This window comes from Lolium rigidum, chromosome 4, assembly GCF_022539505.1.
Source record: "Lolium rigidum isolate FL_2022 chromosome 4, APGP_CSIRO_Lrig_0.1, whole genome shotgun sequence".
In the NCBI taxonomy this organism is placed as follows: domain Eukaryota; kingdom Viridiplantae; phylum Streptophyta; class Magnoliopsida; order Poales; family Poaceae; genus Lolium; species Lolium rigidum.
In genome coordinates this window covers 174,375,137-174,430,148 of record NC_061511.1, presented here as the reverse complement: position 1 = coordinate 174,430,148, position 55,012 = coordinate 174,375,137, and the positions used below count along the sequence as shown (strand labels likewise).

The following is a 55,012-nucleotide window of genomic DNA, read 5'->3' as shown; positions in this document are numbered from 1 at the left end:
TTTCCCTTTACTCCAAATCTCTGAAGACCTTTCATCGGGCTTACCTTAAGATATACCATAACTCCAACTTGTGGCTCCCATGTCCTTCGCTTCTGATCGGCATAACTCTTCTGTCGACTTTGGGCTATCTTGAGTCTATCTCTTATAAATATCTATGATTTGTTGCTTTTCCTTGACATAATCAGGATTGAACTCTTTGCTTGCTCCAGCTTCATACCAGCATATGGGTGATCTACACTTCCTTCCATACAGAGCTTCGAATGGTGCCATCTTGATCTTTGCTTTGATAGCTATTATTGTATGAAAACTCTGCTAGTGGCAAGTGCTCCTCCCATGATCCTCCGAAATCTAGGGCACAAGCCCTAAGCATATCCTCTAGGATCTGGTTAGTTCTCTCTGTTTGTCCACCTGTCTGAGGATGATAGGTGGTGCTATAATCTAGCTTGGATCCTAAAGCTTCATGTAGTTGCTTCCAAAATGCTGACGTGAACACGGATCCTCGATCCGACACGATCTTCTTGGGCACTCCATGTTTACTCACGATCTCTTTGATGTAAAGATCGATGAGTTTCTCTCCTTTGTCCTGCTGGTTTCTTGCTAAGAAGTGTGCACTTTTCGTCAGCCGGTCCACGATTACCCATATCATATCCTTCTTTTTATTGGTCATGGGTAGTCCGGTGATGAAATCCATTCCTATCTCCTCCCATTTCCATTCTGGGATTGGTAAAGGTTGTAACTTTCCTGCCGGACTTTGATGTTCAGCTTTCACTCTTTGGCAGGTATGGCATTCCGCCACATATTGTGCGATTTCTCTCTTCATATTATTCCACCAGAATAACTCCTTGAGATCCATGTACATCTTGGTACTTCCCGGATGTATGGAGTATGGTGTTTGATGGGCTTCCCGGAGTATTACTTCCTTGATCTCAGCAATATCCGGAACGCAGATCCTTTTCTGGAACCATAATGATCCCATCTCTCCTCGGTGAAATTCTGATGGTCTTCCCTCATCAATCCTTCTCATCTCCTCCACGATGAATGGATCGTCCAATTGACCCATGATTATCTCATTCCTTAAATTAACACTCAGCTCATCGGCTACTTGTAAAGCCGAAAGTCCTTCATGGGCTTCTTTCTCCCAAAGTTGTATCTGGGCTTGGCTTATTTCCTTCCTCAACTCTGGTGATAACTCTTGTTCCACTCCTCCAGTGCTCTTCCTACTCAAGGCATCTGCTACTACATTAGCCTTTCCTGGAGTATAATTGATGGTTAGATCATAATCCTTGATTAGTTCAAGCCATCTTTTCTGCCTCATATTGAGTTCCTTCTGAGTGAAGAAGTACTTGAGACTCTTATGATCAGTATAGAGCTCACACTTGGCTCCATAGAGAAAATGTCTCCAAGTTTTAAGTGCAAAAACAACTGCTGCTAACTCTAAATCATGAGTTGGATAATTTACTTCATGAGGTCTGAGTTGCCTCGATCCATAAGATATTACTTTCCGATCCTGCATGAGTACACATCCCAATCCATGTTTGGATGCGTCGCAGTACACGGTGTAATCCTTGCCAACTTCCGGAACTGCTAACACCGGTGCTTGTGGTGAGTTTCTCTTTCAGAGTCTGAAAACTCTTCTCACACTCATCAGACCACACAAATGGTGTGTTCTTCCTTAACAGCTTGGTCATTGGTCCTGCTATCTTGGAGAATCCTTCAATGAACCTCCGATAGTATCCTGCCATTCCGAGGAATCCTCGAATTTCTTTGACAGTCTTTGGTGCTTCCCAATCCAGAACTGATGCTACTTTGCTTGGGTTTACTGCTATCCCATCCTTGCTAATGACATGACCAAGAAATTCTACTTGATCTAGCCAAAATTCACACTTACTGAATTTGGCGTAAAGTTGATGTTCCCTTAGTGTTTGCAACACTATCCTTAGATGTTCAGCATGTTCAGCTTTATCCTTGGAATATATCAAGATATCATCGATGAATACGATGACAAACTTGTCCAGACATGGCATAAAGATCTTATTCATGAGATTCATGAATATTGCTGGGGCATTGGTTAGTCCAAAAGGTACTACGAGATATTCATGATGTCCGTACCTCGAGACAAAGGCTGTTTTCGGAACGTCTTCCTTCTTGATCTTTATCTGGTGATAACCGGATCTTAGATCAATCTTGGAAAAGACTCCCGCGCCTCTAACTTGATCAAAAAGATCTTGGATTCTAGGAAGTGGGTACTTGTTCTTGATAGTAACATTATTCAAATTCATGTAGTCTCCGCACATCCGTCGACCTCCATCTCTTTTATCCACAAAGATCACAGGTGATCCCCATGGTGAGATACTCTCCTAGATGAATCCTTTCTGTTCCAAGTCATCCAATTGTTCTTTGAGTTCCTTTAACTCCTTCGGCCCCATCTTGTATGGTGCTTTAGCAATGGGAGCTGTTCCCGGAATTAGGTCGATAGTAAATTCTATCTCCCTATCTGGTGGCATTCCAGGTAATTCCTTAGGAAAAACATCCTGAAATTCATTTACTACAGGTATATCCTCCAACTTTACTTCCTTCATACTATTCAACTTGTAGCTCTACTTCAATCTGTGTATGCTTGTCTCCTTGGTAGATCATTCTACTTCCATCGGGGCTTTTCGGAGACACTCGTCTTATGGGTACAATCTATCGGTGCTCCATTTTCCTCTAACCGAGTTCATACCAAGAATGACATCAATGTCCTTCATCGGTAAAATGAACAGTGTCTGCGTCAAACGCACACTTATTGATCATAATGACTTGTCCAGGTTTAGTGTGGGTTACTAATATCGTCCCCCCCGCAGAAAGTATGGTTATGGGTTTATCTAACTTAGTGCATCTAATCCCATGTTTGATGATGAATTGTTGGGAAATGAACGATGTAGTTGCACCAGTATCAAAAAGTACTTTGCCAGGATGAGTGAGTATCTGAAGCGTACCTATCACTGCTTGATCGGAGTTCACCACCTCCTCCAAGCTGGTGCAGTTAAGCTTGCCGAAGGGTTTCTTGTTCTTCCAATTCCCTCCGGTGTTTCCTCCTCGGCTTCCTCCTCCTCCTGACTGACCTCCTCCAGTATTTCTCTTGGGGCAGTCCTTCAGCATGTGCCCCTCCTGACGACACCCAAAGCATATTATTTTGGGCTTCTTGCAATCCTTTGAGAAATGCCCTGTGAACCCACAACTACGGCAAACAATCTGGCTTGTCGCCGGGAATCCTTGATTCCTCCTGCTGTTGTTGTTGTTGTTGTACCTTGGTTTGAAACTTAAGCCAGTGTTGGGCTTGTTGCTAACAAACCTCTTAGGCTCAAATTTAGCCTTCTTCCTCTTTTCATCTTGCAGTTGCTTGAAATCATCTTCCAGAGTGATGGCTGCATCCACCAACTCCTGGAACTCGGTTGCTCTTAGCATCCTAAGTTGTACCTTAAACTGAGGATTCAATCCTCGCATAAACCTCTTCTTTTTCTTGTCCTCGGTGTTTACCTCCTCCACGGCATACCGAGACAATCCCGAAAACTCCCTGACATAAGTCAGGATAGCCTTATCCTTCTGCTCGAGACTTTCAAATTCTCGACGCTTTAGCTCCACAATACTTTCAGGGACATTGGATTCCCTGAACTTCCTCTTGAACTCATCCCATGTGAATACCTTATCAGCCGGATAAACGGCTACTATATTATCCCACCATGATGCGGCGGGTCCACATAACAAGTGTGTTGCGTACCTGACCTTCTCCAGGTCGTTGCATCCCACAGTGTTGAGCTTACGCTCAGTGTCCATCAACCAATCCTTCGCGTCCATAGGTTCGGGCGCGTATGCAAAGGATATAGGCTTGGTGTTTTGGAAGTCTGACAGAGTGACTCCCTGATTCTCAGGTCTTTCCACCTTGTTCTGTTGCAGCAGATCGTGAAAGAACTTATTCTGCTGCTCCATAGTGATCCTCTGTCTTTCCTCCATCATCTGCATGTACTGGAGGAAATTCTGCTGCGTCATCGGTGGTGGTGGTGGTGGAAACTGGTTTCTGGCTGCTTCATCCGCCTCCTCTCTCTGTTTCGCCTCGCGCTCGAGGCGCTGTTCTTCGCTCTCCTCACCCGGCGCTCCCGACATATCCCCCTAGTTCTGCAACACAAAGTGGTACTCATAATTACTCCATGCGCAAGTTTTCTGAGCTCAACTTTGTGCACAGAACTAGTCACGCAATGGAAATCAAGAAGAAAATCCAAATCATACAAAACATATACCGTATATATACATACTTAAGTGGTCTTATTACAATACTCAGTGACGTTGTGAGTATGCAAACTCACTTATTGAAGTGTATGTACAAATTATACAAATATTACATACTACAATACATGTGGTACAACTGTATTGTAGTGTCGCCTCCCATGGTAGTCTCTAGTCGTGCTTCACTCCCGGTACATTCCAGGCTTCCATCCGGTCGAACGTGTAGTCCTCCTGACAAAACCTGGAACATAAGGTCTCCCCGTCGGCTGGTAGTCAGAATCAGAGGATGATCCCAGGGAGAAATCAGTGTTCATGAACTGATCATTCAGTGCATCATAATCCACCCATCGGGTGTACTCCCCTGTGACTCCGCCATAGGTATTCCCAACATTTGTATCCGAGTCGATCTGTATCGGATACTCTCCATCATCTTCGCCAGTATGAGGATAACTCTGGTTCTGGGTTGTGGCATCTTCATTCATCTCCGGATCATATCTAACTGATTCACTATGGGTTCCAGTATCTGATCCCCAACGCCAACCTGTGGAGTTTTCTATAGGAGTCTCAGAACGCTAATTGTTTCCGGATTCCTCTCCACCCTCATAACCTCCATGGGAACTACTATGAAAGTATCCGGGTGTAATGGGTGTGGTTTGTTGTTCGGGATGGTCAATACTAATGTAATCACCAGCTGAATAAACTGGTGTGTGAACCTCATTCCCCACTGGTTCCTTCCCCTTAGTCTCCTCCTTGGGCGCAGTGAACTCTTCAAGCATTGTATCAATCGCTCCCGACAGATGTCGGTTCAATTGAAAAAACAATGACAGTAAGTTGCGACTATTGTCCATATACTTAGCTGCTTCTGCTGGTTTGCGTTTTGCGTACTTGAAGTGGTTAAGCATAGGATCATCTTCCTCCTCCATATGAGGAATGTGAGTGAATTCGGAACCAATAAGCTCTTTCGTCTTATGTTCCCGAATGTCCGTGATTGCTCTCATGATAGCTATGTGGTAGGCTGTTTGGATAGTTCTTGCCTCACCTGCTGGCATCACTACACTCATTCCTAGGGATTCTGGAAGTCTTAGCGCTACCCTACACTTTGCCAATACTGGACCGTCATAGTACCAGTATTTCATCACTTGGATTTGGGGATCGCACCCAAATTCAAGTAACATGGCACGAAGAATGTTTGCAAGTCCTCCGTCGTATTCACTCAAGTTTGACGTCTTCACTTTCACATTACGTCCCTGGCGTGAACTTGCCATAGCTGGCTGTAGAAAAGAAAGAATATAAGATTAGTAATAATGCATCATAATAGAGATAATAAAGAATTATCGCACTAAAACATATGATTGTTTTATTCTCAAGTGAATATACACCATATTTTTAGAGAATTCCTTACTAATCCTATTTGACTCCTAACGTTTTCGTCCCATTTACTAGGTTCCAACTTAAGGTCAAAGCTTTTGCTCTGATACCAACTGTGGTGACCCTGCATACCACTGCATGTTGTAGTATGCCAGTCGTTGACATAACATTCACGAAGTACCAATCCGCAAATATTACATCCCTCGAGTAGTACAACGGAACATAGCAGGTCCATAACTCATTCACTTATTATTACAAGCAACATGTACATATCATCTCGGAGCTCCTCTTGGGTCCTAAGAGGGATACTCCGGGTTCGAGGCGAACCCAACTTAACTTACAACATAGAAGTCCGACTAGGTTATACATTTTATTCCCACGAGCGGTTAAGTACTAAGAGTTCGTACTGCTCGGATACTACTACTACTAAAAGGTCTAAGCTTGTCCTTCTCCGGAACCCTCCCCGGTTCCGTAGACTATGAGGTAGTCTACACCTTCGACACCTCCAGATAGATCTGGTTCTTCATAGCCGATGATGTCGGCTCCTTCAGGGTTGTCGTTGTCCTCCTCCAGATGGTTCAGACAATCTAAGAAGGGGATTTAAGAGTGGTATGAGTACGAGCGTACTCAACAAGTTCATTATAGGAAAGAGGTGTTTAATGCACTAGCTACGGTATTAGACCAGAAAGTCTACTACCAATGCAAGTTTTTATAAACATTTCTTCAAGAGGTTGCTTTTATTTCAAAGAACTATGTCCGTCAGCCTTCACCGGTTTACTAGAACTTCATGGAGTTCCTTTCCGGCCGCGTTCGCAGTTCCAAAACCCGGAACAAGGAGTGACTGGTCACGATTCGTTACACTCTGCAGAGGTGTGTTGCTTTACCCATAAGAGATCTTAACCTTGGTGCCAACCGGGCAGCTTTCCCGTCCACACTTCCAATGGTGTGAGGCCCGGTATAAGGTCCTAGTCAATCATGTTCCTCCGCTACCTCGAACACCCACCCTTTGTTGCAATTCCGACCTTGGGTCCTCGCCGGTCAGCGTATCCAAAGGATCCTTCCGACCTCGACTATTACCAGGTCGCAACCATGGTCCTTCGCCGGTCGTTGCAACCCCTCATAGACCGCATTACCGTGGGGAATTAGAATGGGATCCCCACCCTCCGGTTGTTCTCGCAAGATACAACTGCTACGGTAAGCGCATCCGTTGATGAACGAGAGGTGGAAACACTTTTGACTACTCCGTCCCACTGCAGATCTTATGGTTAACACGGGTATTACGGCACAAGAATCACTGGACGACATTTGTTGATTAATCCTAGATGGATATAAACCCATTGCAATGGAACCTCCACCATGTCAACACAATCCATGGTTCCATTGCCAACCACTTAGTCATATTCATAGTTATGAAAATAGTGGTTTTGTTTTTTATGCAATAGTGATAAACATAGTACTTTGCAAGTAATTTGGTAAAAATACTCAAATGACATGAGCAAGCGATGAACTTGCTCGAACACTGCAAAGTGTTGCAGTTGGATGGTGTGGACTGACCCTTGTCCTCTGTTGCTGAAAAATAGCATCATTGTCTGATAAGGGCAATGGTTAAAGAAGCAATTATGCATGATTCAGCTTTTAGGGTTGTTCCCCCCCCTTTCCGGTGTTTTATTATTTTATGTGGAAGGTTAATACTAAGAACAATTTAGGGATACTCTGTTTAGGGTAAAATACAACCTTGAAATGTTGTCAAGGTGTTTTTATAGTCCAAAGGCATTATTGAACTAATTTTCATTATTGAAAATAATATGAGTGATTTAAATGATTATTTAAATCATCAAATTAAGACTTATTCTTAGTTGTCTTCCAAAATTCCCTTTGATATTTTATTCAGGTAGATAATTTTATGCTGATCAATTTTCATATTTTTAATTATTTTTTAGAGTTATTTAAATATTTATTGTGCTTTTCCAAATTCATGTATTTTAATTGAATTGTGAAATGGCAAAAATGCCCCTGGGCCCACCTGTCGGTGCAACCCAGTGGGTTAGGTTGAACAGACCGGCCTGGTCCGGCTCGACCAACCCCACTTCTCTCTCTCCCTCTCCCGCGCGACCGAACCCTAACCCTAGCCCGCTCTGGCGACTCGCGTCGCCTCCGACGTCGCCGTTCGATTCCGGCGAGATTCGCCGGACCTGGCCCCCGCCATGGTGCGCAATCGACGCGCCCCACGACGGCGGTCAATCCTATCCGCGTCGATCTGACGCGGGCGACCTGCTGCTCTCGGCCTCGACCCCTTCTGGTGCTAGGGTTACGGGATCCGCTCGATCCCGCCGTTCTCGGCGCTCCCTGGTGCTTGGACTCCGCGCCGGCTTCGCCGCCGTGGTGCGGGTGGTGCCGTGGTGCTGCCATGGCCTGGCTTGGCTTGGCGCCGCCGCGCTGCGGCGTGTGCCGCCGTGGCCGCCATGGCCGTGCCTATCTGCTCGACCACGGTAAGTGCGCCACTCCTTCTTCTCCTTTGTGTTCTATTTCTTCTCCTCCTAGCTTGAGATGCGGCTACTCCCCTTCATGGAGAGACCATCTCGTGCTTGCTGCTATTGCTATACTAGGCTGCTGTTGCCGTGCTTGCTGTTGCGATGCTTGTCGTTGCTTGTGCGCATGCTTCGCTAGGCTTCTCGTCTGCTATCCCGGATGCTAGCTACTGTCGCTCTCTCGCTATGCATCTGCGCTGGCTCGTGCTATTACCATGGCCACTGCTACTGTATCCACACTTGTGCTTGTGCTTGTGCTTCTCTGTGCCTCTGTTCTTGATGCTATTCTTGCCAATTACTCAAGTGTATTCATATGTATTGCCCTGGCTTGATTGCAGTGTGCAATCCTTGCAAGTTTGCAAGAGCCGGTGCCTTTTGGTGCTATTCGATGTGCTACAATTCATAGACATGCTCCCTTGAGCATGCCTGTGGGCTAAACAACACCATCCCTTGATGGTGTGCTTCTGCATATAATTATATGTCATATTTATGATTATCTGCTTTGCCATTGTTCCTGTTCTGTGGCTAATTCACTTGTCTGACATGTGTTGGTGCTATAATTGATGTTTAGCATACTGTAGCATGCTCTTGCATGCTTATGGTGGTCATATGATCACCAGTTGCTTGTAGAAACTGCTCTATGTTGTCTGTGCCTCACTGTGGTTCACTCTGGTGCTCATCCAGTGCTGTTTGTGCTACATACAGGCTTAGCCTGTGTGTGTTGTTGCTGGCTCAAGCATCATCTGATGCTTGCAGTGAGCCATTGGTTCACTGACAAGATGTTGGTGCTTTTGTTACTGGACTGTTTCATTTATCTGTAATTCCTTGTTTTACTAGATAGATAAATGATGTGAACTGATTAACAGTAATGATCATATGGATGAATTGGATGTAGCTAGAGGGATGCCAACATCTGTTGGGTACCCTAGCTCTTACTGAACCCTCTTGGGTAAGGATGTGATGGCTGGAAATGTTGGCTGTGGGTTGAGGTGGCCTTGACAGCCACTTGGTGCTGTCATGGTAGCTCCCCCTTCTCTGTGGCTTGCTGTGGTGGATTGTTGCTTACTGGCCTTACCATATTTGGTTGCCAAATGCTTTTGATGTTGACAAACCTGGATAGACACATGATAGTCTATCATGTCTGATGGTGTAGTGGCCATAGGTGCTGAGTGAATCTGGCTAGCTAGATAGGATCATCCCTTGTTGGATGTCTTTGTTTATGCCACTGGTTTGGCATAGCCAATGTTCCCAGGGTGCCTCCTATTGGTTTTCCTCTTGTTTACTTGCACCAATTTGGCTAGTAGCCATATGATGACTCACATATAGGTTTTCTACCCACCTTGCTTCTGTGACTTGTGCATATGATGGATTTATATGAGCAAAACCTTGCTTGCTCATGATTTATGGGTATACCTCACTCCAGCTCCAAGAAATGGGTGTTAGTGTAGAGGTTCAGCTGCTGGTTGATTTCTTGGCTTGCCCTACTCCTCCTTGTAAGCTTGATGTATTGGTTTATTTTCTGGTGATTGGGGAATAGGTGAGACAGCTCTGGCTGTTCACCTGTTCTTGGTGTTCTTGCTATCTGGTGACTTACCCTGCTGCCTGTCGATGGATGGAGCTAATGGCTAGGGTTTTGGGCTGTGGAAAGCTTTTATATGATCCTTTGTTGGCTCCTCTGGTCGACAGCTTGGCCTGGCATGTGTTGGTGACTCACTAGCTGTGTGTGTGTGCTGTGCTCCATGCACAGTGCCTGGTGAGCAGGCAGTGTGTGTGTGTAAGCCTGATGCTGTGCACTTGGTCTTTGAGAGGATCAGCTCGGCAGAGTTGATCATATGTTTTCAATTCCCATTTCTTTGCTAACCTGCCAAGTGGCAATGCCACTTGGCATAATGCTATGTTTGATTGGTGTTTTATGCAGGGAACTAAATGATGATCCAGATGGACATGAAGATCATCAAGTCCAAGATCAAATGAAGATTAGCTTGTAGTATTTAGGATAGAATCTTTCCTTGTACTTTTCTTTTAATTTCTTTTTCTATTTTTTTCAATTTGTGTAATGTGTTGTAATATTTCATATTTCTATTCGAATATTGTAATTGACAATGTATCATGTGTGATTATCAATAAAGCTCCAATTTTCCTTAATGAGCTTTATCTAATTGTTGTACTATTTATATTCTTGATTACTTATAATTGTTTATTGAATTATCTCAAGTTTGAATTATGAGATATCAATCTGATGTTTGAATTTGAAATTCAAATTCAACTTTGGTTTGAATTCAATCATGCAACTTAAGATTGTGATGCAATCTCTCCCCTCTCTTCTCAAAACCCTAAACTAGCTGGGTGAGATGCAAGTTTATCGCACTCTCGCTACCCTAACCCTGTAAAGTGTCGAGAGAGAAACTTGTCCCCCTTCTATGCAGTTTTTATTTAAAAGCGCGAAATTTCCCCAGAATTTGCAATGCAATGCACATCCCTTTCTAAAATCTACCCCTCGATCGTCTCTAAACATGGGACATTACATAAGGTAACTTCATTCTCTTTCTAGGGAAGTGTTCCATACCTTTCTTGAGAGGAAATTGATATTTAATATTACCTTCCTTCATATCAATGGTGGCACCAACAGTTCGAAGAAAAGGTCTTCCCAATATAATGGGACAAGATGCATTGCATTCAATATCCAAGACAACAAAATCAACGGGGACAAGGTTATTGTTAACCATAATATGAACATTATCAATCGTCCCCAAAGGTTTCTTCATAGCATTATCAGCAAGATTAACATCCAAATAACAATTTTTCAATGGTGGCAAGTCAAGCATATCATAAATTTTCTTAGGCATAACGAAATACTTGCACCAAGATCACATAAAGCATTACAATCAAAATCATTGACCCTCATCTTAATGATGGGCTCCCAACCATCCTCTAGCTTTCTAGGAATAGAAGCTTCACGTTCTAGTTTCTCTTCTCTAGCTTTTATGAGAGCATTCGTAATATGTTTTGTAAAGGCTAAATTTATAGCACTAGCATTGGGACTTTTAGCAAGATTTTGTAAAAACTTTATGACTTCAGAGATGTGGAAATCATCAAAGTCTAAACCATTATGATCTACAGCAATGGGATCATCATCCCCAATGTTGGAAAAAATTTCAGCAGTTTTATCACAGGCGGTTTCGAGCAGCTTTAGCGGTTTCCGGCAGTTTTGCAGGCTTTGCATTAGAAGTGGAAACATTGCCAACACCAATCCTTTTACCATTATTAGTAGGAGGTGCAGCAACATGTGGAGCATTAGCATTGCTAGTGGTGGTAATAGTCCAAACTTTAGCTACATTATTCTCTTTAGCTAGTTTTTCATTTTCTTCTCTTTCCCACCTAGCATGCAATTCAGCCATCAATCTTATATTCTCATTAATTCTAACTTGGATGGCGAGTTGCTGTAGTAACAATTTTATTTTCAATATCCTTATTAGGCATAACTTTCGATTTTAAAAGATCAACATCAGAGGCAAGTCTATCAACCTTAGAAGCAAGAATATCAATTTTATCAAGCTTTTCCTCAACAGATTTGTTAAACGCAGTTTGTGTACTAATAAATTCTTTAAGCATGGCTTCAAGACCAGGGGGTACACTCTTATTATTGTTGTAAGAATTTCCATAAGAATTACCATAACTATTACCATTAACGACAGGATATGGCCTATAGTTGTTACCAGAATTATTCCTATAAGCATTGTTGTTGAAATTATTACTTTTAATGAAGTTCACATCAACATTTTCTTCTTGAGCAACCAATGAAGCTAAAGGAACATTATTTGGATCAACATTAGATCTACCATTCACAAGCATAGACATAATAGCATCAATCTTATCACTCAAGGAAGAGGTTTCTTCGACAGAATTTACCTTCTTACCTTTGTGGAGCTCTTTCCGTGTGCCATTCAGAGTAATTAATCATCATATTATCAAGAAACTTTGTTGCTTCACCAAGAGTGATGGACATAAAGGTACCTCCAGCAGCTGAATCCAATAGGTTCCGCGAAGAAAACTTCGACTCCGCATAAAAGGTTTGGATGATCATCCAAGTAGTCGATCCATGGGTTGGGCAATTCTTTACCAAAGATTTCATTCTCTCCCATGCTTGAGCAACATGTTCATTATCTAATTGCTTGAAATTCATTATGCTACTTCTCAAAGATATAATTTTAGCGGGAGGATAATATCTACCAATAAAAGCATCTTTACATTTAGTCCATGAATCAATACTATTCTTAGGCAAAGATAGTAACCAATCTTTAGCTCTTCCTCTTAATGAGAAAGGAAGAAATTTTAATTTTATAATGTCACCATCTACATCCTTATATTTTTGCATTTCACATAGTTCAACAAAATTATTGAGACGGGCAGCAGCATCATCAGAACTAACACCAGAAAATTGCTCTCGCATAACAAGATTCGAGTAAAGCGGGTTTAATTTCAAAGAATTCTGTCGTAGTAGCGGGTGGAGCAATAGGTGTGCATAAGAAATCATTATTATTTGTGCTAGTGAAGTCACACAACTTAGTGTTTTCAGGAGTATTCATTTTAACAGTAGTAAATAAAGCAAACTAGATAAAGTAAATGCAAGTAACTAATTTTTTTGTGTTTTAGATATGGAGAACAAGACAGTAAATAAAGTAAAGCTAGCAACTATTTTTTTTTGTGTTTTGTTTAAGTGCAGCAAACAAATTAATAAATAAAGTAAAGCAAGACAAAAACAAAGTAAAGAGATTGGAAGTGGAGACTCCCCTTGCAGCGTGTCTTGATCTCCCCTGCAACGGCGCCAGAAAAAGAGTTGTTGCCGTGGGAGTTTGGCAATTTCCGTGGTGTAGCTTTTCTTCAGCTCCCCGGCAACGGCGCCAGAAAAAGAGCTTGATGGCGTGTAATACACACGTTCGTTGGGAACCCCAAGAGGAAGGTATGATGCGCACAGCAGCAAGTTTTCCCTCGATAAGAAACCAAGGTTTATCGAACCGGTAGGGAGCCAAGAAGCACGTTGAAGGTTGTTGCTGGCGGGATGTAGTGCGGCGCAACACCAGGGACTTCGGCGCCAACGTGGAACCTGCACAACACAACCAAAGTACTTTGCACCAACAAATTGCGAAGAACAGTAAAACAAGTATTGCAGTAGATTGTATTCAATGTAAAATAATAGGACCGGGGTCCACAGTTCACTAGAGGTGTCTCTCCCATAAGATAAATAGCATGTTGGGTGAACAAATTACAGTCGGGCAATTGACAAATAGAGAGGGCATGACCATGCACATACATGATATGATGAGTAGAGTGAGATTTAATTGGGCATTACGACAAAGTACATAGACCGCTATCCAGCATGCACCTATGCCTAAAAAGTCCACCTTCAGGTTATCATCCGAACCCCTTCCAGTATTAAGTTGCAAATAACAGACAATTGCATTAAGTATGGTGCGTAATGTAATCAATAACTACATCCTCGAACATAGCATCAATGTTTTATCCCTAGTGGCAACAAGACATCCACAACCTTAGAACTTTCCGTCATTCGTCCCAGATTTAACGGAGGCATGAACCCACTATCGAGCATAAATACTCCCTCTTGGAGTTAAGAGCAAAAACTTGGCCAGAGCCTCTACTAATAACGGAGAGCATGCAAGATCATAAACAACACATAGGTAATAGATTGATAATCAACATAACATAGTATTCTCTATCTATCGGATCCCGACAAACACAACATATAACTTTACAGATAGATGATCTTGATCATGTTAGGCAGCTCACAAGATCCGACAATGAAGCACATAAGGAGAAGACGATCATCTAGCTACTGCTATGGACCCATAGTCCAGGGGTGAACTACTCACTCATCACTCCGGAGGCGATCATGGCGGTGAAGAGTCCTCCGGGAGATGATTCCCCTCTCCGGCGGGGTGCCGAAGGCGATCTCCCGAATCCCCGAGATGGGATTGGCGACGGCGGCGTCTCGGTAAGGTTTTCCGTATCGTGGCTCTCGGTATCGGGGGTTTCGCGACGAAGACTATATGTAGGCGGAAGGGTAGGTCGGGGGCCACACGAGGGCCCCACACACCGAGGCCGCGCGGCCAAGGCACGGGCCGCGCCGCCCTGTTGTGGCGGCGCCTCGTGGCCCCACTTCGTAAGTCCTCCGGTCTTCCGGAAGCTTCGTGGAAAAATAGGCCCCCGGGCGTTGATTTCGTCCAATTCGAGAATATTTCCTTACTAGGATTTACGAAACCAAAAACGGCGAAAACGACAAGCGGCTCTTCGGCATCTCGTAATAGGTTAGTGCCGGAAAATGCATAAATATGACATAAAGTATGCATAAAACATGTAGATATCATCAATAATGTGGCATGAAACATAAGAAATTATCGATACGTCGGAGACGTATCACACACCCAATAGCTGATTTGGAACCAGGCTTAGCAGAGAGATCCCCTAACCCCTTCGGCGTGGGAGTCACCGCCAGCTATGACGAGGGAGCAGGGGTGGAGGCGACAGTGCTAGGGTTCCCTAGTGTTCGCTTGGACGTATTGTTGCATCGCACTCGACTCAGGTTTTCCTACGTGGAAGATAGATCATGTTTGTGTAGTAATATGGAAAATGTTGAGTCAAATTTAGCGATTTTTTTTGGATTTTGTTTAGAACTCCGTAGAATCCAATACTAGAGGGTCGATGCCATATCAACCATCACAACAAGGCTTTTTTTTTGCCATATCCACATCCAAATCTGACGCTATATGCCGACCTGGTCGACCGGGGGAAGGTGTCGCGCTCCTCAGGCTGGGTGACGGGCCGGCCTAGTGTGTGTTGTTGTTGTTTGCCTTTTTTTGGGTTTTCTTTCCTTTTTCCCTTTTTGCGTTTTTATTAAATTTGAACATAAACAATTTTAAGCTAAAACTTCTTAAAAATCTAAATACTTCTAAAATTCATTTTTTTGTGCATATGCACATATTTATATTTTAACGCTTTATTTTTTTTAAAAAATTCATAATCTAACATATTTCAAAATATTTTTGTTTCAACATTTTTAAAGAATATTAACATTTTTCATAATGTAAACAATTTTTCAAATTTAAATATTTTCAAATCTTATTTTTTAAAAAAAGGAACAAAAAAGAAAAATAAAGAACAAAAGAAAATGAAACAGAAAAGACAAAAAAAACAGAAAAATGGTAGAAAAAAAACGTGAACTGGGCTAGGCTGATACCAACGTGGGGGTGTGGACGTGTGGTATGCTGGGTAAACACTTACCTAGTTCGCCAAACCTATTCGCCGCTCTATGCGACCCTTATCTAGAGCGCAGCACCAGCGGACTCATTTCGGGTCTGGCCCGTTAGCGTGCCACGTTGGTTCTTGTCTGATTTTTCTCTTTCTGGTTTTGATGTTTGTATATGGTTTTCTTTCAGTTTCTAGGTTTCTGCCATTTATTTTTATTTTTGAACTTTTAAAATCCAACATTTTTATTTTTATTGATTTTTTCCAATTTTGAACTTTTACAAATTTGAAAATTTAAATTTTAAATTCAAACATTTTTAAATTTAGACATTTTAAAATATGACCATTTTTTAGTTTGAACATTTTTCATGTTTTGAAGTTTTCAGATTTGAGTTTTTTTTTAATATTTCTAAATTTAGTACACATGCAGTTTTGAATGGTTATCAAATTTGAACTTTTTCCACGTTTGAACTTTTTGAAATTTAATCAATTTTTAAATTTGAATAGTTCTTAAATCTTACTAGAAAGAAAAAATGAACAGAAAAAACCTAAAAGATCGAAAATAGGAAATGATTTTGGCGTTGGAGTTCCATGTTCTAGGGGCTTTCCAGCGGTTTTGGCGTCGCTTGGGGGGGGGCGATGTCCTTGTTGGCTATCTAGGATGGGTCCCTCGGCCGCCGCATGCTTGTCAGGTTGGCAGCATGCCCAATACTGTAGTTTCCCCCGGCAGTTGTAGCCTGGTTTTTTCCCCTCCGACCAGTTTGGTCGTGCTTGTGCAGGTATTGACGCCCTCGGGATGGTGGGTCATCGGCTTGCCGCCGACCTAGCGTCCTTGATGTCTAGATCTGGGTCTGGTCGGGTATTGCCAGCCAGTTTGCGTTGACCTTGCCATTGAGTCTAATTAGGGCTAGTTCATTGTGCGGCTTTTGTTGGGGGCGCGACAGTGATTTCTGCTTTGTCTGCTCTACGTCCTCGCGATGGTGTCCAGAACTTTGATCGGGTTTTGGACCTCGGCGAAAGCTGCACATGGCTTTGGGCGGCTTTGCTAGGTCGGCGTCTGGTCGTGGCCCTTGCCGGTGTGCTTATCCCAACACCAGGGGAAGATGATGTGTTCTTGGTCTGGACCTAGCTCGTGCTCCAGGGTTGGTGGCTGATGTCTACGCACGCTTCTATTCCTGTAGACAGTGTTGGGCCTCCAAGAGCAGAGGTTTGTAGAACAGCAGCAAGTTTCCCTTAAGTGGATCACCCAAGGTTTATCGAACTCAGGGAGGTAGAGGTCAAAGATATTCCTCTCAAACAACCCTGCAATTAAGATACAAGAAGTCTCTTGTGTCCCCAACACACATAATACACTTGTCAGATGTATAGGTGCACTAGTTCGACGAAGAGATAGTAAAACACAGGTGGTATAGATGGTGGTAATATTGCAGGAAGTAAAGATGCGATAGAAACAATAAACAAGCGATGTTTGCAGTATTTGGAAACAAGGCCTAGGGATCATACTTTCACTAGTGGACACTCTCAACATTGATCACATAATAAATAAATAACTTCTCCTCACTTGTGCTACATTCACACTCTCTTGTTGAATAACAAACACCATTCATTGTGTAGGGCTACAAGAGCTCCCTCAAGCCGGAGTTAACAAGCTCCACAACATTCGGAATTCATATTTAAGTAACCTCTAGAGTGCATAATAGACCGTTGCAATTTAGACCGAGTACTAACATAGCATACACACCGTCACCAATTGCTATGAAAAGGGGAATAGATCACATCAATACTATCATAGTAATAGTTAACTCCATAATCTACAAGAGATCAAAATCATAACCTACGCCAAGTACTACATGATGCACACACTGTCAACATTACATCATGAAGGAGGAATAGACTACTTTAATAACATCACTAGAGTAGCACATAGATTAATAGTGATACAAAGCTCATGATCACATAAAGATCACATGGGAGAGAGAGATGAACCACATAGCTACCGGTACAACCCTTAGCCTCGGGGGAGAACTACTCCCTCCTCATCATGGGAGACAACAATGGCGATGAAGATGGCGGTGGTGTCGATGGAGATGCCTTCCGGGGGCAATTCCCCGTCCCGGCGGCGTGCCGGAACAGAGACTTCTGTCCCCCGAACTTGGCTTCGCGATGGCGGCGGCTGCGTAACTTTTCTCGTCCCGTGGCTTATCCCTTTAGGGTTTTCGAGGCGGAGAGAATATATAGGCGGAAGGGCAGCCTCGGAGGAGGCGCAGGGGCCCCACACCATAGGCCGGCGCGGGCCCCATGCTGGCCGCGCCGCCCTATGGTTACGGCCCCTCGTGGCCCCACTTCGTATGCTCTTCGGTCTTCTGGAAGCTCCGTGGAAAAATAAGACCCTGGGCGTTGATTTCGTCCAATTCCGACAATATTTCCTTTGTAGGATTTCTGAAACCAAAAACAGCAGAAAACAGGAATTGGCGCTTCGGCATCTTGTTAATAGGTTAGTTCCGGAAAATACATCAAAACGATATAAAGTATGAATAAAACATGTAGGTATTATCATAAAACTAGCATGGAACATAAGAAATTATAGATACGTTGGAGACGTATCAGTGGCTCTCGGGTCTAGGTGAAAACTTTGCAGGACCTTTGTCTCTGCCGGCGACGATGACGCATTCTTGCGCCATTCACCTTCTTGGAGATGGCGCCGCAAGATCCCTCCCATCTCCTTTGGTTCCTCAAGCTCTGCCAGGTGGTTGGCAAGTCATTGAGTTCCCCGTAGATTGCAATCTTGGTGCGGTGGAGGTTTGTTGGTATGGACATGGCCGTGATTGCTCCACACAAGACTCCCTCTTCTTGGATCAAGTTGGCGCTTCAACGGGCTTTTTTTTTGCGGGTAAAAGCGTGACTTTATTAATCAATATGGTTTACAAGGAGATCATGATCAATCACCTGAAATATGAAGCAATCAGGACCTGAAGCACGCCAAGTTACAGTTCTTCCTTCTGCACTCACGTAATTCACGAGGCAGTGACTAACCCTATTTTGAACGCGATCCACTTTTACAAAAGAAATGGTTCTACTTTTCTTGGACAAGTCCTTAATCTCTGAAATGAGATTAGTAAACGCTGAACGGTCCAGATACTTCTCCACAATTGTATCCACCAGACCAGGACAGTCCAGCTCTACCAGGATTGGTTTGTCGCTCCATTGCAAAGCCAGAATTAGGCCTTCATGACATGCCATAGTTTCTGCTTCTAAAGGATCTGAACAATCTATCAGATTTCGACATGCTGAGTAGACCACCTGTCCCACCTCATCTCTCAGTATCATACCTGTGTTGGTAGTATCATCTTCCAGTTTAACCGATCCATCACACTTCAGTTTTACCCATCCATGAGGAGGTCTCATCCAATTCTTGTCCGGCGCTTCAGCGGGCTTAACGGGCTTAACGTTATATGTGTTGTCTTTTGTTTGGGTTTCGGTTTGCGTTTGGCGCATGTGTGTTGTAACTCCAAGTGTAACTCATAGCCGGTTGATGGCTTCGTTAATTTCAAAGCCGGACTCATTTCGAGCCTTCAGTCTAAAACTAGGAAGAATGCCCGTGCGTTGCTACGGCAGAATAAATTTAGATTTTGACATGCAGATAAAAAAAATTATGTTTTATAGTTTCACAAACAAATTAAGAAGTGCATCATGAAAGACATTAGCCTTCGAATATTATTATTACCTCTACTTCCCAATATAAGATGTTTTGGTAAGCTATTTTAGCAAAATAAATTTTTTTATATTTAGTATCGGAGGTCTTAAAATGCCATGTCTCCTATAGACATTTTTCTTATTCTAACATTATAAAAGAAAATAATGTGAAGTGTGATATGTTTGTGTCTTTATTTTGGAGATAAAACTTTTAGCAACGTGCCATGTATTATTGTATATTGTATTAAATAAATATTTTTAGGAACTTGCCATGTAATATTGTATATTGTATCAAATAATTTTTTTAGGAACATACATGGATCAAACTACTGGATTCTTATTTCACATCTCGAACAAAACCAATAGTGAAGTAAGGATTTTTTTGTTCTTGTTGTTTGTACATTCCCGAGAAAAAAATCTTTTCAGAAATATTACATGCGCTTATTTACTTGCAACCTTCTATTTAATTAGCTTACACCATATATACTGTCTTTTTTTGCTTCCTGGCTCGGCTTGTCTCCAGCAACTTGCCACCGTACATGAATCGGTTAGTCTTGACGTAAGGCAAAGGTGGACTAAAATTTTCCCTCTATTAGGCAACTATTCATGTTAGTGATTGTCTATTCGGTAGTACCTGTATCAATATCGGCAGGGGTTCTAAAAAAACTGGAGAGACCAAAGTGAAAGCTTTTTATGCTTAATTGTACATGCTTCCACAGCTCTGTCTCACTTCGTCTGATGGTAGTAGTAAAATGGTAGATACATACACAATCGTAGGTATTCTAACTTCCAGTTCTTGCCTTTCTTTCCGCCCGGCAATAGAACCGCAGGTGAGCGGAGAACGCAACGCGCCGAGGCTTGCCCGCATCGAATCCGCGGAGCGGACCGTCCACGCAGAGAGGCTCGCAGCACCGGCGCACACCGGCGTCGGCGCCGGTCCGGAGCGGCGCAGCGCCATCTCGTCGCCCGCCCGGAGGGGCACATCTACCTCGTGGGCCGCCCGCCGGTCTCCCGACCACGATCTCGGAGCCGCCGGGCCGTCGCTGGTCTGAGACCATGGGTCGGGGCAGGAGGCTTCTGGGATTCTCCCGTGGCACGACGGCCGGAGGAACCGCTCGGCGCTGGCCTGACCGGAGGCGGCGGGCCCGGCGGCTGTGTGACCAGGGGAGGCGTCCCGATTTCGATTTCCTGACGAGTTCGACTGCTTAATTTCCACCATCAGAATGCTCTGATTCCTTTCGTTCTTTTCTTCCATTCCGATCCCGAGTCTTTCCGCTCATATAATTGTTGGATAATTAGGCATAATTTCCATGATTAATTCCAGAATATTAAGCATGACGACAGTAACTACTAACATGTGAAACTCGAACATACTAGATGTAGTGATCAACATGAACAGTAGCATAGCAAACAGTACAACATCCATCGCTAAACGGATCGAGATATGTCGCACGTACCGATCCGGTGGAGGTGGCGGTGGAGGTGTAGCGAGATGATGTCGCAGCGAGTAACGTTGTTGATGACAACGTTGTTGATGACGGGGACGACGGGTCGAAGTAGACGGCGTTGTAGACGACGGTAGGCAGCACCGCCCGACTTGGACGGAAGGCGACCCGTGATGAAGAGCTTGAGCGAGTCGCGCGGAGCGCTTCCCAAAACCTAGTCGCCCTCTCCCGTACAGGATCGCAAGGACGAGCGGTTCCGGAGACTCGCTCTCCCGTTCGCCGATGCACGTCGGCGCGCGGGATGGAGTAGGCTACGATGGCGGCGCAAGCGAGAGAGGTGGAAACCCTAACTCGTGTATTGGATGTGTTTCGCGGTAGCCGGGCGGGAGATTATATAGGCTCGGGAAACCCTAGGCAACGTGGGCCACGCCCACGTCGCACGAACGTTTTGAGTCGGTTACGGATAGCCCACGATCCGGGAGCGACCCGAACCGACTAAGCTGCGACGCGTCCGTCTAGGACTCCGTTCGTTTTCTCGAGCGCAAAAATAAGGAAAGTCTCGGCTCGAGGCTCAATCCACTCACCACGAGCGCGGCGCGGCGCGTGTCGAGTCGAGTCGAGTCGAGTCGAGTCGAGTCGAGTCGAGTCGAGACGAGCGAGCGAGGAGGAGGAGGAGCGCGCGTGTAGCACTCCTATTCTCACTCACTTACTAGTGGTGGAACAACCCACCTTATAAGGTGGTCTAACTTCCTCCCAACTTTCCATGTGGGACTAAACTTCCCACCTCTTGCCACTCCCTAGTGAGCTGCCACCAACTTGGGCTCAAACTCACAAGGCTGCCACTATGTGGGCTTTGAGATTTATAGGAAAAACTGAAATCTAATTTGGGCCACTAAAAGTGGGCCCAATATTTCAACAATCCCCCACCGGATCTCAAATCCCCATTTAGAGATTTACCAATACTCGCCGCTTGTTTATATACCGGTGTTTCAGTGTGAGACTGTTAAGTTGAACTTCCGCCTAGAACCTTAAGCTACATCCACTCACACTTGAACAATGGACTAAGCCTTGAATTGCAAGTTTTGCGTGAACGGGGTTTCACTCAAAGTCATGACCAGTACATGGCTGCCAGTAGCCTACCCCGCGGGTGAAGCATATGCGTCATACTTCATGGTCTCTTCATGAGTTTACTAGAGATCACCCAAATCTCATAGATTGCGACGTTTAACAATCGGACTCATATAGGTGTGTTATTTCAAGAATGCTCGTAGGACGAGCATCTTTGCTAAAATAGCCAACATAAACACATTAAGGCTTGTTGCCAACCTCGCCTTACAGAGAATCGAGAGTTGTGCATCACCGATAGAGAGGGTTACATAATACTCTCCTCAATTAAACCACTAGTTTGTTCTTCCCAGGTCCTAATTCACGGGATCTCCGATCACAAAGGTTGGGTTACCACTATGGTATAACATCAACGGGTCTCAAACCCATCTCCCTCGATGCACTTTCTATCACATTACGTGATAGTCCCTTTGTAAAGGGATCTGCCAGGTTTTTGTCTGTTTGAATATATGTAACAATTATTACTCCGGAGTTTCGCAATTTCTCGACAGACTTCAAACGTCTCTTGACGTGTCTTGATGACTTCGCGTTATCCTTAGAATTGTTCACTTTGACAATTACAGTTTGATTGTCACAATTCAAAATGATTGCCGGAACAGGTTTTTCAACCACAGGCAAGTCCATCAAGAGCTCACGCAACCATTCTGATTCAACAGTGGTTGTGTCTAAAGCAATAAGTTCTGCTTCCATAGTTGACCTCGTCAATATGGTTTGCTTACAAGATCTCCATGACACTGCGCCACCTCCAAAGGTAAATACATACCCACTTGTGGCGTACAGATCAGCTACATCTGAGATCCAATTCGAATCACTATATCCTTCAAGCACAGGCTGGGTGCCCCGAATAGTGAATCCCATAACTCATTGTACCACATAGGTAGCGCATGACCCTATCAAGTGCATGCCAATGATCAGTGCACCGGGTTTGACATGAACCTACTCAACTTGCTAACGAGCAAAAGAGATGTCGGGTCTAGTCGCGCTCGCTAAGTACATGAGTGAGCCAACGATCCGAGAATATCTCAATTGATCTATGGCAATCCTCCGGTTCTTGCGTAGTGTCACACTCGGGATCATAAGGTGTTGAAGAAGGCTTGCTATCAATATAGCCGAACCGGCTCAAGATCTTCTCAACATAATGGGATTGCGTTAGAGTAATCCCACTCTCGTTCTTAATCAGCTTGATGTTCGAATTACATCGGCTTCTCCCAGATCTTTCATATCAAAGCACTTTGACAAGAAAGACTTGACCTCGTGTATTATTTTCATGTTTGTACCAAAGATCAGAATATCATCCACATACAAACATAGTATAACACCTTCGCCCCCACCATGGCGATAGTAAACGCACTTGTCAGCCTCATTGACAACAAAGCCTACAGAAGTTAAAGTTCACGTCAAACTTCTCATGCCATTGCTTAGGTGCTCGTTTTAGGCCATATAAAGATTTCGAGCAACTTGCACACCTTTCTTTCTTCACCTTTTACTACAAACCCATCGAAGCTGATCCATATAGATTTCCTCTTCCAACTCTCCATTAAGGAAAGCTGTCTTTACGTCCATTTGATGAACGATAAGACCATAGGAGGCAGCCATGGATAGTAGTACTCGAATGGTGGTAAGTCTAGCGACAGGTGAATAGGTGTCGAAGTAATCTTCGCCTTCTCTCTCGTGTGTAGCCTTTCGCTACAAGCCGTGCCTTGTACTTTTCAATAGTACCATCAGGTCTTAGCTTCTTCTTGAACACCCATTTGCAGCCCACAGGCTTGCATCCATGGGGTCGTTCTGATAGCTCCCAAGTTCCATTAGAAAGAATCGAGTCCATCTCATTATGGACAGCTTCTTTCCAGATCATCTGCATCTGGAGATGCATATGCCTCTGCAATGGACGTGGGAGTATCATCCACAAGGTACACAATGAAATCATCACCAAAAGATTTTTCAATCCTTCGTCTCTTGCTCCGTTTAGGAGCTTCATTGTCATCCTTCTCAGTAACATTCTCATGTGATTGTTCAAAATACTCATTAGATGTACTAGACTCGGGAATTATCTCGGTAGAAATTCTAGCAATGCTATGCATATCTTTCATAGGAAACATATTCTCAAAAAATGTTGCATCACGAGATTCCATAATAGTATCAACATGCATATCAAGTACCTCGGATTGAACTACTAAAAATCTATATCCTACACTCCGAGGAGCATAACCTAGAAAGATACAATCCACTGTCTTTGGTCCAAGTTTGCGCTTCTTAGTAATTGGAATATTGACTTTCGCCAAACATCCCCATGTGCGCAAATACGAAAGTGATGGTTTTCTCCCAGTCCACTCCTCGTAAGGGGTTTTATCTTTATTCTTGTTAGGAACTCTATTCGGGACATGACATGTAGTCGGCAAAGCCTCCCCCACCATGCCTTTGATAAACCAATCTGTGGCTAACATGGAATTCACCAAGTCGGTCGGCGTGCGGTTTTCCTCTCGGCAACCCCGTTTGATTGGGGTGAATAGGGAGCGTCCTCTCATGAATAATGCCATGTTCCTCACAGAATTCATCAAAGATTTTAGGAAAATATTCGCCACCACGATCCGACCTAAGACGTTTGATCTTTCTCTCTAGTTGATTTTCAACTTCGGCTTTATAAGTTTTAAAGTAGTCTAAAGCTTCATCTTTAGTTCGCAACAAATAAACATAGCAAAATCTAGTCGCATCATCAATCAATGTCATGAAATATCTCTTTCCACCTTTTGTCAACACACCATTCATCTCGCATAGATCGGAATGTATGAGTTCTAGAGGTGCCAAGTTTCTCTCCTCGGCCGCCTTGTGAGGCTTCCGAGGTTGCTTTGATTGCACACAACTATGGCACTTAGAACCTTTGGCAATGGTAAAATTCGGAATTAAACTTAAAGCTTGGATAGCCGAGACATTAAACCAAAACTAATGTGACATAAACGAGAATGCCAAACACTCGGTATCATCACTAACATTGCCACAAATATGGTTCACAAACTTATTACCGAAATCGAAAGCGAAAAGCGGAACAAGCCTCCGCACTCATAGCCTTTACCAATAAATTGTCCAAACTTGGAAACAACTACTTTATTCGACTCTAAAACAACCTTAAACCCATCTCCGCATAGAAGGGAGCCGCTAACGAGATTCTTGTTCATAGTAGGGACATGTCGCACGTTCCTCGGTACGCACGATCTTCCCGAAGTGAACTTCGGATCTACCGTGCCAACACCACGAACAGAAGCATGTGACCCATTCCCCATCAAGACGGAAGAATCCCGGGCGACCTGGTAAGAAGTGAACATGGATATGTCGGCACACACATGAACATTAGCACCCGTATCAATCCACCAACATGGAGATTGAAATACCGAAAGAACAATAAAGAGATTACCGTACCCATCGAGCATTGCTAGCGGTCACCGTGTTGACTTGCCTCCCCTTTTTCTTGCGGTCGCCCTCTCCGGGCCAGTCCTTAGAAAAGTGGCCAGCCTCTCCACGGGTAAAGCGGCTCGGATCTGCTTTGTTTATCATCTTCTTCTTCTTGAAGGTTGTAGTCTTCATAGGCTTATTGAAGGAGGGCTTGTTATTCCCTTTGTTCTTCTTGTAGGGTTTCTTCGCACCATGTTGGCGCTAGGCCGACCCTCTCCTTTCTCGGTATTATCCTTAGCCCGAGCTTTCTCCTCAACATCAAGAGACGCTATCGGATTTTCAACTGATATCTCCTGTCTCTTGTGTTTGAGAAGTTGTGGCAAAGTTCCTTCATGAAGGGGGCAACTTAGCGATGATGCATCCAGCCACAAACTTGTCGAGTAAGGCACACTTAAGGAGTTCAAGCTCTTTCGCAATGCACTCGTATCTCATGAGCTTGTTCGACTACGAACGGTTGTCAACCATCCCGATGTCATGGAAGCTCTCCATGATGTACGAGTTCACTCGTACTGCATCGGTTGCACGAACTTAGCATTCGGTGCATCCCGCAGCTCTTTACCATGCGTTAAGTGCATGTACACATCACACGGACGATCGGCAAGAATACTCGAACGCATCCGACGAAGAGAGTATTGTTTTCCTTGAACTTGTTACGATCTTGGTCGGATATAGTTCCTTCGGGTAAACCATCGGTAACTCGAACACTTTCGGATGAGTAAGCCGGAGCATGGCCTTATACGCCACCTCTTAAAGTGCACACCGGTAAACTTATCCGGCCTCGGTGCATCGGCAAAACCAGCCATTGTTAACTCAGGAAATTGCCTACAATTAGGTTTTTGGATTGTTGGATAATTAGGCATAATTTCCATGATTAATTCCGAGAATATTAAGCATGACGACGGTAACTACTAACATGTGAAACTCGAACATACTAGATGTAGTGATCAACATGAACGGTAGCATAGCAAACAAGTACAACATCCATCGCTAAACAGATCGAGATATGTCGCACGTACCGATCCGGTGGAGGTGGCGGTGGAGGTGTAGCGGATGATGTCGCGACGGTAACGTTGTTGATGACAACGTTGTTGATGACGGGGACGACGGGTCGAAGTAGACGGCGTTGTAGACGACGGTAGGCAGCACCGCCCGACTTGGACGGAAGGCGACCCGTGATGAAGAGCTTGAGCAGTCGCGCAGAGCGCTTCCCAAAAACCTAATTCGCCCTCTCCCGTACGGGATCGCAAGGACGAGCGGTTCCGGAGACCTGCTCTCCCGTTCGCCGATGCACGTCGGCGCGCGGGATGGAGTAGGCTACGATGGCGGCGCAAGCGAGAGAGAGGTGGAAACCCTAACTCGTGTATTGGATGTGTTTCGCGGTAGCCGGGCGGGGAGATTATATAGGCTCGGGAAACCCTAGGCAACGTGGGCCACGCCCACGTCGCACGAACGTTTTGAGTCGGTTACGAGATAGCCCACGATCCGGGAGCGACCCGAACCGACTAGCTGCGACGCGTCCCGTCTAGGACTCTGTTCGTTTTCCTGAGCTGCAAAAAATAAGGAAAGTCTCGGCTCGAGGCTCAATCCACTCACCACGAGCGCGGCGCGCGTCGTGACGTGTCGTGTCGAGTCGAGTCGAGTCGAGTCGAGACGAGCGAGCGAGGAGGAGGAGGAGCGCGCGTGTAGCACTCCTATTCTCACTCACTTACTAGTGGTGGAACAACCCACCTTATAAGGTGGTCTAACTTCCTCCCAACTTTCCATGTGGGACTAAACTTCCCACCTCTTGCCACTCCCTAGTGAGCTGCCACCAACTTGGGCTCAAACTCACAAGGCTGCCACTATGTGGGCTTTGAGATTTATAGGAAAAACTGAAATCTAATTTGGGCCACTAAAAGTGGGCCCAATATTTCAACAATAATCACACCACTGCCGCCATCGATGGGGTGCGCTACCGCACCTCGACGAGCTTTTTCCTTTCTGTTCCTTGGATGCTTGTGGATATCCAGAAAACCTGCGTATATAAACTGGTAAAACTCTGTTTAATGAAGCGAGGTGGTACTAATTTAAGCTCTTTTTAGATCGTTAGGCTGTGATTAAGATGGGTTCGATGCGGAGCTGGCCCAGCAGCGGTCAGCGCATCTTGTGGCCCATGGTGGCGCGAGCGTGGAGGCAAGGTCAACCGGTAGATAGCAGGAAAACTAAACGAACGGGTACGGTGGCAATGTGAAGTATTAAGTGATTTGGTGAGAGGGTAAAGGTCCAAATAAAAGTTGGACGAAAATTTTGGCAGAAACCTTAGCTTCTTTATTATTAGGTATAGATAAAACATGAAACAATACTTACAGTTTCCTGAGCGAACGATGGAAAGTAGCGAGTAAATGGGCCGGCCCGGCTTTTTTTCCCCTTCAGGCGGCGTCATGCTTCTGGGGCCGCACAAAGCGGTATACAGGAGCCCCCCGAGGCCCCGACCTGGTTGGTGTACAGCCGCACGCGCGGGTCACGTGATGCTCCCTCGCATTTGCCCTAGCCGCTTCAACCCGCCGCCCCCAGACCCGAGCCTCCGCTTCCATTCTAATCCGCCCCTCTCGTCACCTCAAAGCCTCCAAACCCCTCCTCCTCCCAAACCCTAACCCTAAAACCTCCACCCTCCCGCCGCCGCCGCCGCCGGATTCCCCTCTCCAGCCTCCGCGCCCCCTGTTCGGATCGAAGCGGTGAGGAATTCCCCGAACTCTTCTCCCGTATCCGCCGCTCGATTCAGGCGGCCTCGCCCCCTTTCGCAGCAGTTTTCACCGCCGCTTTCTAATTACCCTCGGTGCTTGTCCAGATGTCGTCGGACGAGGAGGTCAGGGAGGAGAAGGAGCTCGACCTCTCCTCCAACGAGGTCGTCACCAAGTACAAGACCGCCGCCGAAATCATCAACAGTAACCTCTCGCCTCCCCGAACTATCCCGTTCCCTGTTCGTTGATGATGTCGCTTTCGATGCGGTTGCTGGTGTGCTAGGTCGCGAAAATGGCCCTGCCTTTGTTGTCGAGGAGGTTATGCTGTGTATTGGTAGCCGTAGCTGGATTTAGCTGCTCGCTCAGTAGGTCTGCAAGTGTTCGTGTTTTTAGGATATTGCGCATATACTCAGTTTAGAACATTAAGGTGTCAAGTAATCCGTACGGACCCTTTGCAGCAGAATTTGGGCATCAACATGGTTAGTGGACTGCTGGTCTTGGTGGCATGTTTTTATCCCAATCAGGACGACACTCTACTCTGTTATGTTTACCTTTGTGTAATTGTAGGGTCAAGGCTTACACGTACTATTGATTTCTGTGGGCTGAGCCATTTCATATGAATGTGCAGATACGTTTGCATTGATGTATGATGGCATCAGATATCTAACGCCCCGTTCATTTTTTTTTGTTGTGCAACAGAGGCTCTGAAGTTGGTCTTGGCCGAGTGCAAGCCGAAAGCCAAGATTGTTGATATCTGTGAGAAGGGTGACAATTTCATCACAGAGTAATGAATCCAGTTCCGTCCTTCACAATATCTTTCTTACAGTTTCCTTGCTGGCTTCCTGGTCACACTGGATTTTCTGTTGAGAGCAGGCAGACTGGGAATGTCTACAAGAACGTGAAGAGGAAGATTGAGAGGGGCATTGCTTTCCCAACATGCTTGTCTGTGAACAACACAGTCTGTCATTTCTCCCCACTTGCCACTGATGATACAGTGCTGCAAGAAAATGATATGGTCAAAATGTATTGTCTTGCTTCAACTTTTTCTGCCATGCATGTTTTTATTTTTATTTTTGCCACGATCATTGAGTATTCTGCTCTCCTTTGGCAGAGACATGGGCTGCCATATTGATGGTTTTATCGCTGTCGTGGCTCATACACATGTCATCAAGGATGGCCCAGTTGCCGGGAGAGCAGCTGATGTTCTTGCTGCTGCAAACACAGCTGCAGAAGTTGCTATGAGGCTTGTTAGGCCTGGAAAGAAGGTACTTTTTTCGACTAAGCACCACTGTTATTTCAGAGTATTTTCTCTTTACAATTTATCCTCCTTTTCTTAGTCATGGTTCTGCATAGCCCTCCCTAGATGTACTAGTTTTACCCTTTCTCATTGTCACGGTCTGCTGATATGCTAGTTTTGCCTACTTATAATTTCTGCAGAATAAAGATGTTACTGAAGCAATTCAGAAAGTTGCTGCTGCTTATGATTGCAAAATTGTGGAAGGAGTCCTTAGCCATCAGCTCAAACAGTTTGTCATTGATGGTAACAAAGTTGTACTCAGTGTTTCCAATGCTGATACGAAGGTTGATGATGCTGAATTTGAGGAGAATGAAGTCTATGCTATAGATATTGTCACCAGCACTGGGGAGGGGAAGGTGAGAATTGATTTTATTTGCACAATGTTATCTCTTTCCTTGAATATTTGCTTACATTTTTTTCTTGATCTGTACCCTGCAGCCGAAGTTGTTGGATGAGAAGCAGACCACCATCTATAAGAGAGCTGTGGACAAGAATTATCACTTGAAGATGAAAGCATCGAGGTTCATTTTCAGTGAGATCAGCCAGAAGTTCCCAATCATGCCGTTCACTGCTAGGTATGCTACTGGACATTGATTTTTCTGATGCACTTTCATTTTGTTTGCTTGCTGACATATGTAGTGAATTGTGGCAGGGCGTTGGAAGAGAAGCGTGCACGCTTAGGCTTAGTGGAATGCATGAATCATGAGCTGTTGCAGCCGTACCCTGTTCTCCACGAAAAGCAAGGTAGTCAAGATAACCCCCTGACTGAAATTGTTTATGCAACTCCTGTTCAAAGTCTCTTCGATTGTGTAGATCTTTTGAACTTCGTATGGGAATCCGATGAGTACTTCTGAACTCATCGGATGTTTATTAGTTCTTCTCTCTTAATTTGTCTCACTAGTTATTGCTCTTTGCAGGCGACCTTGTTGCACACATTAAATTCACAGTGTTGCTGATGCCCAATGGATCGGACAAGGTAACATCACATTCACTTCAGGAATTGAAGCCCACGATATCTATTGAAGACAATGCTGAGATCAAAGGGTGGCTTGCTCTGGGTACAAAGTCAAAGAAGAAAGGTGGTGGAAAGAAAAAGAAAGGTCTGTAAGGCTATCTTGGTTCTTCTGCGTTTTGTTACTCTTTGATACATTTTGTAGCTGATTCTTTTCTCTCGTGGTATGTAGACTGGTTTACATCTTTCTGGTAACTTGTATACTTACAGAACTTACTTTTCCCATCTAATAGGTAAGAAAGGAGACGCAGCAGAAGCAGAGCCTATGGATGTTTCAGAGCAGAGCCAAGAATAATTCAGTCTTTTTTCCTTTGCTTCCGCTGCTTCTGTACCTGCTCCTTCGCTGCATCTGATTGTGTTATATTACATTCAGCTGTGGGAATTTGAGTGTACTTTTTTTTGAAGAGTCTGAAGAAAATGATCGATCCTTCTGCACACCCGTTCACTTCAAAGCACGAATTGATCATTATCTATGGTGTGCTCAATGTGTACTTGTCAATTCTGCTTATAAGTCTGCTTAACTTGAGTTTAACTATGCTGTGATGTTTGTCTGTTTGCTAACATTCATAAGGTGTGAGTTGCTGAAGTTACGGTACTTTTATGTGTATGGCCTTCTAGAATAACATGCATCATTTCAGGCGTGAATGTCTGGGATTCTGTGTCTATTCCCGAATGTCTGTTGTATGTTCATATTCATTCTAGTCATAATAGAATGCAAGATGCCCGGTAACGTGCTACTACCTTCGTTTCAAGGAATAAGGCGCCCTCATTTTACGAGTTGTTTGACTAAGAATTACTTCAAATAGATAAAGATTGTTTGTATGAAAATAATACATTAAAAAGTGTTTTTCAATACGAATCCAACGATACTAAATACATATAATATAATCAAGATTTTGTTGCTCAATTTTTATGGTCAAAGTTCGTCTTGAAATACGGGTGCGCCTTATTTCTTGAAACGGAGGTAGTACTATTGTTTCAGTCTCCTTCATATTAGTTTTCTTTTGAAAGAGTGGCATTCCGTGTTCAATATCTTGACTGAGGCCATTATAAATAATAATAATAATAATAATAATAGTGAATGTATAAAAGAGAAATCCTATATGTGATAAGGGGGGATGTAGTGGATCATGAATACACCACGCTGGTTCAATTCTTGTGGATCTCCCATCGGATTATTGCAAATTTCAAGAATTTAAAATTTCATATTCAGCTATGTGTTTTTACCCGAGGTGACAAAGAATATCGTCATCTACCTAGCCAACATTTATGTCTGGTTTCATCATTTGGGCTTGCTAGTTTTGTCTTGCTTGCTAACAATGTCTTTGTTACCGTAAGGATAACTCGTGGAGCTTCGAGCGTGAAGCAAACAATATTGGAATGAAGATAAAATGCAGACGAACATGATTATTATGCCTTCCGCGAAATAACTGATTAAATGAAGATAAAAGGCAGACGGACATGATTGCTATGCCTTAGAGAAATAACTCAATTTTATACCGTTCATCGGTATTCCTCATCTTCAAGCTTTCATATTTTGGTGTAATTTCTATGTTCCATATTGTTGAAACTTTTTTCTCCCAAGTTATCTTTTGCAATACTCTGGATTATGTGGTAGTGTCTTTTGTTGTTGTTGTTAATTTAGTGTGTTTATAAGATATCAGAAAATTCGACTTGAATACCCTATCTTATCAGATGAGGCCCCAAATATTTCTAGAAACATTTTGATACGACTACCGTATCTATTCCGCCAGTCAAGGATGCCCCGTGAGCCCTTCAGGTGAAGGGCCATACTCCTCCGTCTGGAAATACTTGTCACAATTTTGTCTAAATTCGTATCTATCCACACAGTAAGATGCGTATAGAAAAACTCTATGACAAATATTTCTAGATAGAGAAAGTAGTTCAAGTAGTACTTCACAAATAAACAAGGTTGCAAAGTATCATTTGACAAAGAATGAGTAATAACTAATAAGTAGGAGTAAGCCACATTAGGGAGGGAATGATGAGTGCACGTAAACCTGATGTATCTGCCCGAATTAAAAGATTCCACAAACTTATAGTAGAAAAAAGGTAACAAAGTACGAGTAAACTAATACTCCCGTACATGAACTGTTGATTTCCGTGTAGTCCCATCAAGGATTTAATCTCTAGGTACATTTCAAATTCGCAAGTCCTTTTTGCCGCTTACCCATCATAAACTGTATGTTGTTACAATTGCATCTTTTTCTTTTATAACTTCAATCAATATTTCCGAGTGTGACATGAAAAATCAAATTTGCATTTTGTCGTAATTCGTTACATCAAGAAGCTAATCCATGTCATAAAAGCTGCATAACAACAATTTAATGACATGCAAGCAGTTGTATACAAAGAACTTATAAGTGCACAACATTAATTGATAATAGGTGACCGACTTATCGGTGTAGTTTAGAAGAAAAAAAACTAAGTCTTTTTTTGGAATCCTACGAGAAAAGTGTCTATAGACACAATGTTGTTTTTTCAAAAATAAATGTGCATGCCCTCCAAACTTCAAAGGCAGGTTTTAATGGTTATTTTACTGATATGCAAGCAAGTGAAGCAATCATATGCTAGAAACCTTTTTAACCATACATTCTCTACTTGTCGTCTTGTGTTTGAAAAACATCTTTGAACACCATAATAGTTTCTCATTACAAAGTGTTGAGATTTTTCTTACGGAATATAGGTCTTGGGGAATACATTTTGAACATCTTGTAAAGGGGAACATGCGTGATACCAATTGTTGATATGACTACGGTTTGAAATTAAATCATTTTAAATTCAAAAAGGAAGGTTTGAATGTCGTTGACGTCATCTACTTTGTTTGTGTATGTGATGCTTTTGTGGTGCCATTGAACGGGAGAAAATGAGGTGGACAAGAAGGTGAAAGTAGATGTTGTGCTACAGTCATGGAATACAAAAGTGTGTGCGACTTTTAGAAGTGTCCATCTTTTATATGCCCTGTTGTATTACGAGTGTAAGCAGGGTTATTTGGCTTTTTAAATGGAAAATATAGAGAAAAAGTTCATTTAAGTCCTTTTTGTTTGGGTTGTCTTTGGCTGTCTGTGCCGATGTGTAGGAAAAGTTGATACGAAGAAAAGTTATTGTTCAGAGATTTACTATTTGACAATTTAGCTGGCCATCTGGCTTTGAATTGGAAAATTGCCTCACACACTCTCAAAGTTATGAGAACATGTATTTTTCTGTTTATGTATAATGAAAAACACATGAATCACTAAAACTTACAAGAACTGAGCGACGTGGATGAGGGGAATTGGGTTGCGCGGGCGGTTTGTCGGCAACGGGGCAAGCGGTGGTCGAGGCTGAGGCGTGGCGGCACACAATGGTGTCGGGTCTACGGACCCTAACCCCTCTTGCTCGATGGACACAAGATGGTGAATACTCCGTTTCGGGCAAATAAATAGTTTTCGCTGGGCTAGGTGGCATTCTCTTGTTATTACTCGAAACAAAATGGGCAAAAGAGTATACCGATTTAAAAAGCCGCGGGAAGCACCTCAATTGGTGCTTTCTCTCACCTATGTTTCATGTTTAGAGGGTGGCTTCGGAAATAACCAAACCTTTTGTTTCGCTTCCTCTGCTTATTTTCGTGGAAAACCAAAAAACCTAAACAAAAGGACTCTTTAAAATACAGAAAACCATTGAAAAACTGAAATAAAATTATTACTTGTACTAGAATAGAATAAAATAAAAATCCATGGAGTAGTGGCGTAGTTAACACGCGGTACAGCCGATGACACTATGGCCAGGGTCCCACCTTTCACGTTTCCAGTGGGCCCAACGTCCGTAGGCGGCGGCTCTCCCTCCGTGGTACACAAAAACCCTAGCACCCTCCCCCTCTTTACGGCCCCTCCTCTCGATCGACCTCCCAAAACTCTTCTACACGCTCCCCCTCTCGCCGCCGCGTCCAATCGCAAGTAGCAGCCGCGCCGCCGACCAAGCCTTCCGATGGCGGACAAGGAGCCCGTCGTGGAGCGCCACGTCGCTGAGGAGGAGGGCGAGGACTCCTCCGCCGCGGCCGCCGCCGCCGGCGAGGAGGAGGACACCGGCGCCCAGGTCGCCCCCATCGTGCGGCTCGAGGAGGTCGCCGTCACCACCGGCGAGGAGGACGAGGAGTCTCTCGTCGACATGTAAGCTCACCCCCCGCCTTCTCTTCCCTTTGTTTCGGCTCGATCTGGTGCTGATTTTCGCGCGGCGATGTGTAGGAAGGCGAAGCTATACAGGTTCGACAAGGACGGGAACCAGTGGAAGGAGAGGGGCACGGGCACCGTCAAGCTGCTCAAGCACAAGGAGAACGGCAAGGTTCGCCTTGTCATGCGCCAGGCTAAGACTCTCAAGATCTGCGCCAACCACCTCGGTTTGTAGCTATTTCCTCCGATTTTCCTCCCACCGTAGTAGATTCCCCCCGATCGCTCTGTTGCTTCGAGTAGATTCAGGACAGGATCTGACGGTTGTGGCTTTGTTGCTGTGTGCAGTTATCTCGACCACCAAGATGCAGGAGCACGCAGGTAGCGACAAGTCCTGCGTCTGGCACGCGGCCGACTTTGCTGATGGAGAGCTCAAGGATGAGATGTTTGCCATCCGGTTCGGCTCCGTGGAAAGTGAGTTCTCAGCTCTATTTCCGCGACTCGCTCATGATGCAATTTTTGTCTTGTGGTTTGCTTGGTTGGATAACATGCTATGTAACGATGTTTGTTCCATGTCCTTGTTCCCAGTAGTAATAGTTGTTCCTTTGTATGCTTTTGTGAGATGCATGTGCTACACGTGTTCGACATGAAGTGGTCGCATTCTTACAGCAGAACGGCGTGTTACGTCATCAGGATGTGAGGTTCAGCAATCTAGGATTTATGGTGCTCAATGGATCGTCAACACTATCACTTCATTGTGATCTATAGCAATGTAGTCGTTTTGATGTTCGATGGATCAAACATCGTACTTACTTGAGGATTAGGAATGGGTGGATTTGCTATAGCAAGTGCCATGTTCCAAGATGCAAAACCATTCCTTATCATAGTGAAGGTGGCACAATCACAACCCATCATTTTTTGTTCTCTTATTATGGCCTTGTTTGAGTAATTCGAACCACAGAAACAGTTTATTAGTATTATTTGGGTTAGCCTCTTAATGTCCGTGAAGTTGGACTATTCAAGGTTTGCCTGAATTTACGTCGCAACATCATAGTTCTATCATGTCTCTCAAACCCTAAGCTTCTGCTGTAGATCCATAGTACTGAACACGGTCTGCACATCAGCATTGTTCTTTCTGCCACTTGCCTTGATTATGTCAGTGGTTACAAATTGACATCTTTTCCAGTTGTCAAGTATTTATAAATTAATTAGAGATCACCGAACCGCCCTGCTTTTCAAGTGGCAGAGTAGCCCTATGTATGTGGCTAACCATAAATGTCTGGTTCTAACTTGTTGCAACTTTTTTTGCAGCTAGAAGTTGCTTGTAATTCTATAGGTTCCTGTCATATTATATAAAACTTTAGGCTTGTCCCAGTTGTTTAGCCTGGTTTGTGGCAATAGCAGTAAGCACAAGGTTGCTTTCCACCAGTAGCCTTAGATTTGTGATGAATGGTGGGTTTGTCGTTCGTGTGATTAATGCTAGGCTGTCGCCCACATCAATGTTGGGCATTCTGATTAGGAAAATATTTGTCTCTTTTCGCCTATTGTCTTAATACTCTATTACAGTATGAGGAGTATTTATTCCGCAGTATATAGTATTTCTAGTTTGTCCAAGTCAGTGGTTGCTTCTTTGATATAAATATTGTGTTGCTACCTATAGCTGTTGCTTAATTTTTATCTATAGCTATAACTTCTCTCCTGCCAATCTCCCTGACTGCCTGTTCAAGTAAGTCATATTTACGCTATGTAGTGAGTGTTGGGTTCATTAGCTTACCATGCTTAAATAGACTACGGGTGTTGGGTTCATTAGCTTACCATGCTTAAATAGACTACGGTCCACTAGCCTGTTTGAGCTATAGCCTGCCCAATCATAGAATTTGCTTGGCTACATGGTTAGCTAGTCCAACCTGAGCAACGTAAGTGTTAGTTTTCATAGCAGGACAGCAGTTTGACTCTGCATTTTTCTAACTTCTCTCCATCGGAGGAGAGCTGAATATTGCCTGATTCTAGCCCATACAAGCTAATTTGCTTGCTAAGTTAGTTAATAATTACTATACCTCCATTCCAAAATATAAGCCTTTTTAGAAGGCTATAAACTAGCTTCCTAAAAAGGCTTATATTTCGGAATGGAGGTAATATCTATGAATCATCTATCTTTGCCTAGCAAGGCTGGTGTTAACTGCTCAAAAACCAAACATACCAGTAGATTTGCCATCTGTTGACAGGGGTTAATTGAAAATCATGCAATTTCTTATGCTCTTGGCCACTATAGTTATAGTGGCTGGTGCTCAATATTTTTGTTACACCAGGTGCAAAATTTGTTAGTCATTTGGATCTTCTTAAATACTTGATTGTCACTGCTAATGATGTCTTTTTCTTTATCATTTTATAGACTGCAAGAAGTTCAAGGATTTGGTTGATGAGATTGCGGAGTCGCTTGCAAAGACTGAAGGTGAAAGCGAAGAAGGTTCATCCGCTGCTGGGCTACTGGAGAAACTCAGTGTAAGCGAAAGCAAACCTGAGGAATGCGCAAAAAAGGAGGAATCAACTGATGCCGGCAAGGAGACCAAAACCGAGGCAACCCCTGCTGAGTAGTGGGCGGAGCAGAACCAAACACAACGGTACTGCTGAGCACTGCTTGGTGGAAAGAGTCAGTTTGTCGGTCCTTCCTGTCTATGGAAGTTGGTATCCAGTCAGAAGGTGTCTTGAGCAGAGTCCATTTTCACCCAGTTGGGGGGCCTTCATGGGTTTGAGTATCTACTGTTAATTAAGATATCTGCTCACAGTCTGGGGTTGGCATTTTGGATCTGGTGTTGTCTTGCATTTGTCAAGAACTCGAAATGTAGTCCATGAGTATTGAGTTTGGAACATTTTGGGTTTGATTTGTAGGTGTTTTTGCTGCATCGGTCGGTTATGGATTGCATACAGTTCATATAAGTTAAAATGTTACATTATCTTTTGCACATTTGGTATAACCGTTAATGGTTAATCTTAAAATTAGAACATTTTCGTGGGCCTTAATTCTTCCGAGGAACTATGATTGTGCCATTGTCCTGAAATCTCGATTCTCCTTGATGAGCACACAGATTGCGTCGTACTTGCGTCGCCTGTTGAGGGCCAGAATCATTTTCTTAATGATGAGGATGTCACCAACTCCTGAATCATCTAGCCCTTGAGCTTCATTTGCGATCTTCATGGGTCTGGAGTACATGCTGGCAGCTGATTCACCCTTGAATGACTGGAAGCATTGAAGTTGGGCCATCAGGGTGTCGATATGAGCGTCTTGACACACTCAATGCCACGAATTGACTGCTTCAAGAGTTCCAGATTTCATGTGATGAAGGTTGACGATGTTGGCGACCTTGTCTTCAATTCGTTGGACGTCGAAAACAAAGATGTCCCAATATTTTTCTTTCCTTCTGGCTTCAACAACACCATCAATTGGAACAATTTTGCTTCCTTGTCAACAATGGGAGACTCGTGCCTTCTCATCTTTACTATTATACTAGTACAAATGCCCGTGCGTTGCCACGGGGCAACAAAACATAAAATAAGTCAACATTTTATTGAAATGTTTGTTTATTTTCATGGCCCTTTCAATTCTTTTCTTGCCACCCATGTTTAAACATGATACACATGGATATTTACGTCCGTAGGAAAATATAAGCAAAAAATATTCAAAACAACATTATTTCACTAAAATATAGTTTAATAAGAATCTAAAATTTAATATCATATGCATCAAAGAAACAGCCCAACAATTATCTAATATATCCTTTTATGGATAACATAACACATGTGTTCTTCCAATTTTTCAAAATATATCCAGTAAAAGCAATATAGTTATTAGGCTGAGGGTAAACATTTATCTCCAAAAAATGAGGATATTAGAGATCTTAATGTCGAAAAAGAAGTCAAACCGATATCCTTTTCAGTCCATAGCCCATATGCAGATTAAAGCCCACCTCAACCAGCTGAAGAGAACCGTCTCAAAAAAAAAAAAATACTCTCACACTATTCCCCCATTCCCTCGCCGACCATCTCTTCTTCTCTTCACCGTCTAACCACCGCCGGTGTCCACTCCTCTCCCTCCCCGCGGCTAGCCTCGACGACCTGCTCTTCTCCGCCGGTCTCGTCAACCCCGCGACCCAGCGCAGGTCGTAGTCCGGTGGGAGATCGCGGCCGCTGGTGCTGGTCGCGCAGGTCACCGATTTGTGAGGTCTCGGCCACCGGCGCTGGTCGCTCACGCCACCAATCTGCTAGGTCGTGGCCGCCGGCGCTGGTTGCGGCCGCCTTCGATCTGCGAGGCCATGACCTCCGGTGCCCCGCTAGTGATTCGAGCACTCAATTGGCTGGTCACCCTTGTTGCGGGCGCTCCCGGTCTGCAAGGTCGCGACTGCTGACTCTCGTCGCTCCCGGTCTGCAAGGTACTACGCAAGCACATTTTTCATCTCATCAAGGATAGGATGTGGCTGCAGCAGCAAAGATCCAAAGTACACCCAGGCGCGCTTTTGCGCCATCCCACGTGCCAAACTTGACACGCCGATTACCGCGCGCGCACTCAACCGCCCGGAACATTCACCGCGTGTCGCTTCGCCGCCCTCCACCTCGCTGCACGTCACCCTCCGCGCACCACGTCGCTCGCGCCGCCACTCCGCATCCACGCCGACGAGATGCAGCCCCGCCGCCGCTTGAGCTCTGGCTACCGCGGCATCTGCGCGCGGCCGAGCGACACGTTCTACGTCGAGATCCGCAGCGGCGATGAGCGCATCGGGCTCGGGACCTTCGAGACGATGCACGAGGCGGCGCGCACGTACGACTCCGTCGCCTGGCATCTCGGCCGCTCCCGGCGGTCGATAAATTTCGATGACGTGTGGACGTGGCAACAAGCGGAAGCGCTTGCGCCGCCGCCACCGGCCGTCACGCGCGAGGCGAGGCAGGGCAGCCTGTTAGAGATGCTTTTAGGCATGTATGTGTTGTTGGCCTAGCGTTTTCTTGTTTCTAGACTCTTGTGTTGTTATAGTTGCTATATTAATATATATATTAATATAGCCGGGTCGAAGCATGTTTCCATATTAGTTACACACATTTTCTCGAGCTTTTAAAGCATGACACTACGGATAGAAAACCCAAAAAAAAAAGGCACAGGCAGAGATAGGGAGAAATGCGTTGACTTGCTTTGTTCCGCTCAGGCTTTCCCTTTCTTCTCCCTGGCTTCATCCGTCCCCAACCACTTCTCCGACGGGCCACGGCCGCGCTCGCCGTATTCTCTCCCCAGCCACCATGGACTTGCCCCGCCGCCTAATCTTCAGCGCTCCCGATCCCTCGCCGTCATGCTCTGCTCTTCTCCCGCGCTCGCTGATCCGGTGGAGGCAAGGTCCACCGCTCCGGCGCTCGATTGGTCGCGCCAGCCTCTTCTCCTCCACCCCCATAATCCTCGGCGCCGTCAAATACTCCGCCTTGATCTCCTCCATCATGCAAGATCTTCTACGCCGCCCACCATGCCGGCGTTGCGCGGGCCGGGCCTGTCTCCCACGGCCTCACTCCGTCGTATTTTCTCCCCGGCTGCAACTGCGTCGGAGCAAGATGAGCTCCATCGCCTCGGGCTCCATGTCCCGCCGCCGCCCACCTTCTCGTTTGTTTGACTCGCCGCTGAGGCCTCCTTCCGGCGAGAGGTCGATCTGCCGTTCCGAGGTGAGCAACTCGACTTTGTCGGAAACTAATGATGCTCGTGATTTTCTAACTAATTGGTGCTCTCTGCTTGCGACATCTCTGATGTGCCTGTAGATGCTATTTCTAAGTCTATTACTCTTGAGGTGATTGCCAAAATAATGCAAGACAGAGGTTCAAGATTACAGGTAGTAACGTTAGTAATCGCATGTTTTTTTCTGCTAGGGCCATCAGTTTAGATTGGATGTAATCTTGCATATCTGACCGATCATGGTTGTCTATATTACTAATAGGCAGTTCCTGCCAGGACCTACCGAAGGAAATGATGAGCAATCAAATAACTCCAGGTATTGTGAGTACTGTCATAAGCACTGGAAAAAATATTCTATTTTTTGTAATGATGAGAGCAATGGCGTTCCATTTTTCTGTCTTAATTCATCTGAAACTGACACAGAATTTTTTAAAGAAGGCTTAATTCTCTGTGAAAAAGAGAGGATGAAAGGACCTCAAGGAGTAGGCTTAGATGTACTGGTCGGCATATTACCCTGTCTTGAAAAAGAGATGGAGGAAATTGTCCTTCATAAAACATTCAAGTTGGCTGAGAAGGTTGCATCCATAATGGAAGAACCAGAACCTTTCCTTTCATGGGTATATTCTTCTGTCCAATTCTTTTGTAACATTTAGCATCTTTTGACAAACTTCTGAAATTTCTGTGAACCCAATGCATTTTACTCAATACTGCTAAAGTGCTAAATCGGATTTCATGGTTTCAAATTCAAATGGCTCCCATGTAATGAAGTTCTATGAAGCATGTTGGCACTCCGAAGTCTTTCAATACTGTTTCTCAATCTAGAGTAACTCAAGTGAGCAACAAAGCTGGCAGGTACACCCTTTGTCCCTCTCGGTGTAATTCAAGATGTGCATGCACACTTCTTTCTGTATTGTAAGAATGCATTGTTACTGATATCTGATAGTGGATATCAATAATATTTTTTTAACATGTGCAAAGGCAATAAATACTTGGTGCGCCATCAACTTATATAAAATCTGCTCATAGCATTATCCAGCATTCAAACGAAAACCGCTAAGGTCTTTTACAAGAGTAGACTATAAATCCACAAACTGGGAGTGTTCAAAATACCGAAACAACAACTTTTCAAAGAAAAAAATCTGACCCAAGCATTTTGACTAAATCTTTAACATGTTGTGGGATGTTGGCTTCACACTCGTTGTCCATGTAGGACAGCATGTGTATCACCGCTTTGTTCCGCAGAGTGTAACCAACCTACACATGAATTATATGTCAATACTGCCCAAGAGTTCAAATTTACAGTTCATAATATGTTAGCACCAAAATTTAGTACCCACCTTGACATTTGCTGGGACTTCTTGGCCATTCCACCACCGCATATATGATAGCACCAAAAATCCTGACATGAGGCTATAGAGAAAGCATACATTATTGTTAGCGAAATTGTAGACAAGATCTTGAAAATCAGTAATAACTACATGGATTCTAACCTGTCATTGTTGATTGGCAACCCACATGGTGTGATGCGACGCCAAAGAAAAACGTCATCTTTCCAGCCTTTGATTGCATCTCCAAGAGCAATGTTCAGGTAGAATGATATCTCTTTCAGCTTAAATATATATTTGTGATGAAGTCCTGGTTTATACATTTCCGGTTCAGGATTGGGATCAATTAGAGTAACCGTCCGTTTATCCAGGTTGAACACAAAAAGAATGTAGCATTGTGGAGATGGGCGATATGGTACCAAAATCTGCATAATTTTGAATTATGAAATATTAGGACGTAGGTAAATCAAGAGACCAATAAGTTTATCATCTTGGGACTCAGACTGCATGAAGAATTGACCAGTCTTACCGAGTTGCACTCTGACACATGAAACTCCATCCCTGGCCAGCGTTCACACATCATTGCCATGATCTCGCGCTTTTTGTCAAACGGTAAACGTTTCTTTGGGTCGATGGAGGAGTCGGTCACTAAGGTCCGAGATGAGAGAATTATTAGAGTTAGATGAAACATGACATGTGGTTACCATGTAAGATGAATTTAAACAGAACCACTCACGCAAAATCTGAGATCGACAATGTGATAATTAGTCTCCAAAAACAACCGCGCTACGTCGATAGCATTTTACCCGTACGGCCATGTTGAAAGAATCAGTGTCTATACCATTTTTATCGTTTAGCAAGTCTTTCAATTGTTTAAGACTGATGCTAATCGGATATGGCTGAGAGCTCTTCACCCATATTTGTCTACAAAACAAACCAGAAAGTTAACTACAGGATAAAACTCAAAATTGAAAATGGCGCAGTTTGGACTTACTTCATGGCATCGTTGTCGCTAACAGATAGAATATAATTTCGCAGTTCAGAAAGTGCTTCATTCTTGTTAAACGACTTCTTGATAATCTTCAAGGGAGGTGTGGGGGCATTGGCTACCTGAGGTAGTTGTGTAAATTCAGTGGGAGGAGGACCATTACTGTCCCACATGAGGATATCACTTGGGTCTCCCTTCGTATCAGGTTGTTCAAACTCCGGGGTTCCTTTTAACATATTCGAGGCAGTATTATGTAGGATAAATGGTAACTGTTTCCTGAAGAGTTTGAGTCCATTCTGCAAATTAGGGAGTATAATTAATTCATGGAAGAATTGATCTTCATACTTATCATACTTATATAATATAATATTTGAATCCTTGTGCAAATACCTGAGTTACAGGATGAGCTAGTTCTTGGCCTGTCCACTCTTCCATGAGTTTGAGGACAAACAAACCACATGATGAGCTGCAATAGTGTAAAAAACGTTGGTCTACATGGATCTACAAGTATAAGAAATTATCGAATAGTCCAAAAGGTAATACGGCTGTAACATACCTATCTGTCTGTAATGGTTGCTGAATACACTCCACCCACTTCCATGTAGTTACCTCCAGGTCTTGCCACTTTTGACCTAGATTAAAATCACTCATCTGAGCAGCAAGTTGAAGCTGATTTTGAAGACCTTGTAGCTGTTAAATAGAAAAGGAAATGACATGGTGATATAAAAGGTAGACGTTATTTCACAAACAATTATAATGATAAATATGAGAGTATAAAGTGATTACCGTCCGTTGTAAGTCGGGGCGGTCTTTTGCTGAACCAAAGGAGTCAAGAATTTGTATACGGCGGTTGCGCACATCGACGTTACAGAAAACCCAATGATTTGTATTTTCGTTAAACGGTATAAAAATCTGATCACAAAAAAAAAGTAAGTGGTAGCAATAGTATTTTTATAACTAAATTGAACTCGGTAAATTATGCTGAACTTACCATGTCATGTTCTAGGTAGATACGCACACGTTTTATAATACCATCACAATCTTTCTCGCTTATGTTATTGTTGGCGTCTCTTCGCATTAATTGAGAAATATGTGTGCTTTCGTACCAAACTTTTCCACCAGCCTTATTGGTTAGGTGTTCTTTCGCCCTCAAGCAGTAAGTGTAAGCATTAATGCACTGTAAGATCAAAGAAGAAATTGTCAAATTATAACATTGATATACAATAATTACATGATGTTCTGAGTAAATGTGGAAATAATGTGGACATAAGCACTCTTCAAATTATAACTTTACTCACGTCTCCATCCAACCATCCATTGTTTGGAAATAAGCACTCTTCAAAATCACTGCGCCTTAAGCATGAGTCATGTATCCGGACCAACTTGGTCGTTAGAGGGAAAGACATGATGTATTTTTTAATATCTTCAAGCCTCTTATCATCTCCTGTAATCTCTTCCATCTCTCCATCGGTTGAGCTCATCTATGAAAGGTAGTAGAGTTTAAAAAAAAACTTAGTCAGCAACATTCTATTCAATTCACTTACCTGAGCGCTGCCTACCATGTCAATTTGTTTATTATCATTTTCTTTAATCTCTCCCACCTCTCCGTCGGGTGAGCTCATCTATGAACAGTAGCCATAGAGTTAAAAAAAAGATAGTCAGCAAGATGATGGATTGTTTTTTTTTAAATGGGATGTGATAATGTGCAATAACATCATTTTCTATTCATTGCCTTACCTGAGCGATGGATGCCGTTTCACTCTTTTTCATATCAGTTACCTGAATCTCTCCCATCTCAACATCGGTTGAGCTCATCTATGCATGGTAGTCATAGAGTTAAAAATTAGAAAGTTAGTCAGCAATATGATGAATTTATATTTTTATATAGTGGCAGATGTAATGTTCGCATAAAAGTAAGGGACCGTATCAGAGGTCGGATTCCATACATGCATATAACAATAAACTGAACATGGAAGAGAGTAGAAACAGCATACGACCTACTGATTTATGCCTACGTATCAGAGTAGAAATAGTTGCAGTTGTATCCATAATTTTAATATATCATAATATTTTGTTGCCAAAGACATATTGTTCTACTGATGTATTTACCATTGCCTTCTAATATGCTACTTGTAGTAATGGTAAAGCAGCAGTAGCAAGCTCTCTCATCTCTCTCTCAAATAAGAGCAGCAACAAACAATAGTGCCTCATATTCTCTAATTCAGCAATTAAATTACGATAATTGCTGCATCTCAATTATAGCAAGCTCTAGTTTTTAAGTTTACCCTAGTCAAGATGCAGCAATATAGTCCAGTTTGGCTTTGAACCAAATGGCTGTTCTTGAAATTTCGAATCAAACAAGGGATAATACAGCTAATCAGGCATCTAAATTTCACCTAAGTTAAAGAACAGATTTAGACGATTTCTAATCCAGTAGATGGCTAATGAACAGATTTATACCATGAAAGACATTACATAGGGCTAGGATTAATTTTACTTGGTGTACATTTGGTTTACAACAGCACAAATGAATGGAGAGAGGGTGATGGTGCATGAGCTTGTATTATAGAGATTTGATTACATACCTTGAACGAGATGAACTTCTCTGCAGGTCCGACTTTTGATGTCCCTTGAAACTTGTTTGAAGAATGGGCAGGTTAAAATCTCTCCCCGGTGGTGCTTGAGGGTACCTTTTATATGTCTGCTTCCTTACCGCAATTTTGGTAAATGTTTTAATTACCATTACAATAGCGGGATGGTATCAAACCGGTAATTAGGGGAGATGATTTATTACCTACTGAAGCGTGATTTACGAAGATATTTTATTTATGGTAGGGAATATTTTGTGGGTCTGATGGAAATCAAATTAATTCAATTGCAGGCGTGTCTCCGGTTTCCTTATTTGCTTCTTTTACCTAAATGGATATGTGCTCGTTCCCTGATCCGTGCTTATTAATTTTTCGGGCCTTGTTTCTCCGGGTTTAAATGCGCTGGAAATTAGGGACTAATCCCGCCAGAAATATTTCACATGCCTTTTTTTCTGAATAGTGCGAGAGAAAAAGAAAAGACATGATGCTGCGGGATCTCCGGATACCATTTTTATGTGTGCACAATTATCTTAAATTAAGTAATTACATAATCACCATTACTATAGCGTGATTTATGGGCCGAGTTGATTTTAGCATCCGGAGATCTTATTTGGGTCGAGTTGACTTACTCATTGATTTGATCCACGTAACTTTTGTGTTTATTAAATGAGAGCATCTGGAGATACTATTTGGGTCGAGTTGAATTACTCAGTGATTTGATCCACGGAATTTTTGGGTTTATTAAATGACAGCATCGGGAGATACTATTTGGGTCGAGTTGACTTAGGCACTGATTTGAGCCACGTAAATTTTGGGTTTATTAAATGAGATGCTTTATTACAAATATTTTATTTTATTTAAATTTGTCTATTATTGTATGCAAGTTTTTGCTTAGTATAAAATGTTGTAGGTTTGCCTTGGAAGCTCTACCAGTTTTGCTCACATGTGTTTGCTAGAAGGTTCAAGTTTTATTGATGCATGTTTTCCTTTTATAATGTGTCGCAGGGATAAAAAAGATTATAAGCCAAATCCCCTATTTGACCGTGTTATAGATGTCCTTTTTTATTCTTCACGCTGAACACAAAATGAACTGCTCTACAGCTTCATGTCTTCAAGATAAATCATGTCTTCCATTATCCGCGCAAGTAGTAGGAGTAAATTGGTGCCTAATTAGAAATATTTATGTAGTGGTGTCGATGTGTTCACTGCTCTTTCTGGTGCTGTTGGAGCTCTATATGGTACACTGCATGGTGGCGCAAATAAGGTAAACTTTATTGAGCTTCCTCCTTGTTGATGCATTTAAGCGATACATTATTCAGGATCTATTAGTCTTTGTTGTTTAGGAGAATAGGAACCCATCTCATGTACTCACTGCCTTCCGAGACGTAGGGTTTTATAGAACCCCAAGTACCGGTTGCCGTACTTCCGCAACAAGGCCATAGCACCCATGTAGCGACGCATCTTGTCACGTGGACCACCGATAAATGTTCCCGGCAACATGGTACGCTTTCCAATAGCATCGGCACTACCCTGAACATCTGTTGAGCTCACCTATGAACATGTGGTAGTCATAGAGTTAAAAAAATACTAAAGATAGTCATCAAGATGATGATTGCCTTGACATGCATTAACATCATTTTTGAAAGGTATCATAGAGTTAAAAAATAAAAAAGAGCTTAAGCAAGGAGATGAATTGCCTTACCTGAGCGTTGTCTCCTGATTCACTCTCTTTCTTATCATTTTCCACAATCTCTCCCATCTGAATATCAATCGAACACATATGTGAAAGGTAGTCATGGAGTTAAAAAAATAAGATAGTTAGGAACGTGATGAATTAGTTTGTGAATAGTTTAATTTATACTGTTGAATTTCTTCTCTAATTCTTAATCACACATATATACCTTTATATCTGAAACAGTCACCTGATTTTGGGTGAAAATTAGCACACTTAATCTGTGTTTCACAAGTGATTTAAAACTTTTATATGTGATAAGATGTTGATGATAAGGTCAATTTTGAGCTATTGGGCTGCAGTCAGTAAGCTCCTTGATTAGTATGTTAAACACGCTAGAGTTTTCAGACATCTTATATACTATTATTACTGTATAAATTCAGAGATTCAATACAGTAGAGCATTGGACGCTTGGTAGCACCCCAGAGCAAGTGGTAAGGGTGAATACATGTACGAGTATAGAGTATGGACCTGGAATCATTTTGCTCGGACGGGTAGAAGCCTTATACATATGGTTAGTGAAGTTTGATGTTAAGTGCAGTTTAGCGACTTCATTGCTTTTTAGTATTTAGTACTACATGGTTACCGAATTTGACGATGGTTCATTCCAAAATTAGCTTAAGTTGCCTTTTGTGTGCAGGTTATAGCATGAAATTAGCTGAAGTCGACGACAACATCAACAGGTAGTTTTTCCAGTAGCACCATTTCTGTATTTTGTTCATATTTGTCTGGGCGGTTCAAAATTTCTGGGCAGCAACTTGATATGTCATTTTACCATTTCAGAAGTGCTCAGATTTGGATATAATTTGAACAGTAGGCTCATATTAGTATGTTTGTTTTTCTGTTATTTCCCGCATTTCTCTTCCCAGGATCTTCCCTTGAAGGCGATGCCGCCAAGAAAGCGGGGAAAAAGGGGGTGACCACCGCTACCAAGCAGCAGCAACCGCAACCGCCCGACCCGCCTGGACCTGACGCTCCCGTGCAGGAGAAGCTGCGGTGGCTTGCTGACCAAGAGAGTAAGTGCCTCAGAGCCCTAACTCCTTACCGATATGCTTTGCTTTTTATTCTTTTTTACTGATTTTGATTTAATGCTTGATTTATCAATTTTGTTTCCTTTGTATTTGCATAATTCGTAGTGGCATTATACTATTTATAGTTTTTGACCTGGTCCGTGATACGCTAAAGACAAGTTCTATCATCTGGTATCTTGGCACTTCAAACGGGTAGAAGCCGGGGTTGGGCAAGCTTGTGGCTAGTCCGACCTCGATCATATACTCTATCGGGCATTGGGCTGGGCCAAAAAAATCACAAGCTTGCCCCGAGTCCCGGCTCTAGTCCCGGGCCCCGGGTGAAAACCTAGTTGCCCCGAGTCTCGTTTCCACCCTCGAATTCAAACCCCTCAAATTATAATTAGGAGAGGCTAAATGGTATCACAACGAAATTCACTCGGGTTATAGATGGTCATGTACATGATCTTTTCTTGCTTTTTAGTTAAGCAAGAGATTCATCTCGAAATCATTACAGCTGATATTCACGCATTATGATTATAATGACCGTAATGGTGCTCGTACAACTCTACTTAATTCTACTCCTGGTGTTAAAAAATAAATTATTATTAATACATCGCTTGCTGCCTCGATGGAATGATGCTTTGCAACGTAAACGATTAAAAATACTTCAGTTCTTGCGTAGATTCGTAGGAACTGCTTGTGAAGCTGTGTCTTTTGGGGTTAAGTGGTGTGTATTTGGGCTTGGCGTGACGTGATTGCATGAATCCATGTGTCAACAATACATTGTGTTTCGTTGTTATGGTATGAAATCAGGAGGAGCAGGGAGCTCCTTAATCGAAAAGAGAAACTATCTGGGAGATTATCTAACTACCTATATTCACCAGCTGGATCGAGTCCCCAATCAGAAAAACTTCAGTACAAGTTTTTCTTTTTTTTGCATAAATCAGATATCAAGCTGTAGAAAGCAACTCGTTAAAATTATCTGCAGGAATCGCTTAAAAATTGTCTCGAGGAGGTAAGAAACATTCCTTAATGTTGACTTTAGTTTGAAGGATGCAGCATCCACAATTTTACAAAGATGTAACGGCACCATTATTGTTGTACTCGCAGTTCGTAGGCTACAGTCTGGAACCGATCTTGAACTCGAAATTTAATGTTAATGGCAAGGTTCTCTAATTCTTCAAAAGTATTCCAGAAAAAAGCATGCCTGATTCGAGACGGGGAGAGGATGTTACATACTTGAACTCCCAGCTCTGATGATCCGCCTTGTGACACACGATTGATCTACAGAAATGAAGCCATAGCTTTAGAATAGTTTTAGAATTCACATGTTTAAGAAGTTTTTTAAGCCTTTACGTACCTGAGAACGGGACAAACCGATGAAGATCTACAGGGAAATATCTTGATAATACTCCTGGTGGTTTGGGGAGGTGCTAAATGAGGACGTGTTGTTCTGGGCTGGCATTCAGATTTATAGGCAGCGTTCCATATATTGGGATCTGATTGGATCCAAATCTTTTTAAACGTGGAAGGGAGAGATATCATTCTGCAGTTACGTTCTAATCGTTCCTCTCAAATCTCTACGCAATTAATGCTTGATATTCTTTTAAGTTTTGTGAGAAGGATGTCCTTGATCCGTGGTTAACTGATTGGCCATTTAGTTTAGAGGCAATTTCAGCACCTCCCCAAATGTTCCGATTTTTTTAATCAGAGCTATGGCATGCAGTTTTTCTTTATATTAGTAATCCCTCGCTTACTTGGGCATCATAGTAAGTGTGGACACATTCTTGGCACGTCTTAAACTTTACCAATTAAAATTCACAACAAGTAGAAAATAAAAGAAATTGCGAGAGAAAAATGTGGATGGCCAACGAAGGCAGCATCCCCTTAACCCTTTAAGAACTTGTTCTCACGAAGCTGATCCACTCGCTAGCCATAGCCTGATTCCCACATTGGACTTCGGAGACTCAATATATAAACCGAAACGCATGGGTGATTTCAGAAGCTATCTTAAACAAAAGGTTAACAAAAATCCGATAATTTTTTTTAATATTTCATTCGTAGAGCCTGAATGCTTCCTCTACCATATTGTTATACCACAAGACCAACACATTATTTTTAAAGTGTAATGTTGCACAGTTGTGCGCCACCAATTAAGCCAACGAGCATACAATAGAAATAATCCTTTGAGATGGCGCCAACTCGTAGTTTCCTAATACCTTCCCTGTGAGCAGCATCTCCTCCAGATATATCTACCATCCGACCATGGTGCCCCTGCTGTTGGAGAACGGCCACCGCTGCAAGCCTGCAACGATGGTGGTGGTGATAGGTGATGGATGCAAATCTTCTAAGTGAATCAAAATTCAGTCCAATGACCTTTTCAAGCTAGCCACCTGTTTAATTAAACAGAAAAAAGATAGTGAGATAGCAGCACCCATGTTGAACAGTTCAAGCACACTTTATAAAACATTCCAGGAAGCCATATATAGATCAATAAATTTATAGATGAAATGATTACCATAATGGAACTGATCTGCACAAATTTTAAAAGATAGCATAGTGAAGTACAAGCGCAAAGTATCTCACCTAAGATGTAAGGATCTCCTTCCAGACTATGTTCTTCGTGTAGGTATTGACAGGACGCCTCTTCTTTTTGCTTTCATCAGAGTTTGTTTTCTTGTTATCAACATCTGTGATGACAAGAATCTTGACGTTCTTTCTAGCAGTAGATCTAGATAGCGCGACATATAACTGCCCATGAGAGAACACTGGCTCAGACAAGTAAATACCGGCATTAGGTATAGTCTGCCCCTGTGCCTTGTTAACAGTCATAGCGAAGCTGAGCCTAACAGGAAACTGCTTCCTCTTCAATTGAAAAGGGAACATCTCATCATCGGAGGGGCAAAGGGGGATCCTTGGCAAGAAGATTCTCTTTCCAGCATGTTGGCCTAGCACAATTTCTGCATCGATGATATTCCTTTGGAATCCTCGAACCACCAGCCTCGTGCCATTGCAAAGTCCGTTTGCGGGGTCAATGTTTCGGAGCAATATGACGAGGCGCTTAATCTTGAGCTTTAGCAAATGTGGAGGAAGACCAGTAGGGGTCAATGTGTTAAGAAAGTCGGTGGGTAGTAGTTATGAGGGTCGTCCACCGCACAATCAAAGCTACGGTACACCATCTCTTGTCCTTGGAATCGATTAATCATCTTCAAATTAACCCTATCAACGCAATCATTTCGTGTCGACAAGATTGCTCTGGAGGTGATGTAGTTTGGGTCTGACATGTTAGCACCAAGGCTGGGAAAAACGCAGTCTATTAGTTTATCAAGGTCGGAGCCCTTCTTCCCAGAACATGGCACACATATCTCGTCAGGAAGACGGATGTCACCATCACCATTGGCCTCCTCCTTACCATCACCGATGCGCAGTAGGTACTCCGCAAACCAAGGGTCACTATGTGCCCTCATATTGCGTTCAAGCTTTAGGTGAGTCATGCAATCCCAAAGGTAAGACCTACGTAGCGACGCATCAATTATCTGAGCCCTCGACCCCTTACGGACAACAGGGAGGACCTGCCTGAAATCTCCACCGAACACGACCGTCTTTCCACCAAATGGCAGGTCTGGACGGCTCATTATATCGCGCATACCGTTGTCCAAAGCCTCGACCGCTCGTCTCTTTGTCATGGAAGCCTCATCCCGAGATGATGAGAGAAGCCGATCGTAGGAGTTTGGCAGTACCGCTCTGTTTAGTGAAGGTGCAATACCCACCATCATCAATGCTCGGTGGTATCTTGAATCGGGAATGAGCCGTTCTCCCTCCGGGCATTATGGAAGCCGCAACACCGGATGTAGTCGTCGCTACGACAATCTTTTTCTGACTGCGAATCGTTGCGAGCAGTGCTCTATACAGAAAAGTCTTTCCGGTACCACCAGGTCCATCCACAAAGAACACACCACCCTCATCGCCATGAACAGCAGACATAATTTTTTCATATGCGGCCTTCTGATCCGTATTAAGTGAGTCTGATAGATTTATGTCCTCCTTGTTGGGCTCAATCACAGACTCCTCGAAGATCTCCCTTTCCACACCGGTGGCGTTGTCAAATTCCTCATCAATATCAGGAAGAGGAAATGACTTTATGTCCTTCCCCATTGACTGTAGCATATTTCTGATATCTATCAAAACCTTCTGCTCAGCTAAAATATTGGATGGATCGTTGCGGCGATAGTCTTCCGACATTGCGTCAAAGTGCTTATCCCAGAGCCCGCGCACATCGCTAGGCTCGCAGAATACCAATATTGTCGCAAAGAGCCTTCGTAGAGATGAAGGCATCTCGAAGAGTGTAGATTCGGTAAGGGAGTCATCCAATGTGTTGTCCCCTTCGATCAACCCCCTTCTCTCTGCAGCTTCACGAAAGGATCCCAGTAGAATGCCATTAACCGTCTTTAGGTCATCGTAGCGAGTGGCCCCGGTGACATGGTTTAGAAGGACACGCAGTAATAGCGATCCCCTTCCGCCGGGTGAGCCGACACAATCCTTCCAACCTCGTATCCTTTTCGTAGGTGTACCATCTTTTTACGGCCCTTCTCTCGCAGTGTTTATCCTCGCCCTTTCTTACCTTTCTGCCAAGTGTACCATTCGGGGAAATCCCTGTACAAGATACCACGGGCCTCCTCATGTAATTTGTTTGCCGCAAAGTACTCTGTAAGCATCGACTTCTCAACACCTTGACGGTTAACTACTTGTTGGATATCTTGGCCCTGTTTGAACGAAACCATGTGACGAGCTTTTCTAGATGGAGCTGCAGCTGCATCACGGTGGGTGATTTTTACTCAACTCAAAGCCGTATATCCTCCACAAGGCTTCGGGGGAGTCACCCACCTCGCATCTCTATATTGGTTGATCTCATCTATGTTCCCGTTGGTATCCGCCTTGTTAGCCTCGCTCACTGTGATAGACGCCCGATCATGCCCCTTGTATATATACTTGAATAGGTACTTAACTGCCTTTATGCTTGAGCATGCCTCGACATTGATGTGACAATTCAAGTGACGCAAAAGGTGAGGGTTGTATGGGACAACCCACCTATTATCTAGCAACACCTTTCGAACCATCACTTTACAACCATCGTTACGTCTTCTGTATAGAGGGTATGAATCCTTTCCCTGTAAGGTAGCCGCATTGAAAGGTCGAGGGTACTGATTCTTGCAAGCAGGACGGCCCTTCGTGCATGGACAATCAGGGTTCAAAACACCACATGGGCCATGCATCATATGTTTCACTACCATCTTGTACAGTTCTGGGTACTTTATTTTATTAGGCAACTCTGCTGAGATAAGCTTGTCATACTGTTCAGGGCATGTGAGCTTGAATCTCCCCTCCATGATGAGCAAGAAGTGTGCATGTGGAAGGCCCCTCTTTTGGAACTCCACCACATACACATATGCTTTCACCTTCCCGAGGATGTCCTTGTGAAGCAACTTATTTTTGAGTTCCTCCAGTTTTGCCCTGAAGACACGCACAACAAGGTCTGGGCGATCTTGAGGTGTTTGGCCAGGGTAGAGCTCACGCTTGATCTCATCCCAGTTAGGATTGCATGTCATCGTGAGAAAGATGTCCGGCTTGCCGTACTTGCACACCAAGGCCATAGCATCCATGTAGCGACGCCTCTTGTCACGTGGACCACCGATAAATGACGTAGACAACACTGTACGCTTTCCAATAGCATCGCACTACCCTCACCGGCATGCAAGCCGTCCATCGTGCCTTGGTACAGGTCCGCCCTTATCTTATCTTGATGATTCCAAATATAGTCCAACCGTGAGTTCTCGATCTTGATATACGTGTCGACCGCGAACCGCTGAAAAAGACGCTTTCCGTGGAGGATTGGGTTAAATATCCCGAGACGCATCTGGAATTTGTAGCAGTAGTAGTCCCGCACTGACACACATTTACTTCCTCCCGAAGCTGCATAGAGAATTTAGAATGAGTGGTGTTAGAAACGGAAGATCATATGTCTTAGCATGGACTGCGCATGTAAGAAATAATCAAAACACATACCTGGATCATTATCTTCGTCGCCATCATCATTGTTGTCGCCGGGGGATTCGTGAGGACTCGTCTTTATTACGACGAGCTAGACGAGCCGCACGAGCTGCCATCACAAGCATCATAGGACACATTTTCCTTCGGGATATCGGTATGCCACCCAAGCTCGCTCTAGGGAAGAATAGTGGGTACGACAAAGGCGTCATAGCATCCATGATATGACTTGATGCCAAAAATATCTCTGTTTTTCCCTTGCAAGATCACGCCGTGGTCGAACCGTCTTCTTCGTTCGCTTCCTTCCACCCACACCGCGGCTACTTCGTAAGTGGTAGGTGCATTGTATCTCCTCCGATCCATCCTTTGGTCGAGGTTTAGTGTGATACGATAATCATCAACATCCTCAACCTGTCCCATACTCCGTAGGTGTTCGTAGTATGGGTTTTCACGAAGTATGTTCACCATCCGTGTGATTACTTCTTTGTCTTTTGCGCATTGCTCTTTGCGGCAGCTTCTTCGATACTCGTGTTCTAAATTGGGGTCGTCATCAAAGAAGTAAAGCTCCGGTGACCGCCTTGCGCGACCATCTATTTTGCCAAATGACCTTATGTTGTGGTACATTTGGCCATGAGCACGAAAAGTGTAGATAGGATGCTTTGATGTGTTAGTGGTATCACCATCAAGGTTGCGATATAGTGAGGTGAACGAGAAATGTCCATTGAAAAACCTTATGTTATCACGGAAATGCCTAGCATCGTGGTCTTCACTCGTCCAAAGCCTCTCGAGCTCGGGTGGTGTAGCCGTGTTGGCTAGCTTGATCTCGCCCATTACGACAAGAAACCCCGGTGGCTCATGCTCGAACCTCTTTGCACCATAATGTTTATGTATGCGATTGTCAACCGTACTCTGAGCATGTGTGTTTCAGCTTGGTATTTTGTTGTACACCATGTCATATGGATCCGAGACGTTTGGAACCGAAGCAGCAGCCATCATTGACCTCATCTCCGTTTCCACATCCTCATCGGTATCATCTTCTCGAAATGGTGGATAACAACATTAGCCATAATATTATGTGCAATATGTGCATGATATGGCCTCGGAACATGATCAAATTACCTTGTCCAGCAAACATGTATCCTTCCTCATCTTCGGAGTCTTCCTCCAATATGACACCCTCGTCCTCACCTGAAGTATAATTATCTATTTATGAGAACATGTTTCAAATAGGCATTAATGAATAGTGGAAAAACAATTACCATTAGCTGGTGACTGTGTTTGAAGTTGTTGAACAATCTC

The 55,012-nt window shown here is 43.6% G+C and overlaps 2 protein-coding genes and 2 long non-coding RNA genes across 5 annotated transcripts; all 4 read left to right on the top strand.

Annotated features, from left to right (window-relative positions):
* Window positions 1-27,712: 27,712 nt before the first annotated feature.
* LOC124706373 (ERBB-3 BINDING PROTEIN 1-like) lies at window positions 27,713-30,721 on the top strand. Its single transcript, XM_047238040.1, has 10 exons — window positions 27,713-27,843; window positions 27,957-28,053; window positions 28,549-28,633; window positions 28,723-28,872; window positions 28,961-29,114; window positions 29,287-29,502; window positions 29,585-29,721; window positions 29,799-29,890; window positions 30,064-30,246; window positions 30,392-30,721. The coding sequence occupies exons 2-10, from the start codon at window positions 27,957-27,959 to the stop codon at window positions 30,451-30,453; spliced, it is 1,176 nt and encodes a 391-aa protein (XP_047093996.1). The 5' UTR covers window positions 27,713-27,843; the 3' UTR covers window positions 30,454-30,721.
* Window positions 30,722-34,045: 3,324 nt separating this feature from the next.
* On the top strand, window positions 34,046-37,289 carry LOC124706371 (ran-binding protein 1 homolog b-like). Its single transcript, XM_047238039.1, has 4 exons — window positions 34,046-34,327; window positions 34,403-34,554; window positions 34,673-34,798; window positions 36,717-37,289. The coding sequence occupies exons 1-4, from the start codon at window positions 34,146-34,148 to the stop codon at window positions 36,917-36,919; spliced, it is 663 nt and encodes a 220-aa protein (XP_047093995.1). The 5' UTR covers window positions 34,046-34,145; the 3' UTR covers window positions 36,920-37,289.
* A 2,695-nt stretch (window positions 37,290-39,984) lies between these two features.
* On the top strand, window positions 39,985-40,324 carry LOC124649443. The gene is made up of 3 exons (XR_006986638.1): window positions 39,985-40,018; window positions 40,112-40,182; window positions 40,288-40,324. It is a non-coding gene; the product is annotated as an uncharacterized LOC124649443 (long non-coding RNA).
* A 515-nt stretch (window positions 40,325-40,839) lies between these two features.
* On the top strand, window positions 40,840-47,248 carry LOC124706369. 2 transcript variants are annotated; one of them, XR_007004395.1, is made up of 5 exons: window positions 40,840-40,877; window positions 41,563-41,613; window positions 44,950-44,994; window positions 46,115-46,190; window positions 47,042-47,248. It is a non-coding gene; the product is annotated as an uncharacterized LOC124706369 (long non-coding RNA). The 2 variants fall into 2 exon arrangements; XR_007004394.1 differs by lacking the exon at window positions 40,840-40,877 and having other exon boundaries at window positions 40,961-41,613.
* The last annotated feature ends 7,764 nt before the right edge of the window (window positions 47,249-55,012 follow it).

Bases quoted from the DNA above. Each gene is read 5' to 3' on its own strand.
- LOC124706373 (XM_047238040.1), top strand. From the start codon at position 27,957: ATGTCGTCGGACGAGGAGGTCAGGGAGGAGAAGGAGCTCGACCTCTCC. The intron at 28,054-28,548 runs GTAACCTCTCGC...GTTGTGCAACAG, and splicing joins CGCCGCCGAAATCATCAACA to AGGCTCTGAAGTTGGTCTTG. The intron at 29,722-29,798 runs GTATGCTACTGG...GAATTGTGGCAG, and splicing joins ATCATGCCGTTCACTGCTAG to GGCGTTGGAAGAGAAGCGTG.
- LOC124706371 (XM_047238039.1), top strand. From the start codon at position 34,146: ATGGCGGACAAGGAGCCCGTCGTGGAGCGCCACGTCGCTGAGGAGGAG. The intron at 34,328-34,402 runs GTAAGCTCACCC...GGCGATGTGTAG, and splicing joins GAGGAGTCTCTCGTCGACAT to GAAGGCGAAGCTATACAGGT. The intron at 34,799-36,716 runs GTGAGTTCTCAG...ATCATTTTATAG, and splicing joins CCGGTTCGGCTCCGTGGAAA to ACTGCAAGAAGTTCAAGGAT.